A 72089-nucleotide genomic window follows, 5' to 3' on the forward strand; every position below is an offset into this window, starting at 1 on the left:
TCTCTCTCTCTCTCTCTCTCTCTCTCTCTCTCTCTCTCTCTGTGTCTCTCTGTGTGTGTCTTTCTATCTCTGTGTCTCTATCTGTTTTCCTGCCTCTCTCTGTCTCTCTGTGTCCCTCTATCTCTGTCTCTCTGTGTCTCTCTATCTCTCTCTGTCTCTCTCTGTTTTATGTCTTTCTATATATATCTCTTTCTGTGTGTCTCTCTGTGTCTCTCTATCTCTCTTTCTCTCTTTCTCTGTCTCTCTCTGTTTTATGCCTCTCTATATATCTCTTTCTGTGTGGCTCTCTTCCTCTCCATCTCTCTCTCTCTCTCTCTCTCTCTCTCTCTCTCTCTCTCTCTCTCTCTCACACACACACACACATATAAACACAAAAACAATAATAATAAATACAAATCTTTTTTTTGAAGAAGAAGAAAGACATTTGAAAATGCAAAGTTGCCTCCTAAAATTAAAATTTCACAATAAGCACGTGTCCCAAAAGCAAGCCTACCTAACAGAGCCTGAAACAAAAATCAGGAACACTGACCCTGTCTCACTTTTCATGCTGTGATTTTGTACTTGTAACTTATTTAAATATTACATTAAGGTTTTCTTGTTTGGTTGGTTGTTTGTCTGTTTTCTTTTTGTGGTATAAAACCCAGGATCTCACATATGTTTGGCAAGTGCTCTACCACTGAGCTACATCTTCAGCGTTAAGTTTCTCCGACAGAACTTAAACTTGTTACATAGCCCAGGAAGGCCTTGAACTTGCAATCCTCCTACCAGTATCCTAAGTATCTGGGATTATGTCCCTGACTCAAAACGTCTTCATTATAAAAGTTGTTCCTTATGATTCTCAGTCTTTGCACGTGGAGTATCTTTGCTCCATGATAGACCCTGTTATAGTGGACTATTACTAGTGTTCAAAAAATGCTATAGTTATCCTCTCAATGAAAGCAAAAAAAATGTTTAAGTCATTGTGTTGAAGCTACTTAAGCCCTGGGTCAAAACCCAGAGGTGAGCTGGCTCACTTCCTAGCTAAGAGACCGTAGACAACTGTTTACTGTCTTTGATCCTAAATGTTATAGTTTGCAAAACAAAAATAATAATGGCACCTTCAGCGCAGCCCCTCCTTTGTTGAGAATGTAATTCTTCAGGAAGATGGAGAGCCTTTTTCTGTAGTTTCTACACAAGGACATGTCCCAGCTGTCCCTGGATTCCTTGCATTAAATGCAGGTGCCATAGGCAATCTGAAAAACCTTACTAGCCTTTCAAATTTGGGGAATAAGAACCAATCTAAAAAAAGAAGTAAATTAAATACAAACAGTAAATTCTGAGATGATGATGACAACATCAACTCCTTTGATCCCAACAGTGCGATTATGACTGTGATGGTAATATTCAAGTCTTCCTGTCCTTTGATTTTTCTTTGCCATGCACGTGGTGTATATACTCTCACCCCAGATTCCTAGTGCTAAATTCGAGCCTCAAGGAGAAAGCTGGAAAGACCCCCTATTCCTTTTAATTTGAGAATAAGAAATATGGGTAAAAGATAAATGAATTAAACACAAAAACAAGTTCTGAGGCGACCACAAGCAAAGTCAAGCCTCGTAGCCAAGAGAAATGTTTGATGTCCAGACCAATGAGGAACCACTTCCTGGGTGACTGTAGGGGAGAACGCTCAAGGTTTTTGGAAGCAAAGATGGAGGCAAGGTTGCAAGAAAATGATGGTAGATGGAAGCCACTCTTTCTACTGCCACTATCTCACCTACTGTTTGTGTGGGGCATTACATTTATGAATACTCACATCAGCTTGGCAAATAATACAATCTTCCCGGTAACCATGGTGACTTCTTATTTCTATGTATGTGCACTTGTGGGTACATGTGCCTGTAGAGGCCAGAGGACAACAATGGATACCTTCCTCCATCCCTTCCACCGTGGTTTTTTGGTTTTGGTTTTGGTTTTAGTTTTGGTTTTGGTTTTGATTTTGGTTTGTTTTGAGGCAGGACCTCTCACTGTACCTAGTGATCACCCAGTAATCTAGGTTGACTGGCCATAGAGACACTGCCTTAAAAAGAAACAAAAGAATGAAATTCATCCAATAACACACACTTGCGCGCGCGCGCACACACACACACACACACACACACACACACACACACACACACACGATTTGAGGCTATTGCTAGCTCCCTGCAACCAATAGCTGCTTCAGAATGATGCCCCTCACCCTCCGCTAAGCTTTCCCTAAAAACCATCTGAACATTACAAAGCTTATACAAACTCAAACACATCTTTATTTTTGACCACAGCTTTATTTCCACAAGAAGACATGTTTGTAGACATGACAGCACGATGCAGGTGACACTCTAACTGAGCAGAAAGCTCAAGGACAAGCAGGAGATGGTAGAATGGATCACCAGGCGATAGGGAAGGTTGAACAGAGCAGGTAAAATGAGGCCTTTGAAGAGATAGACCAAGGTCAAGGAACGAACATGGAAGAAGCTGTATGGGGCTTCCCATGAGACAAGATCATGGCTGCCTCTGGAAGCAGCACCCTAGGGCCACTCCCTCCATCAAGAGTACCAAACTGTCAGGGAAAAGGTCCATTAACTGGGTCCCCAAGAGCAAAGCACAAACACTTCTCACAGCAGAAACACAGACATGTAAGCAGAGAGCAGAGTAGTTGGGGATCAGGGGTTTATTTTTAGCCCAAGACACAGTGCCAGCTCAGACTTCTGGATCTTTCCATCCTTGTTGACATCGCAATGGCGAAGCAGAATCTCCCGGAACTTATCCAGATCCACACCACTGATGCTGGGCTGCGGACAAGAGGACATGGTCATTCAGAAGGCCAGCTGCAGTCCCAGACTGCAGTGCCCTCCCTGACCATGGGTCATGGGGACCCAGGGACAGCTACTGCCTCCTTACCCCACCCAGGTCCCTGATGCTTGCAAGCAGTGTCTTCATTTCTCAGATTGCCCCTTCAGGCCAAGTAAGCAAACATTTTTATAAAGTCTTATTTCCGCATTGCTTCTCCCTGTTGTTGGAAAAGCCTGCCGTGTTAGCAGTTAGTCTGAAAACATTATGCTGATGGGGGAAGATGTTTTATCATTGTCCCTGACTCCTCATGGCCCATCTTCAGGACACTTAGCACCTTTAGTTTAACAAGGGTTCATACAAAATAAAAATCCAGTTTCCACATTATAGATCAAAGTAGTTGTGGTGGCTTGAGTATGCCTTGCCCAGGGAGTGGCACTATTCAGAGGTGTGGCCTTGTTGGAGTAGGTGAGTGTGGGCTTTAATACCCTCATCCTATCTCTGGAAGCCAGTCTTATAGCAGCCTTCAGATGAAGATGTAGCTCCTCCTGCACCATGCCTGCCTGGATGCTGCCAGGCTCCTCCCTTGATGATACTGGACCGAACCTCTGAACCTGTAACCCAGCCCCAATTAAATGTTGTCCTTATAAGAGTTGTCTTGGTCATGGTGTCTGTTCACAGCAGTAAAACCCTAACTAAGGCAGAAGAAACAGAATTTATTTGAGGCATACTTCCAGCCTGAGGAGGGGCAGTGGGGCCTGCGCTCCAGAGAAGTATTTCAAGCTCCTGGGCTGCACAAGCCACAGAGGCAGAGTAACCCCCTTAAGCCCTTTACCTCATCCTCACAATCTCCAGGAGGGATATAGAGACAGCAGCTGCCCAGGCTAGGAAAGAGGCTCAGGAGAACTCAGCCTTCTTCCAGGGGAGAGCGCTGCCATCTTTATACCAGGTCTCCTGATTGATGGAGCCCTGGGTCTACCACCTCACACAGCTCTAAAGAAAGCTGGGGAAGGGGATGAATCTAAACTGCAAAGCTGATGTCCAAAAAACAAAAACAAAACAAAAAAACAAAACAAACAAACCAGTGGATCTTATTTCCATTCTTCTTAATTACTTGAGTAGTTTTAAGAGTTAAAAAAAAAAAAAAAGGCATCTTCCCTGCAGAGACTTTCTTCAAAAGAAACCTCTAAAAAACAAAATAAAATATAACAAAAAAATCAAACAAACAAATAAAAACAAAACAAAACACTTCAGTGACTCGAGAGTCACAACCAGCAGGGTTGTAGTAGTGCTAAACTACAGTGCATCCTCCACCTGGAAGCATGCAGTCAAGAACACAGATGCAGCATATGTTCTTGACTGTAACCTTAAATGAAGGAAAGAACCAAGCAGCAAAAGTTGAAGAAGCAGAAGCTGGGCGAGGGTGGGGAGGAGGATGCCTGGGGACCTCGCTCACCTCTGTTGGTGAATCATCAGACTACAAGAGTGAGATGAAATGCGTTATTACCAGGCTCCTTTCATTGTGCTCAAAAGTTACAGCTTCCTGGGTCTTAGTAGAAGGTGGGTGTGTGTTGCAGCTCAAAGAAATGTGACTTGGAAGTTTACAGCGAGCTGCACTAGTGCCATAAAGAACTTACCTGTTGTACCTATGTACAGTGGGGATGTCTAGTTTCAACATATTGAATAATTGACTGCTAGAGATTTTCTGCAATAACTGATAACAAGCTCTAGTACCCTTATGGCAAATCTTATGCTTAGAGAAGACTGGAGTGGTAGCCATTCACACCTAAGTATGATTTATTTGCCCCAGCCTGTACTTCATTCAGATTACTCTAACCTTTTGTTCCTAATTGAAGAATAACATATTTTATTTCAGAATAATTATTTCTTTCAAATAAGTGAGAAATATTGGAGTATTTGGATGATGAAAAGTAAGGAGGGAGAGAGGCTGTAAGAGAAACCCCACTGGACCATCTAAGTTATGTCTTTCATTTGGGGCATCTCATCATGAGTTAGGACAGCTGGGCATCACTCTTTAAAAGATCTCTGGATCACACAGAAGCCATGGGACCTCTGTCTTTAGGACTGTCTTAGAAGCAAGTCAGTAACACATACTTAGATTTCTGCTTTAGGGACTCTATAAACATCAGCACAAATATTCAGAACAAACATAGGCGGTTCGATCCAGTTTCATACTTAATTATATGTGAGTAAAGTACAACCCAGAGAGGCTGTCTACCCTACCTACTGTCATGCAGGTGTCTTTGAGTCAGAGTCAGAACGCTGACTCAAGCAGGCAGCCAGCATCATATCAGCTGCTTTCATTTTAAATATAGACCTTTTCTCTCATCTACCTCCAAGGACCACCTGAAACCAGCCCCTGTACAACTAGTTGAAAACTAATGATCTGCTTCTCATCAGCCTTGGAGTTGGGGTATTTTGAGACCGACCCTCTGAGCCCCATGCATACCCATAGCGGGTACTTGGTCCTGTCTGTGGATCTACGTATGAATTACCCCATTCCTCAATGCCATCCTCAGACTTTTATCCCACCCCACCCCTTTTGCATTCCATCTCCCTGAAAGAATGAAAGCCAGTGTATAGCTAGCATGCCCAAGTCTCTGTGCTAGGTATCCTGGCTCACAGACCCTACATATACGTGTTCTGAACATCATAGGCCTGAACTATATATGGAACTCAAGGTCAGCCTAGCCAACTTAGTGAGATTCCATTTTAAACCATAAATAAAAACCAGCTTGCATTTCAGCTCAGTGGCAAAGTACTTACTTGCCTTGAACATGTGAGCTCCAGCCATCAATTCCCAGCATAGCAAGCAAAATAGAAGACAAGTCTGTAGATGCTGACACCCATGATCACCTTGCCAGCCTGTGGTGAGCCTGGGCCTGGAATACTGGATAGACAGCCTAGGAATAGAATTCTTAGCCTCTATTCTCCTTGGCTTCTTAAATTTTGCTTTATTTTATTTTTGATAATTTTAATAACTTGTAAAGATTTAATCAATTTTACTTGTGTGTATATATGTGTTAGTGTGTGTGTGTTTGTGTATATGTGTGGTATACATGAGAGATAGAGACAGAGAGACTGTGTGTATATGTGTGTGTGTGTGTGTCTGTGAGTGTGTAAATATGCACAGTGTCCAAGGAGTACAGAGAGGGTATCATATCCCCTGGAGCTGGAGTTATAGGTGATAGGGTAGTTGTGAGCCACCCAGTATGGATGCTGGTCCTCTCCAAGAACAAAAAGTGCTCTTAATTGCTGTGCTGTGTCTCCAGCTCTTCAACATTTTTATATGCAGAGATAATTTAGAAATCAGAAAAGGAAGCAAATGCTTTAAAATTACAGTGAGTCACTTGCCCTTTGACCCAGCCATCCTGTCTTTGACGATCTCTTTTATGCCTCTGGCACACTAGTATTTCAAACAAGAGTACCCTGAATAGTGTGGTCATCCACTAAGTGAAGATTCCTTTGGGAAACTCCCTCCTATATTTTTATATTTTTCCAGCTCAGTAATGCACTCGAATTATGATGGCCAATTTGTTCTAAAACAGTCACAAAGACTGTTACATTGGAGGGTAATTTTGTCTTCAGGGACAGTGGTAGCTGTCTACAGCATCTCTTGTTACCACCCATCCTTGGGAGGCAGGTCTCACTGGACACTTCTTGTGGGTGATGGGTCAGGCAACAGCAGGCTTGAGAAACTTGTCCATGGACATGGAGTCATAAATAGCTGATCCCCAATGGGACAATCCACTGTCTATTTTGTTATATGTCTCATCAGAGGAAACATTTTCAAGCAAAGAATGAAGAGAAGAACAGATGACAGGTGATGTGGGAGAAGGAGGATCAGACACTGAGTGTGGTGGTTTGGATACACTTGGCCCATGGGGAGTGGCACTATTAGGAGGTGAGGCTTATTTGGAGTAGGTATGGCTTTGTTGGAGGAAATTCATCACTGTGGGGGTGAGCTTTGAGGACCTGTGTTCAAGCTCCATCCAGTGTGGAAGAGAGCCTCTTCTTCACTGCCTATGAAAAAAATGCTCTCTTGGCTGCCTTGGGATGAAGATATAGAACTCTCAGCTCCTCCAGCATCATGCCTGCCTACATGCTGCCATGATTCCTACCACTATGATAATGGACTAAACCTCTGAAACTCTAAGCCAGCCCCAACTAAATGTTGTCCTTTATAAGAGGTGCCTTGGTCATGGTGTCTCTTCACAGCAATAAAGCCCCAAGACACGTAGTGTCTGGAAAGTGCTTTCCAAATTCTACACAGGAGAGGATTTCAGAATAGCTCTAGTTGACTTGCACATGAGATGCTCATCTCTGTGTGGAGACCATGGGAGGAATACCAGATCAAGCTCCTTGCCTGATTATGGAAGCCCCGGGTCTACGCTCAGTCAGGACCCTGGTTCTTTGACAGAGAGGAGACTAGGCAATAAGCCTAGGTTTTTAGTCCATCAGAGCAAACTAAAACTCAAATTTAGCCAATCCATCTGCCATGAAACTTTAATATCCCAGAGATGATTTCTTTGTTTCCTTTACTTAAGCTATAGAAGAGGTAGTGGACAATATAGATTGTCCTTTAGCTATCATTTCTAAAGGAAACACCACACAAATATCTGTCATTTGTTCTGATGGGGAAATGCCTGTGTTATTTCAATGGGGGTCAGAAGACAAGGGGGAGAACAGCTAGAGCCACAGAGCAAAGGGGAGGGCAGTTGAGGAATCACTGGAAGGAGGGAGATAAGTTGGGAGCCACAGAAGATGTGCCAGTGATCTTGGATGGATGTCAGACAGAACTGTGCCTTTGTCTCCTCAGTCACAGAATGTCAACTCCCTGGAGCTCTGTGCAAAAAAAAATAGTAACTGGGCTTTTTCCTGCTGCAAGGTTTCCTAGCCTTAATCATATATGCAAATTATTCTGAGACTTAACATAATTAATAATTAATAACTGTTACTCTAATTTGTTGTTGTCTGGGACAGCCAGGATGCAATCATTGTGCATCTAATAATGTACTTCAAAGTAATCCCTGAGTACAAAGGCTACTAAATCCACTGTTCCCTGGAGAAAGAGAAGCTGGAATTGTCTTCCTAAGGAGATTATCAACCAGTACAGAGAATAAAATTTAAAAGAAGGAGACTGCCTTCTTAAAAACATTGTCAAGCCTATAGAAAATGAAAGCCTAAATCATCTCAGCCCAAGCCTCAGCCATACCATAACAGGAAGTGCCCATCCTAGACTAGATGTTCAAAAGAACCTTGATGAAAAAAAGGTTATATGAAATTAAATATAGAATTGTAGTTATTGTAGTAAACAAGTCTGAGAGAGGTGAGTAAAGGGGAGAAAAGACACCGGGAAGCTGAAAAATAAAACAGCAAAATACACTAACACTGGGCTATTTGGGTAAAGCAAATGACTTTAAAATGATGGTTAAAAGACACTTCTGTGTTGATTATGCGTTATTTTAACCCATGTGACCTAAAGAAAACAAAAGAAATTTGTTGAGTCTCATAGAATATCAATGGTTATAAAATGGAAATGCCTCCAGACCTTTCTCTCCAGTATTAATCTTCAGCCTCACTCGTTCTCAGAAATAATGCAATTTGTCACAATGTCAACCCCGATGCATGATGGGAATAACCCTTCCAGCCTCATGAACTCACCTGGACCAGCTCCATCATGTCTTTGACAAATCCATCCACTTCTGGACCTTCCAGGGCTCCAGTTTTACTCTGAAAGACACAAAGATCCAACCACTTAAATATCATTTTCTTAATTTGAAAAGCTAAATAATAAATTTGACAAATCAGCCAGTCAGTGTCCATTTGTAACTGCCAAACAATTTAGAAATGGAATGTTCGGTGTTTTAGTCTCATGGGATATGAATGCCCCGCAGGAATGAAAAGAATCCTTCATCAATAGCTTCCTGCCCCCAAATAAGCACTGCTCTGCACTCCTCAGCAAATAGCAGTGACACTAAACTTACTGACAGCTGCTTCCCGAATGTAGGCTTCTGTTGGGGTGTTAGTTAACCATGTGAGTGCTGGGAATTGAACTGCACAACAGTGGTCCTTAAAGGGGCAGGCCAAACATTTAAAATGTTTGCTTTATGACTGAACAATCATTTAGTGATTGCTGAAAGTGTAAATTTTAAATAAAAGGCCGCTATATTGAATCAATATATGAAACATTGTTTTTTTTTGTGTGTATATAAGATGTTTTCTTCCTACTCGTTCTGTAATCTATTGTCAACATGAAAGCAAAATGAAGGACAGACATTTTAACATGTCTGAGATAATAATATCTGTACCTCACAATGTTTTAAGGCTGTATTTATTTTTATTTTATGTGCGTGGGTGTTTTATCTGCCTATATCTCTGTGCACTGTTTGTGTGCCTTGTGTCTCTCACGGCTGAAAGAGGGTGTCAGATCCACTAGAACAAGAGTTACAGACATTTGTGGGTTGCCACGTGGGTGCTGGGGATTGAACATGGGTCTTTCAGAGGAGCAGCTATTTCTGTTAACCACCAAGGTATTGCTCTAGCCCCTCCCTACATCTACAGTGAGACAATGTCTCACTGTAATCCACACTAATCTTGAACTCCTAGCAAATCCTTCTGCCTGAGCCTTCTGAGTTCTGGGTTTAGAGATGAGAACCAGTATCCCTGTATCCTACCCATTCTTTTCATGTCTTCTTTATCCTTAACCTTTAAGGCATCATTTTGAAACTTTGTTTCCTTGACTGGATTCTCTAAGTTCTGCCTCATCCTGAACTCTTCTGAAAAAGCTAATGGAGTTCACTTAGCTAACACAGTTCCTTCAGATCCATTCTGTTGTTGTTGTTATTGTTATTGTTATTGTTATTGTTAATTAATTAATTAATTAATTTTACAGTCACGATTTTATTCCTCCCCCAGTCCACTCTCTAACTGTTCCCCATCCCATACCTCCTCTCCACCCCTCTGACTCTACGAGGATGTCCCCACTCCCTACTCTCCACCCTATCTGACCTCTAAACTCCCTGGGGCCTCCAGTCTCTTGAGGGTTAGGTGCATCTTCTCTAACTGAACCCAGACCCAACAGTCCTCTATTGTATGTGTGTTAGGGGACTCATATCAGCTGGTGTATGCTGCGTGATTGGTAGTCCAGTGTCTGAGAGGTCTTGGGTGTCCAGGTTAATTGAGACTGCTGGTCCTTTTACAGGGTTGCCCTCCTCCTCAGCTTCTTCCAGCCTTCTCTAATTCAATCATAGGGATCACCAGCTTCTGTTCATTGGTTGGGTACAAATATCTGCATCTGACTCTTTCAGCTGCTTGTTGGGTCTTTCAGAGGGCAGTCATGATAGGTCCCCTTTTATGAGCACTCCATAACCTCAGAAATAGTGTCAGGCCTTGGGTCCTCCCCTTTAGCTGGATCCCACTTTGGGCCTGTCACTGGACCTCTTTTTCCTCAGGCTTCTCTCCATTTCCTTCCCTGAAGTTCATCCAATCCACTCTTAGCCTAACCCTATCTTTACAGGTGGGGTCTGGAGAAGGCAGGGAGAATAAAATAGTTGAGGTACCTACCCCAGCCCACAGGGCTGAAAAGCCCAGATGGAAAGCTGGGCAATGGACACAGTGTAAATTGCTAGGTGCTGCCTTGTCCTGGCTCAGTGCTTCTGTTCAGAATGCAGTCTGGCATTCCTGGAGAGGATTCTTAGACCTTTCCCACCTCTTTGCTCATTTTTCTTCTTTCTCACATTATCCCACCTTCATCTCTAGAAAGCCAACCCTGTACCATTTACTGTTTTAGAATGATTGTTCCCACATGAAGAATGGCTGTCACTCACTCTATAAGAGAAGCTATGCTCCATCAGGCGGGCACGACTGTGCCTCAGTCCTTTAGTTGGATCGGGGGGATTTTTCTGTTTGTTCATTTCTTTTTGCACAGGCAATAAATGGATGTCTTGCCTTCAAAAAGAATCTTTTCTCATATTTTTATGAGGCAAAAAAAGCATTAGGAGTTCATCCCTGTTTAATTATAAGTCAGTTTTGCCCATTCTCTACCTGATCATCTGAAGTTATATAGTTATACATACAAGGGACTGCAATTCATTGTCTCAGTTTAGACCTTGTCTGTACGGTGGTGCCACACAGGCACAAACTGAGCTTTCTACCTAAAGATGGCTTCACAGGGTGAAGATCACTTACAACATCGTAATGGGCAAAGATTTTCTCAAAGTCCCTCTTCCTTTCTTCAGTAGAAGAAGCCTGGGTGTGAAGAGAACATTATGTCAGTCCAGCAATGCATAGCCACTGGTGTGTAACTCCACTGGCTGCTGGGTAATCCGTATAAACTTTGAAACAACAATCCTTAAGGTTGACTCTACCTTGAGCTGTGGGAGCCTCTAACAGAGTTAAAAGACAAGTGGATGTCTTTTGTTATAGTTTGAAGAGGAAATGCCCCCCACAGGCTCCTGTGTTTGCAGTTAGTTGCTGGTAGGACTGTTTTGGGAGGATGTAAAACTGTTAGGAGATGGGGCCTTGCTGCAGAAATTGAGTCACCAAGTAGTAAGTCTTTAGATTTTATAGCATAGCCCAACTTCCTACTGGATCTATGCTTCCTGTTCTACTCAGAGGCCAGCTCCCATGTCCACAGCTACAAGCAGCTCCTGTCACCAGGAACCTCCCCAACCACGTTGGTCAGCATGGACTGTATCTCTCTAACTGTGAGCCAATATAAATCTTCCCTCCCTTTGCTTTCTTTTTTTTTTTTTTTTTTTGTTTTGTTTTGTTTTGTTTTTCCAGACAGGGTTTCTCTGTGTAGCCCTGGCTGTCCTGGAACTCACTTTGTAGACCAGGCAGGCCTCGAACTCAGAGATCCACCTGCCTCTGCCTCCCAAGTGCTGGGATTAAAGGTATGCGCCACCACGCCCGGCCCTTTGCTTTCTTTAACCAGGCATTTATCATAATGACAAAAGAAATAAACAATTTACCATTCTTTCTTTCCTTTTTTTCCATATACATAAAGAAACATGGGTAGCAGAAACACAAAGAGAAATGTCACCACTTACATCCATTTTAAACTGAAGAAGGAAGTTTTCCTGGAGCGCTAGAATCCTAAATGGGAAAAAGAATAGAACCCACATGACCCTCTGTAAGCTTTCCCATCAGTCAGCAAATGCACAGCTTGGAGAGAGAGGAAAAGGTTGATGGTTTCCACATTATCCTGATGATCTATCTGCACGGGCACTTGAAATGTGGGCATCCCTAAGTGATTAATGCAAGGAGAGTGATGGGCAACCTTTCCTAGAGATTAGCCTTCACTATAAAAAAAAAAATGTAAAGACCTTTCCTGATGGGAAACCATAGACTGTAGGCTTCTGAAAGTTCTTCCCACAAAAGCAACAAGGAAACTGGACAGAATGGTCTGAGCAAAGTTTGCAGAACTTAAAGGCATTGGCAGTCTGGGGAGGGCTCATTCTGTGAAAAAGGAAGAATCAGTGTGGATTGATGATGCAGGTCTGTAGGTCCCGCACTCTGGACACTGAGGCAGGAGAGTTCTCAGTTTGAAACAACCTGGGCTTCAAAGGTATTGTCTCAAGGAACCAAAAGAAAACAAAAGCCAAACAGAAAAGCCAGCTCCATCTTGGTAAGAACAAGAAATGTTGGAGCATTTTGTTTTCCCGCCTGTACACTGAGCCCCCGAGGAGAGATTTGGAAGTCACTGCACCAACCATTTAAGGAAGCCTTTGCCTGAGACTGTGACTTAGTGGTTGAGGAGTAGCCTAGCATGGGCAAGGCCTCTATGCTCAGCTCCCACTTCATCTGTAAAAAAACCCAAACTGCCTCTTTCCAGCCGTGAATTGACCATTGAGCTACCCAAGAAGAGACCAGAGTGGATACACACAATGACGAGAATAGAGTGCATGGAACTAGTTCAGAAATGCCACCAAACAAACAAACAGCAAAGGCATCATCACCCACAAATGTGTCCTGCATGGAAAAGCAAACAAACAGTCCTCAGTCTGAAATGAGAGGACACCAGGCAGAAACTGATCCATTGAAGAGTGGAGTGACAGCTCGGTAGTTAAGAGCACAGACTGCCCGATAGAGGATCCAATTTCAATTCCCAGTACATAACAGCTCAGAACCTTCTGTAACTCCAGATTCTGGGGATCTGATGCCCTCTTTCAGGTTTCAAAGGAAAAAGCATGCAATTGATGCACAGACCACATACATGCAGCCAAAGCCCTCATACATACACATTTTAAAAAGAGTCACAATGAATGTCATTTTTGTTGGTTATAATGCTTTAACCCCATCAAGCAATTATTCAACATGTGTACCTCTGGCAGCTCATATACTGCCAGGTTCTCAGAAGACTGAGGCAGGAGAATCCCTTGAACACAATAGTTCATGGCTAGCCTAGAAAACGCAGCAGTAGCCTATCAAAGAAAGAAAGAAAGAAAGAAAGAAAGAAAGAAAGAGAGAGAGAGAGAGAATAGGTGTTGGTGGGTACACAGCATGGTTTGCTCTGGTTTGAAGAACCTAAAGAACATGGAGGATTTAAACAGTAGATTGGAACTGTAAACAAGTACCAATTTGCTATAATACTGAAATTAAGCTGCTGTTAATCCAATTTGTTAATGGTAATCCCCCAGAGAAACACTAAGAAAATAACACAAAATACATAAATAGTGAAATAAACAAGAGAATGAAAAGTTCATTAAAACATATCTACTTAACATAGGATAGAGAGGAACAACCACAATAGCACAGATAAAACACAGAAAAGATAGCAAACATCAATCCTGATCTCATCAGTAACTGCCCGAAGTGCGTGGGTGATAACAGCTCCATTAGAAGAGAAAAATTAGCGAAGCGTAAAGGATAAAACAGGCTATTGCCATTTGCAAGTGGCATAATATCAACAAACTCCAAAAACCCAAACACAAACCTATTCAGGCTAATAAGACCAGCACAGCTATAAGATTCAATCTGTACAGAACACTCAACTACACTTCTGTACACTAGAAATGTCCAAAGCAAAATCGCATGACTGTGGTCGCAGCAGTCTGGAGGCTGAGGCAGGAGTAGCGTGACTATAAGGCTAGCCTGCCTGGACCACAGAGACTCTGCATCAAATCAAAAAGAAATGGAAGGAAAAGGAGTGAGAGATGAATGAGAAGGGAGAAAAGAAAAGCAGGGAGGGAGAGAGGGAGTGAAGGAGGGAGGGAAAGAGGGAGAGAGGGAAGGAGAGGAAAAAAAGAAAATAAAACAGAACTACGATGATTTGAGTAAGAAATGCCCCTCCATGGATGCGTGTGCTTGAACACTCGGTCCCCTGTTACTGATGCTGTTTGCGGTTTGCTACAGAACCTCTTTAGGTGCAGCCTTGACAGAGGACATCCATCACTGAAGGAGTGTTTTGAGGATCTTGTAGCCTCACCACATTTCCTGTCCTCTCTCACTGCTTCCTGAGTGTAGACGAAGGTGTGATCAGGCAGCTTCCTGTTCCTGCTGCCGGGCTTTCCCAGTCAGTCTAGAGTCTATCTCTTTGGAACTGCAAGCCAAAATAACTGCTTACATTGCTTTTGGTCTTAGTGTTCTATCACAGCAACAGGAAAAAAAAAAAAACTAAGGCAGAATTTAATGTACCATTCCATATATGACATCATCCAAAAAAATCAAATAATTGAGAATAAATGGAACAAGAATAAGCTCAACTTATAGACTGAAAACTCCAAAGTATCTTCTAGAGAAGCTAAACGCCTCAAAAGATGTAAAGACAACTGTTGTTTGTAAACTTGAAGACAACATTGTTAGGATGACAATATTTCTCAATTTAAACAGCAAATTCAGGACAAAGTCCATGGAAATTTGAGTTGCCGTTATGCAGAAACTGACTATCTAATCCTAAAATTATACCAAGATATGCAAATGGGACCAGAAGAGCTAGAAAAATCTTTAAAAAGAACAAGGACGGAGGACTCCACACTTTTAAAAATTACTACAAGTCTCCAACCATCAATGCAGTACAAAGACTAGTGTTTCTATTTGGAACTGTCACAGAAAGTTAAATATAGAATTACCATACAAACCAAAATTCTACTTCTAAGAATATAACCAAGGGGAAAGGCTGGCCACACTCACCCAGCAGTACTGTTCATAGTATCTGAAGAGTAGAAACAGCCCAAGTGTGTGTCAACTGATAAAGAGGCAAAATATGGCATATGTACAGTGGACTATCCAGCTACAACAAGAGATTCTTGGGTCAGTGGTCAGTCACAGCCTCACCTTTCAAAACATTATTGCAAGTGACATCACTGGACCAGAAAAGCACATGCATGACTCCACTTATATTCATATTTCTCTCTACCTCTATCCGTGTGTGTATGTGTGTGCACATGTGAGTGTGTATGTGTGTAACTGAACTTACAGACTTATACATGCTAGGCACTGAGACACTCTAGTGCCGAGCTACCTTTTCTGTTTCTATTTGTATGGAAAGCTGAGACTAGGCAGACTTCAGAGGAGGCAACAATGAGACTAAAAGCTCTTGTTGTCACCCATATTGTCCTGATTTCAGTGAATCTTCCAGACACTGACTTTTCTTCTGAGGAGTGAATCTCAAATCTTTCTGGCTCTGCTCAGGATGGAGAGGGAATTCTGACTCAAATGCTCAAGAAAAAAGCATGTGAGATAGAGGGAGCAGAACCAGGACTGTGGGGTTGAGGTCCCTTGCTGGACTCTGTGGAGAGAAACACTTTACTCTTCTTTGACTGGTCTCTCCGTGTCCCTTTTTCATCAAAGTGGCCAAAATTCAGATGAAGGTCCTGGGGAGAGTCAAGTAGGAATACAACTGGTTCTAGGAAACATGGAAATCCATCTAGCGTATCTGACTCAGTATTATGGCCAGGACTGACAAGAGTCTTCCTAGTGTGTCTATTCACAGACAACCTTCAGGACCAGGGGCTGAGCCTCAAATAGGCAAAGGCCATGGATTCAGAATATCAAGAACAAGAGACGGGTGGAGGACCACACAGGCAAGAGATGCACAATACCTAGATGTTTCCACCATGGTGTGACACAGTCAAGAAACTCTTTCTAGAAGTTACATTATGCTCTTTTGATATTCAGCTTCTGAAACAGTGAAGTAGTTAAATGTTTTTCTCTATATAACTTAGCCCGTCTCTGACCTTTCATTATAGTAACGGAAAGCTGCATAACAGTACATCTAGCAACCGTCAGTCCCAAGTCACCTTACAGACTCATGGACTATGCTGCTCCCATTCTTATCCTCCCCTCGCCTCCATTAGCCTTCAGGCACCACTGAGGGTAGTCAACCCTCAAAGGCCAGCAGAGTGTTGGCTCTACTAAAATTCAATCCGTTTTTACTACTGTTCTGAATTAACAATTTAACATTCCCAAAGTCAGTGAATAGCTTCAAGATTCTTTCATTCATTTATTATTATTTTTTTATCATTATCATCATCATTGCTTTTGTTTTGTTAGATTTTGGATTTGGAGGGGAATCCCAATGTGAGACTATGAGTGCCTAGCCTCTGAGGGCAAAATCCACCAATGACCCATTCATGAATTCTTAATATATATATATACACTATAATATACTATAATATAATATATGCATTGTGCATTTAGGCAGGATGGAGCTTTATCTTCATGAAAGAATCTGTTACCCAGAGTGATTCAAAAGCACTGCAGAGGGTTTAATAAGATGAACCTGGTCTCTTAGACTCCAGGCAAGAGTGGCTCTCAGATTTCAAAGGATGTGTGTGTTACCATCAGACCCTGACACAGGAACTTCTCAGTTTGCCACTTTTCTGCATCACTCACCTTGCCAAGTCATTAAGATCCAAACGTCCATCTTTATTTTTGTCAAAGATCTTCATCTAAAAGGCAGAAAGGAACATGGATGTGACAAATGCACAGACCAGAAGTTCTTTATTTTATTTGTTTGTTTTTCAAGACAGAGTTTTCTGTGTAACCTTGGTTGTCCCGAAATGCACTCTGTAGATCAGGCTGGCCTCAAACTCATAGAATTCCACCTGCCTTTGCCTCCCAAGAGCTGGGATTAACAGTGTGCATTACCACCACCTGTGATCACAGGGTTTTAAATACCTTATATTCACCTTAGTATCTTAGCAACCAAGTCTTCGGTGAGGGGCTCTTATAGATGATGTCTCACTGAGCAGAGCAGAGGACAAAAGACACCCAGCATTGTCCAAAGAGCCTTTTGCACTATTAGCCTATACAAGACTTTAGATGAGATAGTGTTAAGAGCTAAAACTTTCTGTTCTAACCTCAGAAGAGAAGTCCACTGGGGTTAGGCAATATGGCAGGCCATGCTCCTTTGTATGGATGAGTTGGAATGTGACTTCACATTCCAGAGCTCCAGAGGATCTGTGGACACATCAGGCAAGGAGACTGCACAGGAAAAGGAGGTACAAGCACATGTGAAAATAACATTTGTTTTACATCCTTTCTCCTTCTCCAAATTCAGTTTGGTCTTTTTTAAAATTTGAAAATAATTCAAAAGTACTTTGTCATCAAAAATTACCATTATAGAATTAACTAAAACAGAGATGAACCTGTGATAGTATGTGCCTATAATCCCAGCACTTAGAAGGCTGAGGCAGGAGGATTGGTGTAAGTTCAAGGCCAACCTGATGTGCACAGTAAGGTTCGGTCTTATAGAGCAAAACCAGACAAGTGGCAGACAGTACAACTGATTATTGGGACTTCCTATGTGTCCTATCATATCCTTTAAATACAAATACTATATCTAGTCAGATAATGACACAGGCTTTGAGGGTGGCCTGTATCTCATCCTTTGTGATGTCATCATTGCAGGAGGTTCTGTCTTAAGAGAAAACAAGATTGAGCCCTAAGCAAGTAGAAACCTCATCTAGGAAGGCATGGGCCTGACTATTGCTGAGCGAACTGGAAAGGAAAACTCCCTAGACTGAGGAGTGTATGAGGGAGAAGTGAGGAGTATGGTCAGTTAGGCCCCCACCCATATGAACACTGGCTTCGAGGTTGACTTCAAGTCAGAGTTGGAGAGCTCAAGTGGCAAAGTACCTGTTCTACAAGTACTGAGACCTGAACTCGCTCCCAGCACCCTTGTCAAAGCCCGGCTGGGAGTACGTTTGTAACCCTGGTGCTCATCCAGGCATGGGAAGCAGCAGACATGGGAGAATCCTAAGGGCTGTACAGCCAGCTAGCCTGGCATGCATAGCTATGGACAACAAAGGGGCCTTGTCTCCCACACGGTGGAATTACATAGCAATGTCCTCCGAGATTTAACCTTCCACCCTGGAAGGGAGCTCCTTAAAACTCAGGAAGTAACAACTCAATAGTTTCAGAAAGTCCCTGAAACTGACTAGATTTTTCTAGACATGTCCAGTTTCTATAAGCAGTGGGAGTGCTGAGAGTCACACTCAGACCAGCAGAGCCACCTAGAGACTATCAAGAGCAGCCAAGCTGCCGGGAAGAAGTGGACACCAACCAAGCTGCAGAGGAGACATTCTCAGAGAGCTCCAGGAAGGCGGCTTTTGTGAATCACAATCGATGTTGGAGCAGGCAGCAATGCAGCTGCCTTTGAGTCATCCCTCCTCCTCCACAGCAGCCCCTCACCACTACTCTGTTCATGTAAAATCTCATTGGTTCACTTTGGCCTCTTGTGGCTTCCCTTTCTGAAAAAGGGAAATGGACACGTGCTTTCTCTCTTCAGGAAAAGTCTATGACGTGATAGGTGGAAGTGGACAAAAGGAGATAAATTGAGATGAATGGTGGCTTGGTCAGTAAGCAGGTGGTAACACTTTGTCATTTTCTCTGAAAGACATTAGTCATTGGAAGGTTTAATTTCAGCTGTGATCCGGCTACAATGTAACAGGATCACAGGCTGCTGTATTCAACAGAGGGTGCAGAAGGTAGGAGTGGAGATATGAAACCTCTTCAGTTACCCATCCTTGTGGCTTAGAACCTGCTGGGAATGGCCAGATTCTTGATGCAATGTGAATATAGTTGCTATTTTGTGAGCTTCCCCTAAAAGAATACATGCTGGAAGCTTAGTCTCCAGGAAATGATGTCCAGGTTGGCCAGTGTTCAGTGGGGGAAAGCTTAAGAGGTGAGACCCAGGCGGAGGTGGTTAGCTCATTTGGAGGGACTTGGTAAGACTTGGAGGTCTTGTATGACTTGATTCCAAGAACAATGACTTGCTGTGAGCCAAGTAAGCATGGCCTTCGAATGTCCTTCTGCTTCTGGTCTCACTCTGTTATGGCTCATATACACTTTTGCCATCAGGAAGCACCTGCCGTGACTTCCTCACCAGGAGCCTCCCTAACTATCAGCTAAATAAACCTCTTTCCTTTAACATATTACTGGGCTTCAAAGCTTTAGTTATAGTGACATGTAGCAGTCAATAGGATTTGCTAATTAGAGTGGCAGAGAAGGAAAGCATCAAGACTGATTGTCCTGATGCGTCAATCAAAATGAAGGAAGCCGCCCATAGAGCAAGTCTGTGAGACAGTCAGAATGTCAACTGTGGACCTGCTGCATTTGAGATGCTGGGTATGAAAGTGGAGACACATACCCACAGTGTGCTCATCTGAGAAGCTCAAAAGAATGGTTTGAGTCAGAGACAGAAGCGGAGGCTTTCAGGCATTCTCTTGCATTTAAAACTGGTTAGCATCATCAGCATGTGGAGAGCAGACATAGAAAGAGAAAATATCCCATAGATGAGTCCAGACAGGCCTTGGACTGGACAGACTTCATACCATTCATAAGGCCAGCTTAACTCCAAAGAGTTTTCTCTGCCCAAGTGTTGGAATTTCAGTTGCTGTTTTATCACAGTAACTCCCAGAGTCATTAGCTTCTACTTAACGAGATTAAATACCACTTAATAATATCCTATCTAGATACACAGTCTCTCCTCCTGCCTGGAGCTGGTAGCATCCTTCCCTCCCTTCCTCCTTTAGAACGTTAATTAGTATTGGGACAGGACATGGTCTGCATGTCTGAGCCTGTCTCTTTTGACTGGCTGTTCACTCTCAGCTCATCTGTTAGCCATGCTTCACACAGCTGTCAAATGCAGCCATCCTCATTAGGGTCAATTTGAATTCATCTGGTAGGTTACAGCTCTTAAGTAAAGCATTTCATACTAAACCTTGAAAGAAAATCTTCAGTGTGGCTTTGTGGTGATTTGTGTTCATTGCTCAATAAGAAGTCATTAAAGCAGCAGAAATGTGATTCACTCCTAGGGAATCTCTCAGCCCTCGGCAGGTAGACAGCTTCCTAAACTCCTGAGTAGGTACCACTGGCGCTAAAGGATAGGCAGGAAGCTTGAACTCAACGCCTCTTACTGGTTGATGCTTTGTGCTGGTGACATTCACAGTGGAAATGACATGAATGACCAGGGAGCTTTTGATCCTTTCTCCTGTCTCTCCAGTTTTCTCCTAATCAAGGTTTGAAGACTGAGGCAGGGACTATTTTACATCTCTTTTTGCAACTCCTCCCCAAACATTTGTCAGGGACAGAACTCACAAGTTTTCATGAACTGATTTACCAGGTCAAATGTAACCACAGGAGAAACATCCCTCAAAGTGACATCCCTCAGTGGGAAAGAGCATCTTCTGAGACATTGTGAGGTCTGTATAACCACTGAGGAAAGAGGGGCTTTAACACTACGGCCCTGAAACACCCTATTGTCATTCCTAAGGCTCTTGCCATTCATTAGGCTAATAAATATTGGAAGAGACCTGAATGCTCAGATAAGTGTGATCCGGAGGGTCCTTTAATGCTTGGGAGATGATACAAACTAGAATTATCTAAAGGCAAACATGACTCCTGTGGGGATACTAAGTAATTCATTCATTGGAAGGTGGGCATAGGGGACAAAGTAAGTTAAGATGATGATGTCACAGGGGCCTTCTACTGTGGGTGAATTCAATGTATTTTTTTAAAAGATTTATTTATTCTATGTATACGACTACACTGTAGCTATTTTCAGACATGCCAGAAGAGGTCCTCAAATTCCATTACAGATGGTTATGAGCTACCATGTGGTTGCTGGGACTTGAATTCAGGACCTCTGGAAGAGCAGTTAGTGCTCTTACCGTCTGAGCCATCTCTGCAGCCCTGGATTAAGTGTATCTTATCTAGTTCCTATATCAATACTATACCTCCCTTTCTCCCCTTAACATCACATATGCCCCCCCTCCCCGTAGTGTTATATCTCTGTTAACATTGCCCCTCTGTTCATTGCACTTTGACTATGGGCATTACACACACATAGTCCAAAAAGACCACATACTCATTTAAGGAAATGAACAGTGTGATATGAATCCTGGTCAACCAGGACATGTTTTGATCCCTCTCTTTCTAGCCAGCCCTAGGGAGTCATCATGGTTCATTACCAGCACTCCAGCTGCTTGGGAATCTTTCTGAAGTAAAGGACCTCAGAAAAAGCCACAGGTACCATGTCTACTTGGCCCTGGAACATTAAGTTTAAGGGAAAGGAAAAATATTAAACACCGGACCATGCTTAATAAAGCATTCCCCATGTTAATTATACAGGGCCACGAGCAATACAAGCAAGGAATTATAGGAGCATCCCCAAGAAAATCATTACTTTATCTTGGTTCAGTCATAGCTGGTTCTTAGGTAATACCTGAAAATTCAGTTCATTTTACGGTAAGTAGCCTGAAGAGTGTCATACTCTGTGAGGTCAGGAACTTGGAGATAAGATGTAGGCCAAAAGAATTAATTATCAACTTGGTACAACCTAGAATTATCTGGTAAGAGTCACAGTGAGGAATTATCTATATTTGGGCTGCCCTGGGACATGTCTATGGGGAATCATCTTTAGTTAATTGATGTGAAAAGACACAGCCCACAATGGGTGGTACCATTCCTTAGGCAGGAGTCCCCAGCCTATATAAGACTTGAAAAAGCAAGCTAAGCAAAAACAAGCAAGAGAGCATAGAAACACAATCATTTCTACCTGCCCTTGATAGGGGTTGTGATGGGATTGGCATTTTACAGTTCCCGCCTTGATTGCCCCACAATGATGGGTTATAACCTGAAATAAGTCCCCTTTTCCACTAATTTTCTTTTTGTTAGAATATTTTATGAAAACAACATAAATGAGGCTAGGACACCCTCAATTCTCTACCATGTTGGCATATCCATCTCTACATTTCCTCTCATTTTCTGTCCTGCAATATAATTTATTATTTATTGCATGTATTGTTTGCTCCCTGTTATCCCATTGTTGAATCCCCAGTGATTAGACTCATGCCTGGGGCACTATAAGCACTTAACAGCATCTGTGGGATGACTTAAGTGAATGAGTATGGTGTTAAGGTGGTGACACGCACAACAGGCTAGAGAGTGGTACTGGTGCTCATTACGAAAGGAAGTTGTGAAGGTTTCCTAGGGCAAGATAGCATCTACCTGAATCTTGAAGGATGCATAAGAACCAGAGGGAAAAAAGTAGAAAAAAAAAAAAAAAACAGCTGAGCTATATTAGGAAGCAGAAAGCAGAGAAAAGCAGAGATGAGACTTGATAGCTGGAGATGGGCAGAAGCCCTCTGCTTAGTTTCAAGCTGGAAGAAATGCTAGAAAGAGATTTAAATGTAAATGTATTCACTTTGTGGTTCATGTTTTACAAATTAATTAAATTGAGATAACAACAGACAGGCTAACATTCTGTTCTACTGATATTTAAAATATGCTCAAGGCCTTCTAGTCTGGCCCCCTGAAAGATGCAAATGAATTCCCTTCCGTGTTTATTCCATGACAGAGCATCACAGGAGCTGAGGTCAGAAAGATCTCAGAGGCTCTTGAGCAAGGGCCACTGCTTCCTGCTCCTTGGAGATCCCTGCTCTTTCAATGCTAAGTCTATCTCTGCTCAGGATTCCCAACAACATCCTGCATTCAGTTAAAACAAATAGCACTGTAAGAAACCAAAACGCTTCCTTGACATTCTGTCCTGGGATTTGGTTCTCTCTTAGACATCTTTTCTTACTCAGAAGTCATCGTGGTCAAAATAGCTTTCATTTTTCCCTGGGAAGACTCGTCCCTGAGCCAGCACACAGAGTGGCCAGGGTCCAGAGTAAGATTCTGGAGGCATTCAGGAAGTTTAGCTTTATGGTGCCTTTGGCTAAGAAACAGCTTTCTTGGTTAGCTAATCTTTAAAATGAATGTCAGTATTTAAGCAACCCAATTGAAAGCCTATATACAGGGCTGGGGAGATAGATCAGTGTGTGAAGTGCTTCTGCAAACATAGGAAGTGAGTTTAATGCTAAGAGCCCACAGTTTACAATACAGGAGTGGCAGCACCCGGGTAGTCCCAGCACTGGGAAGACAAACTTGAGGATCCCTGGGGATTTTGCCAAGCAGTTTAGCCAGCTAATCAATAAACCTCAGGTCAATGAGACATTCCCCTTTTTTATGACACCCAGGGCTGACCTGGTGCCTTCACATGCATACCCCCAGTACACACACACACACACACACATACACACACAAGTCTGGGTGTGCCCAATAGCCCACATTTTCACAAAAACCCACATATTGTTCTCAGTTGGATATGCTCCAACTTCGCATAAACTCTGCTCAAGTATTCTTTGTATCAAAATGTAATACAGAGACACTTGTTTTTAAACAGTGATGTGAATACAGTACTCATGTATGAAATTCTAAAAGGCATTAAATTAAAAATATAAAATAAATGTGACACTCCTACAGTAGACAATTAAGCCTATGTTGTAAGTCACTTGCTTACTGATTAAGAAATCAGATGCGGTGAGAATAAAACACAGGCCTGGAGATGGACAGAAGCTGGCACAGCAACAGGGGCAATTTGACACAAGCTGAAGAAAGCATTGTGTGAACACTAGAGCGATGATTGGCGCCCAGCAGACACAACTTTTCCTGTCCACTAAGTTTTCAAGGAAAACTCCACACTGAAATCATCTCATGGTCATTTGGGTCAAGAACACCATAATAAGAATATAAGATAATGACATGCAATGAGAGCTAACTGAGGTCACATGTGTTCTCCATGCAATGCAAAGTGCTTCACAGCCATCAGCTCCCTTTGCCTGGCACTACCTAGGCTACATCCCCATCTGAGTTTCCTCTGCTCTGAGCCCATGACCTCAATGAGTGGAGTCACCATCGTGGTGAGAGACCATATCCATCTGTCCTGATGGTACAAATCCATGGTTACTTGTTTCTATGCAACTTTATGCCCACTGAGTTTGCTAGCAAGGTGCTTTAAAAACAAAAACAAAAACTAGTATTTCCTGCATATTCCTGGTCTCTTCAAAGACAGCTGCACAGCCTTCTTTTTCAAATGCATGAATCTCTTTCCATGAAAGAGGCTACAACAGCTGTTTTAGCCACTGTTCCAGAGCCAGGCTTTTCCCATGTAGCCGTCTCCTCTATCAGCAAAGATTTCCTGGGGAAACGAGAAGACACAGGCAGCCTCCCCCACGCCCCCCCCCTTCACTCACCATGGTGCTAGTATACTCTTCCAGTTCAGCCTCAGAAATGTTCTTTTTGTGGTGGAGGAAAAGGTCTCGAAGAAAGTTCTGTGCCCCCAAGAGAAAAGTCACATTGAACGCAGTGAGCAAGTAAGATATAAACTTGTTGAAGGTTTTTCTATAGGGATGGAGATTGTAACTTGTTTTGTGGAGGAAATAAAATGTTAAATGAGCATTAAGTATTAAAGTGGAGGGTTGCCACTGAAAGATGCTCTTGGAAACCAGAGAGGAACTCCAAGCACAAAAAAGATCCTAAAAGCTTCATCTACCTCTCCCAAAGACAGCAGCATGACAGCTACTTCCCGAACCTTTATTGCTTCCTCGTTTCTTTATTGGCTTTTAAAGTTCTACTTATTGTACTGTGCTGTATATGCATGTGTGCATGCGTACGTGGTATGTGCAATGTGTGTGTGCACATTTGTCTGTGAACAGATGCATATACATGCATATACTATGTAGGATGTGTAACAATATGTGGAAGTCACAGGACAACTTTGTGTCGCTGTCCTTTCCTTCCACCCTTATGTGGTTCCCAGCATTGAACTCAGGACTTTAGGCCTACGCCATTACAAGCCGAGGCACCTTGCCAGCTCATTTTTAAAATCTTTAGTGATCCACTTCCTCTAGTCAGGCTGTTTTTTTAAGAAACAAATTCAAAGCCGCATGTCTTGGGTCCACAGAAATACACACACACACACACACACACATATACATATATACATGTATGTATGTATATATGTATGCATTCTAAAGATGACCAAACCAACCCTTCACCCAGTGTTACTTCCCACTGATACTCACACAAAGCTCAGCAGCTGATATGAAGCCACTGCTGTCTGCATCGTATTTGCGCCAAATCTAAAACACACAAAAGGCATTTATCTCAAGCTTTGGCTACCTGACTTCTTGTTATCTGACTAGAAGCACCCTAATGGAGGGTTTAGCTCAGCTCATGGTTCAAAAGAACACACTCCATCATGGTGGAGAATGTTTGGCTGTATGAGCTCAAAGCAGCTGGTCACATTGTGTCCGCAGTCCGGATGCAGAGAATGAGTAAAAAGTAGGGACAGGCTTAATTCTAACAGTCAGGCTCCATGTCCTGAACAATGTCACCACCAAGAACCAAGTGTTTAAACATATGAGCCCAGGAAGGACTTCAAAGCACAACATTAAACATTTTCAGGTATTTCAGGGGAGGCAGGGACTTATACTGGCTGGGTTCCTGTGATTCAGCATCTAAAAATGCTCCCTAATTGGATACAAATAAACATTTTCCATGGAGTTCAAAGCTGGCTGTGGCAACAGCAATTGTTTGGGTAGAATTCAGCAGAGATGCAGATGCATCACTGAGATCTCCCAGAGCCACTCAAGTGGACCATGCCTCCACTAGAAAACTCTAATTAGAATCCTAAGAGACTTCTGTTGAGGACAGTACAGAAAGCAGAAATATCTTCTCTGCATTCAAAAATCCAAAAATGCAAGATGCTATGTAAATACTGCTTTAAATACAGAGCTGAGCTGTCAAGAACTAGAGAGAAGTTCTAAGAGACCCCACAAGACAAACAAACGTCTCCTAGGCATGTATGCTGAGCTCAGACCACACAAGTAGGCTTACTCAGAGACCTGCCCTTCTGGGAGACAAGTCTGAGACAACACAAAGGGAAAATGTGTTTGTTACCTATTTACAATGAAAACTCTAAAGAGTAATATCTTGGTGGAATGATGAACTTTGGGCAACTGGAGGTGGGGAATACAGATGCTAAGAGAATAAGAGCACGACAAGGTTGCTCTTGTAATCCTAGCACTGCCCTAAGCAAGCCGGACTACACAGCATGACCCTACCAATTGGCCCTGATGGTGCATGTTTAAAATCTCAAAACATTGGAGAATGAGGCAGCGGAGGATTACAAGTTCGAGGCCAGTGTGGGATACATAGAGATTCTGTATCAAGAAAACATAAAAACAATGACCAAGAAAACAAATAGCCAGTGGAAAGTTTCCTAAGGACTCTTGCCCTGTGGCCTTGACTCTGAATAGAGGGGAAAAATGGCCACTGATGCTTCACAGTAGCAAGCCATCCTTCCTGATGGCTGAGGACAGCACTGACAGACTGAAGATGCAACTGCTTACTTCACTGGAAGACAACAGCTGAACACCCGTGAGCGACATTAATGCTGTTTCCTTGACCACTCTGCCTATTCCATGGAGCCACACAATGAAAGGCATCATGAAAGGTTTGGGGGTTTTGAGTATGCTTTGATTTTTAGTTGACAAAATTATCCTTCCATCATACCGGGTGTCTGTTATCAAGCATGATTATTCATCTTCATTGCCAACTTCAGTAGTTTAGAATCATCTAGGAGATACACTTGTCCTGTATCCAGACAGGTTTAATAGGAAAGAGAAGAAACACCATGAGTGTGAGCAGGGCCATCTCACGGACAGGGGTCCCAACTAAATAAAAGAACAAGGGCCAGCTGAGCACTCAGCCATCTTTCTCTTCCTCCTGGGTAGGTCTCTACTTGCAGACCCACTGTACTCAGCTGCCTCCTGCCCCGCCACCATGCCTTTCCTCAATATGATGGACTGTACAGTCCAACTATAAGCTAAAACAAACCCTTTCTTAATTTGATTTTGTTGGGTATTTTGTCATTGTTTTGTTGGAGATTTAACATCAAGAGGATAACAAATACATTAAATGCCAGTGTCTTAATTTCTAGGCATAATCAGATTGTAGACCCTGCAGGGGTAATGTGAAACACTGGTCCTTAGTCTCTTATTTAATAAGAGAACTAATCAAAAATGTCACTTCTTTCAGTCCATGTAATTTATGATTGATTTAGCCAGGCTTATAAAATCTATGTACTAAATATAATCCATAATCTAAATTTTATATGTAAGAATACCTTAATGGTGAAAATGTCAAGTAATTTTAAGAAACAGATTTTTACAATGCTTGTCTCCAACCTGTCTCCATTTAATGATGTTATAATATTATTGAATCTGAGCCACTGGAGGACTGAAGATTTTATGTGAATATTCAGTAAGTCTATTTTTAAGAACACAAAATGAAAATATGCCAGGTAAAGAGAAAAAGCATATTGCCAATAGACTCATAGGAAAGGTTACACCCTATGAAATAGCAAGAACACAAAGAAGGACATTTAAGATACAGAAAGGGGGGCTAAGAGGATGATTCAGTGGGCACAGTGCTTGCTGTGCTGACCCATTGACTTCAAGATCCCTAGCACCCACGTGAAAAATCGGTATGTGATGTCATACATTTGTAATCCCTGAACTAAGAGGTAAAGACAGGAAGATCCTGAGGCTCCTACCCATGAGCCCCTTGTTCAGCAACAGGCCTCATTGCAAAAGTAAATAAATCAACAGACAGACAGACGACGATAGATAGATAGATAGATAGATAGATAGATAGATAGATAGATAGATAGATAGATAGCAATCAAGGGAGATATTGTTATACTAAACCTCCTTTCATGGTTTGTATATTCTTGAACCAGGGAGTGGCACCATTTGGAGGTGTGGCCTTGTTGAAATAGGCGTGACCTGGTTGGAGTAGGTGTGTCACTGTGGGTGTGGGCTTAAGATCCTCACCCTAGTTGCCTGGAAGTCAGTCTTTCACTAGCAGCCTTTGGATGAAGATGTAGAACTCTCAGCTCTGGCTGCACCATGCCTGCCTGGATGCTGCCATGCTCCCACCTTGATGGCATTTGACTGAACCTCTGAATCTGTAAGCCAGCCCCAATTAAATGTTGTCCTTATAAGAGTTGCCTTAGTCATGGTGTCTATTCACAGCAATGGAAACCCTAAGACACCTCCTTTGTCATTATACTAAACCTCCTCTGTCCTTATTCTGTAGAGATTTGCTCTTTAGTGATGCAGTGTTCAGCCATGGGATTTTTTTCTGATGCTTCTGTAGATGTGTCCATGATATGGGGCAATACTCAGAAGACACCAAATCATTCAGGCAAAAGGAAGAGACTCTTAAAAAGTTAACTCTGCTCCTGACTGAATCTTTGCAGTTACTTTCCATGACAGCCCACAGCACAGGCCTATGAACCTCAGCAGCTATCTGGAGACTTGCTCACGTCACCCTGTTTTTATATATTCCTCTTACCACTTTTGTTGCTTTGAAAATATAATTATTTGATCTTGCATTTCTTGGATTACTGGAACATATTTGTGGTCCATTCAGATAAGTCCTATAAGCACATGCTTATATAGTTTAACAGAAGGATAAATAATTGTTCAAAGGATGCTAAACTATGGCAACAGTTTCAGGAGTGAACCAGGATATGGAGTTGTCATGAGTCTACAGCTGTGACCTGGAACAAACTCTGAGCTGTACTTCCCTGCCATTCGTCATCAATGTAACAGTCACTCTCCAAACACTGATGAACTGGGTAGCCGAGGGGCAGTGAGGCCAGATGAGCTATTGATATTGTCTTTAGCATTTACTCAGTACAAGGTCCACTGCCTGGATCAACACTCCAACAAACTACAGTTTGACTGTGACATATCTTTAGAAGGGGCTCACTCAGCTTCTCCAGCCTCCACAGACCCCTACTGCAGCCTCCTGGCTCTCTCATTCCATCCTTTCAACCACCCTGCCTTCCCCTGGCCCCATTAAAGAATCCTCCAGCTCAGAAGCAGTCCAATAAAAGGAGAGATAAATAAGTTCTCTTGGAAGCTTAGTTGTTTGGCCATGTCCTCTGGGTATACCTCTCCCTCAGGGACCAGACAGAAGAATGGATGGCAGTCCCACCCTCCTTCTCCATGGAGACAGCAAGTACTCACCTGCATAAACTCTACACTGTTATCCAAGGGAGTTTCCAGGCGAAAGAACAGGAGGAAATTTTCATCTTCAGATAAGAACATACTGGCAAGCTACAGGAGACAAAGAGAAATAGTCAGGGGCTCTGACCAGTGACCTTTAAGATGTAAGGCATGTAGTATGCATGTTATGCATGTTATAGAAGACCTATTCAGACTTCCCAGGATGGAGAGCTCTGCTTGAAGCTCTAAGCCATTAATGATTGGTTCCTTCAAAAAGGACCATATTTCCATTAGGTATAAACTGTGGATAGCTCATCATGGAAAATAATGGCAGTAATGGCAGATGATGATAAGTTTGTTTATCATTTAATATGTTCTCTGCACCTCCACCATTAAATTGACACTTTATTGATATTAGAAAGTAAGTGTGGCTCTAAGGTTCATAATGCAGACTCAGCCATCTTTCCTGGTTTATTTTGTTCTGTTTTCTTGCTTTTTCAGACAGAGTCTTAATGGATGACTAGGAACAGCCTTGTATTTATGGCAATTCTCCTGCCTCAGCCTCCCAAGTGCTGGATTTATGAATGTGAGCCACCACACCTCGTTTAATTCAAATAATCCTAACAAGCAGCTATAAATCACACACACACACACACACACACACACACACTGAACCTCCATATTTTACCGGTTGGTGCTATAGATGCAGAGTTCTTCAGTGCTACATGTGAAAGCAGAAATGGCTGCTCTCTGCCTGATGCCAGAGTGCTGGCTATGGTTTATACTATTTAACACAATTAGTGTCCATCTTCTACTACAATATGCAGTGTGTTAATTCATCCAGCCACCTTCCTATAGGAACTCCAGTTTGGTCCATGAGCTAGTGTAATATCTTCATCCCTAGTGATCATACACAGTCTTAGTACACAGGTAAGTTCAGCTGGGATTGTTAGAGTGAGTAGTATTTTCTTTCCCATTTGTCTCCATAAGTAAAAGTAATCTTCTCTAGGTCTTGTTCAGTGTCAGAGTGAGTCCAGACTGTACCGTTTACTGGAGTACTTGTGATGTAACATACCCACTGTACTGCCAATCATATAAACATTTAGCTCATCCAATCATTTACAGTACAAAAGTCTTGATAACAATTAGTATCAATTTGTTTTTGACTTATATATTTACTATAATAGGTTCATCATTTTAGTGTATACTTTCTTCATTTTAATTGCAAAGATGATGTACAGTACATTTGATGTGAATGAAGCATGAACACCTGAGTTCAAATCCTCAGCAACAATGGAAAAGCCAGGTATGAGCCCAATGCCTATAGCCCAAGTGTTGAAGGGCAGAGGAAGACAGATCCTAGGAGCTTAATGGTAAATCTCCCCCAAAACAGGACAGCAAGCACAATTGAGGAAGACACCCAACGTCCTCCTAGGGCTTTCCTATGGGTGTTCATAGGTGCCTATACACATTCACATACATGTCTATACCACATATACCACACACACACACACACACTCACACAGATGATTGTAGGTGGAAATGTTTTCTTATCAGTAAACTGCTTCCTAACGTTTACTAAGAGAAATAATCTGCTGAGATGAAAACTGTGGGAAGCAGGCACTGCATGGCCAAGGGCATGGTCATGCTTTCGTAGGTGTTTAATAAAAGGGGTTAAAGTAAATAAAGGTTTTCTGGTGTGTGTTTGTTCATTGCATTGTTGGGATCAAACTCAGGGCTCTACACCTGCTAGGCAGGAGCTACACGCTTAGCCTCTGTTTTGCTCTTTGATTGGCCTTTTGGTGTTTGTTTGTTTGTTTGTTTGTTTGTTTGTTTGAAAACAGCCTGGCTGTCCTGGAACTCACTCTGTAGACCATCCTGGCCTCAACGTAGAGATCTGCTTGCCTCTGACTTCCTAGTGCTGGGACTAAAGTCGAGCACAACCACACTCAACCTCTGTTTTGTTCTTATGATCTTCGGGGAGAGATTTTTCCCCCTTCCCTTGGATCTGATACCGAGATTTAAATTCATGCTTAGTCAATGTTGTTTGATTGTCAAGATTCAATTTGCATGAGATGACAGACAAACAAATATTGGCTGAGGAAGGAACGCTCAAGAGCAGAACAGGTGTGAGTGTTGGGTCATCTACTGAAAATGAAAGAATTGTGCAGCTGTAATCCCAGCACTTAAAGCGGATGAAGGAAAGTCCAGAGTTTAAAGTCATCCTCAGCTACACATTAATCCAAGCTAGCCTGGGTTAAATGAGATCCAATTTCATAAGCAAGTGGGAGAAAGAAAGGTTATTTCAAAAATATTTTCTAATCCAACAGCCTTGTAAAAATTTTTTTTGATTTCTCAGTTGACTGCAAGTTGTTGCTGTCTTTTCTGTTGCTGCTCTTGGTGGTTTTGTTGTTTTGAGGTAAGGTGTCCCTCTGTAACCCAAGCTGGCCTGGAACTCATTCAGTAGTCCAGGCTGGTTTTGAAGTGGCAGCAGCAGTCCTGCCTCAGCATCCTGAATGATGGGATACCAGATATGAGTTAGCATGTCTGGCTTCCATTGTTTTTTTTTTTTAAAGGAAATGGCTGCTCATGAAAATAAGGGCATGAGGTGTAGACCTGGAACTACCTCTTTCATCAGTATGCGGCCTTCCTTAGAGACGTTGTGGCTGGTCATCAACTGTTTTTTCACTTTCTGCACATTTTCTTCCATAAGAGTGTCCTGAAACAAACCATGTATAGCTATGTTAAAGCCACCACGACCCCAAGCATTCAAAGCATGCAGTTTGATTCCCATGTTGCTCTAGAACATGTTGTCCAGAAGACAGAGCAGTGACAGACATTTCTTGATCAATCAGCCATCTATCAATATTCTCCCTGAGTAAACTGGATGTTAGAGAAGCTTAGAGACTACAGTGGGTACTAAAAGAACATGTCTAAATATTATCTATTTGAGTGAAAGAAAAGACTGGGTTATAATTAATATATAAGAGTTCTTTGCAAGAATTCAGAGATTTTACTTTTTTCTCTTTTTAACTAAACAGTCCAGCTTTGAAGGCTTTTTCTCTTAGGGCAAAATAATTGTAAGAGGAAAATAATCAAAAAGGAGCACAAAGAGATGACATAGCTGCCGAGTTACCAAAGCAATCCTAGTTCCTCCCATGTATAGCATTTCCTACACATCTGTTCCCCTTCACTCATCTTCTCTAGAGGTCAAGGTTAGTACAGGGAATATGACATACAATTAGCAGTGAAGAAGGAATTGACATGCAAGAGCCGAGGTAGAGGTGACCCAAATATTGCCTAATCCTGAGTCCATAGATGCTGGAATTTATGCTAGATCATTTCTCCTTAACATTGCTCTCAGAAGGCTCCAAGTCCATCAGCTGTGAATTACCAGGGACAGACAGAGGAACCCTCACTCATCTCCTTATGTGCAGGGAAGTTGCTTGTTGGCCTTGGACTAACCCAGATGCCACCCTTCCTCACTTGAAATTCTAGAGAATGGTTGTAGATAGTGAGAAATAAAATTCTTCAAATAAAAAAGTCTGGAATTATTCCTGTCTCATCCAGAACAGGATGCCCCAAAACAAATTAGCCCAACTCAGATTTGGCCCCCGGTACAAACCCAAGGCACACTGATTTCTATTGAGCACCCCACGTACTTGTCACACATAATGCCAGTCCCTGGAACATGATAGCAAGACAGGCCTGGCCTGTGTCCTCCATCAGAGGTTGCCAGAGGGCATCTATGCCCTGATTTTTCTTCCACTGGACTTCTCTTTGAGAGGTGTCCCCATGGTGAGAAGCTGGAGAAAGTAGGAAGAGAAACTGCCTAGATAGAGTTCAGAACATAGTGAACTGGCAGGGAAATACAAATTGGGGAGTAACAAGCAGGAGATGAGCATAAAGGTAGGCTCTTGCATAAAGAGCAGCTCACAAGTCTTCACAACAGCTATGGGAAACAGAAGAATGTTCGTGTACCTTGAAGCCCTTGGCTTCACTCCCAGACTCCCGACATTTTCTTCTTTGAAGGTGTGAGTGCGTGTATGTGTGTGTGCATGTATACGTGTGCGCTTGCTTGCTTGTGTGTGTGTGTGTGTGTGTGAGAGAGAGAGAGAGAGTGCATGTATGTGTGTGAGAGTATGTGTATATGTCTGAGTGTGTGTATGTATATGTGTGTTTTAGTGTGTAGGTATGTGTGTGTGCATGTGTGTGTATGTATATATATATATGTGTGTGTTCTAGTGAGTGGGTATATATGTGTGTGTTAGTGTGTAAGTGTGTGTGTGTGTGTGTGTGTGTGTGTGTGTGTGTGTGTTGTATTGGCTGTGGTTTGTTTCTGTTTTCACTTGACTGGCCTATCAGCAATGTCCTTTTGTCCTGGGCACCAGTCCCTTCAGCCCGGCTGTTCATGTGACACCTGTTCCCAACAGTGTAAAACTAGGTTGAAGAGCAACACTAACTCCCCTTCTCATCTTGAGACATGACAAGAGGAAAATCCAACTTATGACCATTGCCTGTTGCTACTCTCAATCAAGTGTATGTTTCTTCCAGATCAGTCTTGGCGATTCAGAAGAGTGAGGGGTAAAATGATCAGAGTGTCTGAGGCATCATTGTCTCAGGATTCCGAATCCTTTTGCCCACCTCGAAGCAGGAAAAAAGGATGGTTTGAGAAGCTGGGCACTGCAAACCCAGACTAACATGGCAATTTAAAAAGTATCTTTTTGTACTTCCCTGAAGTACCATTGTTGCCGCCACTAGAACAGAAGCTGTCCAGCAGAGTCATTAAAACCTAGAATCAGATGGCTTCTAAACAAAAATTCAAACAATCCTGGGGCAATTTGGTGACTTGCTTTTATACTGGTTTTTCAGAGAAGTTCAACAATTAGTTGAACAACATAATTCTCAGATGTGTCCAACCTTTTGACACGTGACAAGATATTGTCATCTACAAAGTTCACATTGGAAAGCCATGTAGTCAAATTACCAAGAAAATTAATCTTGTTTTTACATTTACAATTTTGGTTGAACCGCATTAATTGCTATCTTTGACTTCAGGCAGCCCATGATCATCCTTGCTTAGCTCTAACCTGCATAAGACCCTGAAGCTTAAAGCCCATCCTTGGAAGTCCTTGTACTTTGGTCAATAGAATCAACTTCATGCTAGGGAAGACCCAGACATCACTTCAAGAACAGAGTCCCTGGCACCGGACTCCTGTCTCACTAGTTGCAGGAAGAAGATACAGAGTGTGTGTTTGATATTGCATCATAAACAAAGTAGGAAATGCTCTTAACCCATGATTTGAGCTATTGGATCCTCTAAGATTAAAACATTCCATTCTGCAGCAAGCTCCTTAAAGCTAAGATCATGGTCGTTCCCCATGCCTCTAGGACTGAAGTGGACATGAGAAATAGAGGGATCCATTGAGTTTTGTGTCAGTTGATCAATATTTACCTCTTCAATATTTAATCAAGAGCAAATTTATCAACACGTATAAAAATGGAGTTATGGAGCTAGAGAAATGGTTCAGCTATTAACAGCACTTGCTGTTCTTACAGAGGACTTCAGTTATGTTCTTTAGTATCCACATGGTGTCTCATAACCATCTACACCTCTACCTTTAGAGGATCTGACCCACTCTTCTGACCTCCAAGGGCACTAATATATATACATGCAGGCCAAACACCTATACGTATAAAGATAAGATAAGATAAGATAAGATAAGATAAGATAAGATAAGATAAGATAAGATAAGATAAGATAAAACAAAACAAAACAAAACAAAATAAAGTAAAATAAATGGAGTTGTGTCCCATTGTTTCTCACTTGTTACCTTTGGAAGGAGGAGACTCAAACATAAAACCTCAGTGAAGTGCATGCATAAGAAAGAAACAAGTAAATCAATGTCTCATCTACATGCAAGTGCAGAATAAGTTTCATTTAGAATAAACTTCACAGAGATAAGACTCTACCAAAACCAAAAGGCTTTCTTAGTACAAACTAAAGATCAAATAAAATAGCAGTTATTTTAAATTTTAAGCCAAAGAAGAACCACTCGTATTTATATCAAGACAGCATATTAATCAAATGGATTTGTGTGCTGTAGCCACACCAAAGCCATCTGCCAGGCTGATGGCTTTGGCCTTATATTTAGAATGATTAAAATAATGACTAAATGATTAAAATAAGAGGACTGGGACAGATTGACTCTGTAAAGACATCAACCAAATGTATTCATTTGAGGATTATAAATGGGGAATAGTGAAAGACCTTATTTAAAAATTGAATATGTTCCTAAGTGAGCTCACACCAAATGAAAAACATGTGAGTGAGCTCAGTGAGCTGAGACCAAAGAAGCAGTGGCTGGATTGCTTGTGTCACACTGAGCAAGTATTGTGAGCCCCTGCTGTAACTGTCAACAATTCCCCTTCCCTTCCTGCGTGCCTTTCTTCACTCTCAGAACCAGTACAGTAAGGATGTGGCCTATGATAGTCTCTGAAGGCTGGGACTTGGAAAACTTGCTCTCACAAACTGAAAGTTGCCATAGTTTGTTTGCGACCTCAGAGGCTTTTACATGATTAAGAAATATATCTTCAGTTACCCATTGCTGAGTGGTAGGCAAAGGGGCTGCATAAGAAAGGCTGGGAAAGAAAAGAGCCCAAGGAGACAGCACCATCACAAGAATGTGCACCACAGGCCCTGCAACTGCACTTTCTACCCATGCGGGCTCCTGGTGAAATAGAAGAGGAAGATGTGGTTATTCACACTCTGCGGACATTAAAATCCAGAACCAGGGCATTTCGGTGGTATGTTGGTCCCAGCCTATGGATCATCTGTTTGTCTGGGCGATGGTGGTTCTGTTGGGTGCCAACATGACTGGATTAAGGAATACTTAGAAACTTGACAAACACTACTGAGGGAGGCAGCCTGTGAGATGTTCCCAGGGAATCTGATGATGGAGCCTGTGTTGATTGGGGAGCGTGATAGGCAATCTTAGTCGTGAAGCTGATGGAGTTTGGAGACAATCCTTTGAGCAAGTTTGTACCTGTGTTTCTAGAAAAGTTTAAGAATCATGGCCCCACCCCCATCCCTGAAAGTAGATGGCACCACCCCAGGACCTGGGATCTAGCACTAAATCAAACTGAGAAAGCGAGCTGAGAACCAGCACACATTTCTCAATGCTTTGTGGCCACAGATACACAATGTGACCAGCAACCATGCCTTCCCCAGCATGATGAACTGTGCCCTTAAACAGAGACTTGAAATCAGCCCTTCCTTTTTTAAGTTGCTTTCGTCACATTTTTTTTTTTTCTCTCATGGAATAACAAAGTACATAGCACAAGCTTGAGTGGGTACCATCCTCATGGCTGGATAGAGAAACTGAGCACAGAAGGCAAACTCGCCTCCCCACTCTGCTTTAAAACTGCAAAGTGCTCATGCCCTGCCTTGAATATCAGAAACCCATGTTTCCTGGTCCCTGGCCTCAAGGGTTTGTCTCAGCACCTTTTCCTTGAGTTTTCAGGCTTCCAGCCTCTAACTGAGGGCTACGTCGTCAGCTTTCCTGATTCTGAGGCTTTAGGACTCAGACAGAACCGTGCTATCCCTGCCCTGTCATGGGACTTCCTATCCACCCATAAGGCAGTTCCTGGTCATCCACCATCACAGATCGATGCAGCTGCCTTTTTGGTTCTTTGGGGGAGAACACGTGTGCATGCACCATACAGAAACTGAACTGAAGCAGGGAGGTCTCCTGTCATGGTTTATATAGTCTTGGACCAGGGAGTGGCACCATTTGGAGGTGTGGCCTTGTTGGAATAGGTGTGATCTGGTTGGAGTAGGTGTGTCACTGTGGGTGTGGGTATAAGATCCTCACCCTAGTTGCCTGGAAGTCAGTCTTCCACTAGCAGTCTTTGGATGAAGACGTAGAACTCTCAGTTCTGCCTGCGCCATGCCTGCCTGGATACTGCTATGCTCCCACCTGGATGATAATGGACTGAACCTCTGAACCTGTAAGCCAGCCCCAATTAAATGTAGTTTTTTATAAGACTTGCCTTGGTCATGGTGTCTGTTCACAGCAGTAAAATCCTAGCTAAGACACCTCCAGGTCAAAGTTCAGTTAATTTTAAAAGTAAGACCCATGTCAGGACAGTGATCACTTATTCATCTCTGGATCAGTTTCTGTTGGCTGAATCAGTTATTCTTTATACTACTCTGGACATTGTCATGGGAATTTAACAACACGGCTGTGTTAATGGAAAACTAGATGTCAAGGCAAGTCAACATGAAGCTATTAAAGCAGCCGTCATCCTTAGCTTGAGCCTTAACTTCTGTTCTTTTAGATCTCTAACCACTGAGCCCCTGACGACCCATCTCTTGTACCTAGTGCCAAACAAGGAACCCAGGGTTCCCTCTGTGGGACCAAAGTCTTCCTCTGATCTGAGCGCAAACATCAGCAGTGTATGCAAAACCTAGCAGCCACAGCCTCCTTCTCCCAGGCATTTATAGCCTGACACTGCTCACCTACAGACACCTTCTAAGGAGACTAACTAGCTCCTCCCCTGTGCTGGACATAATGAAAACACCGAGAGCTCAGTTAGCACTACATATCTAGGAGTGGATTCCATCAGACCGTACACAGCCCACCTGACTGCAGCTTTTTAGTCCACGTGTCTGTGTCTGTCCTTTCTTCCTTTCCTCACCACCCTAGTCAGGTTGCAAGGTTCCAGATCATCACCATGCTGGAGAGTGAGGCTGGAGTAACAGAGAGCAGACACAACAGCACATGGTCCCATCAGTCGAGCCCCATCAGAGGCTTTATGGAAGAAGTAACTGCATGCAATCTGAGTGCTCAGTGATGGATGAGCAAACAGCTCACTGTTAGAGACCTTAGAGCCCTTCTCTCAGAATAAATAAACACTGTGTGTGTGTGTGTGTGTGTGTGTGTGTGTGTGTGTGTGATTTATTTGAGACAGGGTCTCATATAACTCAAGCTGACTGTAACTTGTTATGCTATGTAGCTAAAGATGACCTTGAACTGCTGATCCCATTGTCTCTACTTCCCAAGTGTTGAGATTGCAGGTGTTTGCTGCCATCCCTGGTGTATACAGCACAAGACATAAAACCCGGGGGCTTTATACATGTTAGGCAGGCACTATAACAATGGAGTTACCCCAGCCAGCAAAATCCTTTCTCTGGGGTATCAGTGATGTTTCTTTTTGCAAATGAGCTGTCTTAGAGTCTGGCAGCTTTGAATGATCTGATCTTCCTCTGTGTTCTTTCTTCACATATCCCCCACCCACCCACAGTTTGAGTAAATGTTGAATCATAGATGGGTTCCTGCAAAACCAAAGCCTGAGCATTTACAGACTCAAGTTCAGAGGCTTCGGAGTGGGTTGCTGGCATGGGAAAATGGGTGACGAAGCGGTAACAGGAGCCTCTGCTGTGGTGATCTTCCTAAGCTAGACCCACAGCTCATGCAAAGGCAAGAATGAAGGCTGGAGAGAAGCAGATGCAAATATCTGAACAGGGCACAGAAGGAATACAGAGATCTATGCCTCTCTCCTGTCACCCTGTGCCTTGTGCCTTGGAGAGAGAGAGAGAGAGAGAGAGAGAGAGAGAGAGAGAGAGAGAGAGAGAGAGAGAGAGAGAGACTGAGCAATAAGGAAAGAGACCATGAGATCAAAAGAAAAGGAGACCAGGAGTTGAGAAGAGGAAACTTATGAGTAAAAAATAAAAAGCAGAAATAGGATGGAGATAGGGATACAGGTAAGAGATGGAGAAAGAGAAATAACAGACTTGGGGCATAGGAGAGACAAGAGAAAACTTTGAAAAGCAGAGTGGAAGTATGGAAAGCCAGAAGAGGGCTGAAGAAATGGAGGAGATACACAAAGATCACAAAGAGACACACAGAGAGAGGAATGCAACAATAAACACTGAGCAGTCTAGAACACAGAAGTGGGTAGGACATGAGAGACAAAAGAGGCACAAAATAAGAGAGGCAGACACAGGGAGACCAAGGGGCGACTTTGGTTTGGTTTGGTTTGGTTTTCATGTCTTAGCTGGCTGTCCCATTAACACCCCTCCCTGAACTCTGAGGGTGGAGGGAATCCATGGCCAGGATTCCCTCCACCCTGGGACTATGTAACCCCTAATGCTCCTCCAGGTAAAGTATGGAAACCTAGAGGAGACAATTTGTGTAAACACAGCAGACCCAGAGCCTGTCCTCCTGAGATGACCACCCACCCAAAGACGTCCTCCATGATGAACATCAACCACAGGCTGGGCTGGCCTTTGGCATCTCTGGGTTATTTTTCCCCCTCTCCTTTGGTACAAGAACCTTCTAGAACAAATCTGCATCTTTCTAGACAGGTTTACCATCTCAGTAAACTGCTTTACATTGATATCTGATCCCGAGGATACCAGTTGTGTTCTGGTTTAGCAGCACTTCATGAGAAATCTACAACCTCTTTTAATCAAACATATCATGAGGAAGTGATTTTAAGTGGTTTGTTTGTCATGTGTGAACATGGAACATTAAAACTCACAATATCTTCTCCACTCCTTTGTGCTTTTGATCTAGGAGTTAACCCTACCTCTTGTTGAAATCCATTAGCAGAGATGTAACCAAGGAAACATTGAAATTACGGTTGATTGAGTCCACAAAAGGTAGGCAATCTAACTGCATGACAGATGTTTCAGTGAAAGTCAGTGGCCAGCATGCCTAATGTAATGATACCTTTTATAAAACCTGCCTAAATCTCTTTATGTTGCTAGGAGAGGGAGAGGGAGAGATCTTATGTGCAAAGAAAAAACAAGGTCATACGGGATTATAGGTTCAAGTCAGCGCAAGACTCTGAGGCTCGTATTTTGCTGAGAGACACATACACAAGTGCTCTATGCTATGAGTACTTACCTCAGTGCCAGATTTTGCCAGCAAATGATCAAAGAAGGCATCCAGCTCTGTCTCTCTTATGTAACCTTTTTCTAATGCAAGAAAATAAGCATAAATAATAGTCACTAATATAGAATAAATGGGACAATACTTGTCTAAAAGTATATTACAGGTGTGAGGTTTGAAGCAGTGTCACATAGAGCCCAGGCTAGCGTTGGGTTTGGTCTCAGTTTTATATTTCCTATTCTTAAAAGGTTTGTGTTTTATTTTAATTATGTAAATGTGAGTATGTCTAGGGGTTGAGGGTGTGGTGCAAGTCGGTGTAGGTGCCCTTAGAAGTTAGCATCAGATTTCCCGGAGTTGAGTTCAGGTGGTTGGGAGCCACCCAACATATGTGCTGGGTCCAAACCTGAGTTTTCTGTAAAAGCAGTATATAATGTTAGTGGCTGAGCCATCTCTGTAACCTTCACACTTTGTTGTTATTGTTGTTGTTGTTGTTACTTCAGTATTTATCTACTAATATCTTGAGAGGGGTAAATACTAAGTCCTAGCTTTTGTATGTAAGCATGCCTTTCAGGCCGTGTGTGTGTGTGTGTGTGTGTGTGTGTGTGTGTGTGTGTGTGTGTAATTATCAATGGACAAGGCCAAATAGCAAACAGATGTGTTTTATGTTCAAGAATGTGGTTTGAAGTAGAGGGACATAAATCTGCACGTTACTGAAACTCATCCTTTGTAGAGAATGGAGACTGGATAATGTGACAGTCACTAATGAAAAACTGTCACATTTACAAAGCGCCACAGATTGCTGAGTTTCAGCCCAACAGCCTGGAATATATATGCAATGATGTTTGTTAATATATTAACTGCACGTCACTCACACAGCCACAGGTTGGGAAGCAGGAAAGTCCCCAGTCCACTCAGAATTTTTCAGACACTTTCTTGATATGTAAAATCAACGTATGCTGAGTGTACTTTCTCAGGCACTCAGTAGTCAACTTTTCTTATAGCGAAAGGCGCTTAGGAGAAATTCCAGTTCCCTCTGTGTCTACGCTAGGCGCTCAACTGATCAAAGCTACTCACCTTCCTTGTCGAAGCGCTGCCAGATCTGCCAGAAGCACGCAGCATCCAGCCTAGCTTGAGTTTGTCTGCTTGCGTTGTCCATGGTGCTGATGTGGGTAAACTCGCCTAGCAGTATTTCCCGACTCTTCAGTCCACTTCCTCCCTCTCTAGCTAGGTACCAGTGGGCAAGGCAAGCTCGAGGGCGTCCGGGTTCGTTGGTGTCGCTGAGCAGTCTTCAGCCTAGATGTCAGGCTCCAGGAGGCAACCCACAGGCGTCCTCCTGCCCCGCCCCGCACGCCCGGCAGATCTCAGCGGGGCTCCTGCCTGTTAGCTGTAGGGGGAAGGGATGGGGTGAGGAGGGTGATGGGGATCAGACAGAAAGAAACTGGGAACTGTCTCTCCTGTTCACGGCTCACTGCCTTTCCGTTTAAGTTGTTTGTCAAACTCACGAAAACATTCTCTTCATGTTGACTCACCTTTCAAACTGAATGTCTCAAGGGGGTTCCTGGAACGGGCTGTCTATGTTTAGGGTTGAAAAAGTGTCAGTGCTGGCACCTTACGGATTGGATGAGACAGGACACATACTGCGGTGCGGAGGGAAGAAGAGAGATGAAGGTGTTCAGAAGTGGCCTCTGGAGCCAAACGAGGCGTCAGAAAACACACCCGTTGCTGAACTGTAGTGTACTGTAGGGACCTGCTACTGCAGTCACTGTGGCTTGAAGTGGTGCCATTAAGATGCTGCAGGGAGGCAGGCCTGGGTGGCACACACCTGTAGCCCCTGAATTACAGAGTCTGGAATAGGACTGCTGTGATACACAGTGAGTTCCAGGGCAGCCTGAGCTACAAAGTGAGATCCTGTCTCCAAAACAAAACCAAACAAAACATCCACAAAGAGAAGCAAAACACTGAAGCACAAATAAACCTAGCCACACTGAAAGTTATTTAGAAGTGTATTGTTTGTTTTTTGTTTTTTGGGTTTTAGCTGTATGAGAGTAATAGCACTTGCCTTTTGGGGCTTGTTAAAATGGTTACATAAATGAGGCTACAAACTCTTAGCACAGTATACGGTAAACAGTACAAATTATATACTAAGATGATTGATCTTCCATAGAAACTTATTGGTAAACTTTAGGATATTGTTTGAAGCATATTGTTTAGGTTAAGGGACGAAAACTATAACCATCACTCATGGAGAAAGTGCAAGATCCACAAATTGGAGAAGTGCTTAGAGTCAGGAAAAGGGTCCAGAATTTATAGGGATCATAGGTGTCCATTATTTGGTTTCAGACCCTGGGACAAGGGACTGAGGCACATATTTTTCCTATCAAAAGCAGACGTGGCCTCCTGGATCTCCCACCATCCCTCAGTCCCTACCTGGCAGACCCTGCCCCCAACCCTGCACTTTCCAGCCCACGCTCTGGGCTGCCCTTCCCCCAGAGGCTTCTCCCAGACACTTTGTGGTGCCCCTCCCTCTCTTTTCCTCCCCCCTCCCCCCCAACCTTTTCCATCTTCCTCCCTCTCTTCCTCTCCCTTTCCCTCTCTCCCTCTCTTCCTCTCTCTTCTTTTCCTTCTCTTCCCTCTACATTTCCAAGGCCTTCCCCTCCCCCCAAGATGACTTCCCTATCTCCTTCCTTGGGGACAGTGAACTGGTTCTCTCAAGAGCAGCTTCCCAATAAATCTGCCTTTAATATATTCTAACCTAGCTTGAATTGGCTCATTTCACCAGCGGAGAAATAACCTATCAGCCTTGGGAAATTATGGCACACGATTCCAAACATCACTAAGAAACGTTAACTTGTGTGAAATCAGCAGGTTGGTGACTGGTCTGGTCTAGCTTTCTGATGAGTAATGGAGGAAAAAAATACCTCATAATATAAGGTTAATATCAAAATGTAATTTGCAAAAGTGTACATACAGTTGGATCTAATACTATGAGACAACAGAAGCACCTTTCTACAAAACAAAACTAGAAGATAAACAGTAATGAAAGAGAAAGCAATTACGGGACTACTGACACCTGAAGACTGGAAAGCAAGGAACCAGCAAGTTGCAAGTGGCAGTGTAGCCCCTGTTTCCACCCAGTGAATTACGTTATTACATGTTATTTACCCCCTCCCGTGTGTGTATGTACGTGCGTGTGCATGCACGCAGGTGTATGTGCACAGAGAACAAAGAGGCCAGAGTAATCTGTTCTGTCCTTCCACCATGTCGGTCTTAGGGATTGAACTTTTGCAGACTCAGGTCCCTGGGCTGGCAGCCAGTGCCTTTTCTTACTGAGCCATCTTGCCAGCTCCATGTGAGATCTTCTTTTTAATGCAAACATCTATCACCACCCTAGGAAGGTTCTGTTTGAGTACCCACCACTCCTTGTGTAGAGTTCTTTTCTGAGAACATCATCCAAATTCCAGACAGAAGAAAGAACAATTACAGGGAGGTCGATACATACTGAAGCAGCGGAGCCGAGGCTGCTTGATAAGGTTTCCCTGGCTTATCATCTGTTCAGAGACCTTACGGTAAAGCCAAGGCTCAAGAGCAGCAGGTGTTAGCATTCCTTTTAAGCTCCACCCCACAGTTACCTGCTCAGTGTAAGAGGCTGAATCCCTCAGGGGGAAGGGAAGCCTCAGCAGGGTCCTGCCTAAGCACCCCCTTCCACCTCACCATACAGCGCCTCTGTCAAACATATCCTGGCTCTTTCTTTTCTTTTTATAAAATTCAACAGCAGGAATCAACGGGAGAAGCATGTTGTCCCTGACTGGTTCATCTCCTCCCACGGAGACTCAGATGAGATGGTTAAGAGGTTAAACTCTAAGACGCATTTTCAAATCTCTGCTGGGGATTGAACTGCAACCACTGACCACACTTTTATCACTAGTTTTGTTTTGTTTTGTTTTGATTTTGGTCGTTTCTTTATTGCTATTTTGATACAGCTTTTCAGAAGGACAGTCTAAAAAGAAAACAAATGTCTAAGCAAGTAATTTTTTTTTTTTAATTAGTACCTCAACTTTGAAAAACAAAGAAAAACAAGAGTGTATGCTTTTATATCATCGCGGTCAACTTTAACAATCGGCGGTTGAAACTGAGGCCTAAAATGAAGCCTTTTTCTCTTTTCCCTAGCAGAGGAGATTTTTAACTCCTGTAGTCATTTCCTGCTTTCCTCATTAGCATAGCTAATTAATGGTTAGCTGTACAAGAAGTGGCAGTAGTCTGTAATTTGAAGCATCCCTAATTAACCTTGATGCATTCATTCTAAGTTGAAATACCTACACCATTTCATAAACTCAAAGATATTTTGAGCTAGAAATACAAACTGCTTTCTCTGGCATCATTCCCTGGTCACCGTTGAACGCTCATATTCAGTAGAGATACCTCATGGGCTGCACAGTCAACTAAGCGCTCAGAGAAGCCATCTTTACTGAGGGGCAAAGGAAGTAGATACAACATGTGAGTGTTTACCACAAGAAAAATTTAAATCACTGGATATAGAGCTAATATCTGTTAATATTTCTGTTTTTGTTTCCTTCCCAATCAAACAACTTGTACACATTCTTTAAATAATAGAGTTCAGAAACAACAAAAATGGGGGAAATCTTCTTCATGATCAACTCCCAGAGATAGCCAACAATAATAACATATTTATATACACATACTGGCCTTTTTTATATGCACAAAAATTGAGTTGTTCTGCTGTCATTGGCCTGACTGCCATGAGCCGTGTCATTAAATATTCTCCTATGGTGTTATCTCAGTGGTGACATTATTATTTATTTAAAATCCTGTTTTGTCACCCAGTTTTCACTATCAGCAAAATGTTCACTCAAAATTGTTTCCTTGTTATATAGTTGCAAACAAGTGCTGGACAGAACAACAGATAACGTTTGAAGTCTTTAACAGAGATGGTTGAGAATGGAGTCTCATCTTGACTCTGTGAATTTCTACTCCCTGTAAGGCAGACGACAAACCCTGTCCCACTGAGCTAGCGGTGAGCACAAGGCCTCCATGACCTCCATTCTAAAGACAAGAAGTTTAAAATAAAGCAGTTCATTTTATGCTGATTGTCTAAAGTTTGCATTTGAAAGAGCTGGGCTACCTGGCAAGCTTGTGACATGCATAGGCCTCTCCAAAATCCCTCATGCAGTTTCACTGTTCAGGTTTTTTATATTGTCCTAATGGGGTTTATTTTTCCCTTAATGAGTTACATATTACTAAGTCATAGGAGGAGGCTGCTAGCATATGCTAATGCTCGCTAGAAACATGAAATGTTTTCCAGCTACTTATTATACAGCGTCTTATTACAAATTTACTAATACAGAAACAGCTAAGAGGCTGGAGAGAGGACTCAGTGGGTGAGTGAGCACTTGTTGCATCAGCATGAGAAACTGAGTCTGAATCCCAGAAAACACAGAAAGCTGGGTACAGTAACATGGAGATGTAGCCCCAGTGCTCCCACAGAGAGATGGCAGGTGGATATAGCAGAGTCCCCAAAAGTTTAAGGGCCAGCCAGCCATATGTGGTGGTGAATAAGAGGCTATCTCAGAAAAGGTGAGAAGTGAGGACTGACAGATGGCCAGGATTGTCCTCTGACCTCCACATGTTTGCTACAGCCTGCATGTACCAATATTCACATGCTTGTGCGCACACACAAACACACCCACATTTATTTAATTTTACAAGAATGGTATAGCCCTTAAATGTTTCCTTCATTTTCTCCTCTCTGATTCTATGTAGGTACTGTAATTACACAGATATTTGGTAACACTATAGTCATGTCTGACAAATAATATTTCCTAAATCAATAGATGCTAAATTAAATCTAGGTAAGCATTTGGGACAGAACTCAGCCACCTTCTTCCCACATTGACCTTAAATTTTGTACACAAAACATTGCTGTTTCAGGAAGCCGTTTTTCCTTAACCTGGTTATGTGAGTATTTGACTCACAGATTTGCAAATTACTTCCCTGTCAATATACTTATTTAACAGCTACAAATTTCCTCCAATTATTGTTTTAGGTACAGTCCACGAGTTTTATTTAATTACACTTTTTTCTAATCACTTTCTAATTTCCTTTGATCTGTGAGCTAACCTGATTCCTATGTATGTGTGTGTATGTATGTATGTATGTATGTTCTCTAAATAACTTAATTGTGGTTTATTTTTAGCCTAATTCCATTGTAGATGGAGAATGTGATCTATGAGAATCACCGCTACACATATGTTGAGGTTTATTGAATGGGTCTTCTATAAAGTAAATTTTTATAAATATTTCACTTGTGCTGAAAATGGAATTTATCAGTTTCAGATACAGTAATTATATTGTTAAATGCTCTATGTGTTTTGCTTGTTTGTTTTGAAACAAAAAGCTCACTGTATAGACTAGGCAAGCCTCAAATTAACAATCCCCCTTTGTCAGCCTCTATAGTGCTAAGAGTACAGACATAGACCCGCATTCCCACTGGAATCAGAATTTTGAAGGCTGCTTACAAGATTCTGATATTCCATAAGATTTGGGTGACACTGATTATCTAGAGGACATGAGGCGACTATGACACAGGCCAGTGCTCTGTGTACTCCATTCCCAGCTACGGAAGGATGAGCAGAAGAGGATGCTCCTATGACTTTCCTCCGATTGTTCATGATTGCACTTGGCTGTTGTGGGTATGTGCCAAGCAGGGAGAGCAACAAAGAGGCCTTAGGGATTAACATCTTCTGAAGAAGCTTTTAAAAAATCACATGGAACAGACTACAAGTTTCTCAAGTCCTCATGCTGGGAGAAGAAGCCCTGCAGGGTCTCTGGGCTGCTTGTTTTCCCCAAGTTCCTGCCTCCTTCAAACAGGGAGTCTGCTGAGCTCATAGCCAAGTCTGAACTGCAGTGTCTGCCACTGTTGGAGATGCCTGCCCAAGCTTATGCTCTGGTGGCTGCACTATTCCATTTGGAGACAAGAAAGGGGCTTTGAGTACAGCGTGGCTTACATGGTGAGAAAATCTAGATTCAGCTCTACATCACAGAGTTCCTGCTTGGGTCAGAGGAATGAGAGTTTTCCCAGGAAGAATATATTTGAGTGACAGGTGAGAGCAACCTCTTTTTCAGAAAAGTAAATCTTTTTCTAGAAATCCACTCAGACTTCCACTGGAGTCAGGCTTAGGAGTCCCATAAACAGAGCAACCTAGAATTACTTCCTTATCTTGTATCCCTGGTTCTACATGGAGAGGAGCACACCTTGTAGGGCTACTTTATTTGCAGGAAGATCTGACATGTCAATATTTAAACAGAGGGATTTCACGTTGTTATTTGGCTGTCCTCTGGTGTGATAGTTTCTTTGGGAGAAAAAGGCAAACCTGGATGCTCTACTAGATCTAAAGGGAAGAGCATAGTGGCCCATAGGTGGCCCCTTATTCCAAGCATGAATTTACTTTATATCAACACCTTAAGTGGTTGAGCTCGACTAGAGGCACACGGATGGACAAAAGGCGACAAAGCACAGCGGAGAACGCACGGCACGTGATGCTAGGAAGAGGTCGTGCTTCCAGCTGCTCCTGGGAGGGATCCACTAAACAGCACCCTTCTTGTTCCCTGACTGAGAAAGAAGTCACAGAGCCAGACAAGTGAAGGTCCAAACAGTCATCAGGGAGGATGCCAGCTTCGAGAGCAGGGCAAGGGACCTGCTACATTAAGCTCTCCTCCATTTTCCAACTGTATTGCCGGAAGGCCCAAAGTCCTGAGAGATAGGCTGAGATTTGTGTGGTGATGAAGGAGAGGGCGCAGGGTGCATTTGAAAAAGAATACGTAATTCTTGAGAACTGCATCAGACAGTGAGATTGTTCGGATGTGTGATGATCTGAGTTCACGGCTTCCTCTAGGGAAGGCTGAAGAAGCACATAAAATCTGACACTCCTGCAGGAGACGAAGGTTAGATCTGTGTCAGTCATCAGAGAATGGTGGCCTGGGATGAGAACTCAGATGACAACTTCTTCCCAAGATGGAGGCCACAGAATGACAAGTGACTGTGACCACAAAGAATGAAGTATAAAAGAAGAAAGAGGGAAGGATTGCCATAGTCTCTTATTCTCTGTGTGTTGACCAGTTTGTGGGTCAGGACAGTACAGTGGCACACAGGAACTCACAGCAGCGGGGACTACACACACACACACACACACACACACACACACAGGAGCTCAAGCCAACTCACAATGCCAGCATGGATCAGGGAGGGGCTCATGAAGATCCACCTCTATCTGAAGAGCTGCTAACAACTGACGGCTGCAGGGGAAGGGGGAAAGAGAAGCAGTCCCTTCAGAGATGTGGGCCCTGGGAGGCTCTCCAAGTCCAGCAGATGGTCCTATATTCAGGCACACAAAGGTAGCAGTAAAAAGACTCAGTGGGTATTTTTAAAACAGGTCACATCAAGTGAGGAAGGAAACATCATAGTGGGGAATGGAGGGCAGTTGAAGAGGGGAACTGAAGATGGATTGGATTAAAATGCATTATATATACGTAAGCATATTAAATAAAGAAATTTTTAAATTTTTATTTATTTATTTATTTATTTACACTCTAGATTTATCCCCCTTCCTGTCCCACCTTCTGACTGTTCCACATCCCATACCTCCTCCCCACATGAGGATGTCCCCAACCTTCACCTTCCACTCCTAAACAAAGAATTTTTAAATACAAAAAGAAACTCTGGGAGGAAAAACCAACAAACAAGCAAACAAACAAACAAACAAACAAGAGGAGTTCCAGGTGTGGTGGCATGCTCGTACTTATCCTAAAGAAGTATCATAAGGTCAAGTCCAGACACACATACACACATACACATATAACTTAATAGATATAACTTAGTTTTCAAAATACAGCGCATCTACAAAAATCTGGGCACACGCAGATTTTGACAGTGTAAAGCCGGACAAGAAGTGGGAAAACGCAAAGGAATAGGAAAAAACGAAAACAAAAGCAAAAGAAAGCACAATATATTTATATAATGGAATAGAATCCAGCTATTAAAAAAGAAAGAAAAGCTGATGAGTACTACATATGGGAGAAAGTTGAAACTTTGGAGAAAGCTGGTGGGATCAAAAGAAGATACATTGTTTCTGCACTTGGGAAAACCATGGGCGAGTCCATCCGAGGAGCTTGTCATTGGCTGCAGAGTGCTGGGGAGATGGAGAAGGAGGCAGCAGAGCCAAGGGAGAGAAGAAAACCTTTTAGGGATGATGCAAATATTTTAATGTGATGATACAAGCACAGATCTGTGAATATAATAAAAGCCACTAGACCACATGTTTTAAGTGTCTGAATAGGGATGGGTATGTGAATTATGTCTCAAGAAAACTGCTTTTCAAATGTAAGGATGTCATATTCTGGGCATGACATAAGAAAAATAATTCACAATAACGCAATATAAAAAGTAATGATATGAGTAATGTATTAGAAGATTAGAAAAAAGTAAGGCATGGAGTCCACCCATATAGACTCCCAGGACATATGACCAGAGTGATCATGTATTAAATTGGTGACTCAGATCCCATGATCAGTATTGGCATCAATGAGGTAATTGTCACTGTTACTTAACATGTCACTTGTCATGTTATGTTTCCCTGGAGCTGACAAAGATTAGCCTGAAAAGGCAGGTGGCTTGCCCTGCTCTACCTGCCCAAGAGCCAATCTATCTGATACAGCTTTGTGGGGGTGATCCCCTGAGCCCTCCTACAATCCTTATGAATTACAGACAGTGCTAACCTGGCTGAGACCAAATGGCCCCGTTCTACTCAGTCGCCATTGCTTTCAAAACTCCCTAGATTTGGAGCACTTTTTGTGAATTAATATTCTAATTTTGCTATGACCTTAAGAGACAGAAACTCACTATTTCCAGCTTTTAGAAGAAGAAACTCATGTGTGTCAGCCTGATTTTCGTTCCTACGGTGAAATACCTGAGGCAGACTAATCCATGAAGAAAATAGGTTTATTTAACTTACTCATAGGGAGGTTGGATGCTCAGATATCATAAGTGCCCTTGGCTGATCAGATCATGGAGGTAACCTCTGTATATCTCCAAAAAAGTCATCTCTCTTCTCCTTACGAAGCCACCAAGACTCAATTATGGGACTCTACTCCAATGACTTTATTTGATTTAATCATTTCACAGTGACTCCACCTCTAAACACAATAGTTAGATTATGTTTCTACCCTCTTGATATCATTAAGATGTTAAGCATTAAGTTTCTGAGTCTCTGCATAAGTTCAGAGACTTATGCAAACCACAGCAGGCTCTGTCAGTTAGAGTAATTAGCTTAATTCCAACAATGACGTTAGAATCTTCCTTTCCTGCTGCCCTTCCTTACAACTGCCCATCAGTGGCAGCCTGTGGCCCTTGTCCAACAGCTGTCTGTATTACAGCCTTGCCCACGGTTTGTATTTCCTTTCTCCCAGTCTTTGTGCTCTGGACTTTGCACCACACACTACATCCATCCCACCACAGCTACCCCATGAGCAAGGAGAAGAGGCAACACCCGGTGGCTCAAACAAGCAATGACCAAGCATTGCCAAATCCCTGAGCCAGGAGTACTGACCATAATACCGAAGGCAGCTGGCAAAGCTGCTGGGGATGCAAAATTGTCTGGATGCCTAGATTCAGAGTAGAAAAACTGAGTTTTTTTCCAGGCTCCACAAACCAGCTGGCAATCCCTGTGCCAGCCAAGGGACAGGTGCTATGGTTTCCTCAGAGCTCTGCAGACATGGCACCTCAGCCCCCCCAACATTTCTCTTTCTATCTGCTTCAATCTTACTTAACCATCACCCACTCTGCATCTGGAAAGACAGGAAGTCCTTACTACATGGAAGTCATTATTTGTGTTTTTAACAGGAGGTTATCTATAGGTATGTACTTTGGGGGACAATCTATGCTTAACAGCCGTGGTATTCCCACAGCTCCCTAGACATCACAACAGCTGACTCCCAGCCCTGGAAAGCTAGGCTCCTTCCTCCTTGACTGAAACTTGACTGTATTCTCAAGGTAAGGAGTGTGAGCTAACCAGTGTCCCTTCCCTGCAAGTGAAGACAGAGCTGCTGTGGTCGGTGCTTTACGGGCAGCTGGGTCACCAGGGCCTCTTCTAGTTCACACCTGCTTTCTCCTCTTCCTCATGTGATGTTGCTCCAGTGAGATGGAGGCAAGCCACGGGGCTCTGCTCCCTCAGTGGTCTGTGAGGGATACAGGCAGGAGACAAGTGTGGAAGCATCTGGAAACTCATACCCAGGCATGGCCTTTGCCCTCCACCTGCTTCATTTACAGCCTTCCACAGATGAACTGGGAAGAGCACCATATTTGCATGTGAATAGTTTGGGCAGTAGATCACCTGGGCTTTGTGAGCCTGGGTAAGTGACTGACTTCTCTGAGTCCTGTCTTTGTTATTTTTAAATAGGGATGATAATTCCACCTACACCGGCAGGCTTGCTCTAGGACTTAGATAAGGCAGGAGGCATGTAGAGTGCCTGGCAGAGCCAGTCTGGCTATCGCTATCATCGCCATCTTTTGGGGACTTTTAGAAAGCTCCTAGCACGGTTTTCCTTCTTCACACGAAAGTTTTGGATAACAGTGCTTTGGGAAATTTCAAAAAATAATTTTTCTTTAAGTACTAAGACCATCATCTTAGCATATACCATAGAGAGTAGCAGCTAAACTGAAGAAGATAGGCCGCTAAAGGACCCACTAGGAAGCTACTGTGGCCACGAGAAACAAACAAACAAAAAGGAGCAGAAAGTTAACAATCCACAAGTGAAGTCTCCTCAACCAACTTGAGCACTGGAGAAGTGACTATGAGGTGTTGGCTCTTGTGAGAGGCTCTGCGGTTGGACAAGCCAACCATGGTGTTGGGTCTCTGGTCCATCAGAGACAGGGTGACTCTGATGCTAATGTTCAGCATGTAAGCAGTCACTCAGTGCTTGTCACTGGCTAATGACAAGGTCACAGAACAGCTCTTGTAAAGCTCTCTCCTTAGGAGGAGGCTTCAGGGGTACCAGTTGTCCCTCTCACCAGGAAGTGCCAGGAGGCTGTAGAGAAGACCCTCTGATCCTGAAAGGAGGAGACTGGCACTTTGTGCTGGGAAGGGCTTGAGGGTTTGACTCAGATCTAGTCTCTGTGACACCTGCCCAATGAGAGTCAGCTGGATATCTGTCCCGATCCACAGGAACCAACTTAGTCTCCTTGTTAAAGTTGCCTTAGGCTATATTCTCCAGAAAGCTGATGCTCAGATGGAGTCTGAGTTTCTGAAGTCCCACTCAGGGCAACCTCTATGGGGAAAGAATGAGTCGAGTGAGCAGAGAGAACAATGAATGAGGTGAGAAGATAGATGGACCCTTCCACAGTTGTGTTGTGGGGGGGTTGGACTTTTTTTCTTTTTTTTTTTTTTTTTGGTTTTGGTTTTGGTTTTTAAGAGACAGGGTTTCTCTGTATAGCCCTGGCTGTCCTGTAACTCACTTTGTAGACCAGGCTGGCCTCGAACTCAGAAATCCACCTGCCTCTGCCTCCCGAGTGCTGGGATTAAAGGCGCGTGCCACCACGCCCGGCTTGGGGTTGGACTTTTATATTTCTACTTTACTCAGTCATTTGTGGTGCCACCAAGAAAAGGAATGCAACTTGAAGCGAGCCCTTTAGGGAGCTGACAAGCTGCCAGTGAACTGTGAAGCAGTGGGAAGCAAGGCAGGACATTAAAGGGTACCAGGGGCAGTCTGAGGCAGGAGTGCTGGCCCAGCCTTCCTCCCTGGTCCCCCAACAGTTAGAATCTCCAAGGCAAGGTGGATTTTTCTAGAAACCTCTATGTGTGTGGGGTTTCCAGTACAGAGGAACCAGGCATCTAGACTGGGTGACATCCCACATTCTCCTCAGGGCCTCCTGTGGTGAGCAACTAGAGTAAATGCAAGTATTCTGTTAGGTGAAATCAGATTTAAAGAGATGGGAGTTCCTTCCCCTTGGCCTTTCCAGAAGAACCAATCAAATTAGCGTGTCTGAGCTCCCTGAGTGTGTGTGTGTGTGTGTGTGTGTGTGTGGTATGTTTTCCTCTCCCTCCCTCTCCCTCACCTTCTCTCTCCCCCTCTCCCTCCTTCCCTTCCCTCCCTCTCTCTCTCCTCCCCTTCCTCTCTCCCTCTCCCTCCTTCTCATCCCCATCTCCTACTGTCGGCTGAGCTCATCAGTAACAGAGGGTTTGTTGTTTACACTGTTGGAAAGTTAGAGTAGTTTCCAAGCTAGGCTTCAGAGAAGCCATTCTTTCAGTGACATCCCAGAGTGGTGGACATTCAGCAACTGGGCAGTTGCTTTTCTGCTAGGTTAGGATCGGTCTGCTAAACCAGTTTTCTCTGGGCCAGCCACTTCTGGACCGGAAGCTTACTTTAGACCCGGACATGCTCTAGCCCTCGGCTGCTGAGCTCAAACCACCTCTAGCCAGGGGCCAGGACAGCTGAGCTTCTTTCATGCCCACTGATCTGGCAGGAGAACATGCGCTTTGTGGTTAAAACAGAAGTCATTGGGATACTGAAAGATGCCTGGAAAAACCATTCCATCTAAACAACAGGCTGTGCACAGGTCACTCCTCATGGAAGATGAGCTGGCACCTCAGCTGTGGGAACAGACATGCTCACAGAGCAAGCCCTCCTTCATCCGGGCTTCTGGGTGGCTTCTACATTTACCAGGACTTTCCTATTTTCTGTAATCCTGATGTTTTGCTGACAATGGAGAGACTTTCCTCCCAAAGCTGGTTAGTCCTGGGAGACAATAAATCCCACATAGGAGCAAGTCTCCTGCCTCTGGTATCTAGCCTCCTGCCTCCTACTGTCTCTTATACCTCTAAACCTCCTCTCCTGTCTTGCAGTCCTTTGGCTTCCATTGTCTCCTGTGCCCCATATCCTTCCAACCTCCTTCCTCCATAGCCTTGTCTCCCCACAGTCTCCTGGCTTCGAGACCACCCCAGTCTCATGCTCACCACAGCTCCTGAGTCTAAATGGCCCTCGTACTCTGGGCCACTCTTCCCTGCATTATTCACCTTCAGGATCCGGTACTAGAGGACTAGACAACTCCCGATGGTCTGCAAATCATCCCTACACTTATCTACCACACAGCTGTGGAACTTATAAGACTCCCCGCCACATAGTGTTTTTTAATGAGTGAATAAAGGTGCACACTCCTAAACGAGAAGCCCAGTCACCCAATAATTGAAATTATTTAAATGAGTCAGTCCCAAGCCTGGGTACTCTGTGTGCTGCTTTTCTCATAACTGTGACAAAATAACTGACAGAAACATCTTAAGGGAGTTGGGGTTTACTTGGGCTCACAGTTTCAGAAGGCTGTCAGTTCATCATGGTAGGACAGACAAGCAGGGTAGCTTGGTCCATGGCACTGGGAACGTGTAGTGGCCACTGATCCACATGGTAGTGGGTAGAAGGCAGAATGAGACTGGAAGCAGAGCAGGACTATGACCACCTGTATGTGACCACCCATAAGTAAGTGACCACCTTACCAGCTTCCCCAAACAGTGCCATGAGACGAAGACCAAATCAAATACATGAGCCTGCAGAGGACATTTCACCTTCAGTTTATAACAGCCTGCCTCACCATCCTTTTTTGCAGAAAACTCAATATGAAACCTTGCTTCCCCGGTTGCTTGACCAAAATTGCTGTTCCCACATGGCCCTGTGTAGAGGGCTACACACTTAACTGGGAGTCAGTCACTGTCTTCCTCCTCCTGCCTGTCCCCTAGTCTCCCTCCTGTATTTTGGGATGAGATCTTATTATATAGCCTTAACTGGCCCGGTGTATGTTATATATCTCAAGCTGGCCTTAAACTCACGGCAATCCTTCTGCTCCAGTCTTCTGATTGCTGAGGCATGGACTGTTGGATCACGGATCTTCTAACTGCTTTCTCTTCCAGAAATCAGGCTCCACCACTGTGGCCCTTACCCCTCTCTGGGCATTGATAAGCAAGCACAGTGCCTTGTAGCCCTCCTGAGTTCTTTTCCTTTATCTTGTAGCTCCACCACATGTCCCCGCCCATTCCTAGACCCAGGACAATCCTCTCTATCAGTATCCTATGCCTTCTAATATGGAGGCTAGAACTAACACCCCTGTCCCCCCAAACCTCTAAGAGTAAGAAACTCCTGCTTTGCTTTCCAGAACTAAAGGCCCTCTTACCCCCACCTCTCTCTCTTTAGGACCCCTCCATCACACTATTTCTGACCGCTGTCCTAAAAAATCACTTTCTGAGCTAAGGGTTTATTCTCTCCCTCTTCTGGAACCTATCATGGCCACCTGTGGCCATGATGCTATAAATGAAGGTCCTCTGAAGGGTAGCCTTGTGATAGCTTCTTTTCTATGAAACTCTAATGTCTATAAGTATATAACATGTGTCACCGACTATCTCCTAAGAACCTTCCATCTTGTAGTCTCACCATACCCAACAAAAGAAACTGTATGACATCATCCTCCGAGGCCATCTCTAAGAAGACAGAATGCCTTCAGTGCTCCTTTGGACATAGGAAAGTAATTTCTCTCCTGTCTGTCCAGGGGCAGCAGGCACACGGAGTCGACTCACCCTACCTCCTGAGAGCCTTTGAGATGAATATGGCAATATTCTGAAGTCTGTGTTCCTGTTTCAACTTTGAAAACCACTGTCTCCTCCTAAATAGCTGACATAAACTCGACATATCTCTGCAACCCAGTGAGAAAGATTTGCAGGTGAATATCTGATACATGGAAGGCAGAAGAAGGGACCAACACTCCTTTCCAACTTATTTCCAGAAACATCTGAGAGAACATAAGTGTTTCTGTCCTGCTGGACCTGTAGAGGGTTTTGAGTTGGCCCTAACATATTTGTCCATCATTCTTTGGGTTGTCATGTGAAGCTTAGAAACTGCTTAGAATTAAGATTCAATATGAATAAAATAGAGGAGAGTCTTACAGAGAAAATCAGCTATGCTGAAATGTAATTTAAAATGTTTTAAAGCTGGGGCCTAGAGTACAGTTTATCGATAGCATACAATGTGCACATTATACATACACAAACACAAATACAAACACACACACACACATACACATACTAATTCAGAAATGGATGCAATTCTTTACTGATTCATTAACAGTATAGCAGAGTGTAGTCTCTAAGTACTGTAATTGTGAAATAGGGATGACTGTAATAATGTTTGTAATACCTGTGCTGATTACAATCTTAGCTGCGATTTACACTGTCCAAGATACAAATAACATGGTTTGTAGCATAAACAGTCAACCTTCTGTTTCCACTCCTTCAGCATTTGAGGAATGAAGATATTAGGAAAACCTTAAAGTGTTTGCTGGAATTGGTGAAACATGCCTGTAATCCTGGCAGTTAGCAAGCAGAGGTAGAAGGATCCTGAGTTCAAGGAAACTTGGGCTACACGGTGAGTTTGAGGTTAGCCTGGGGTACATTGTCAGACTCTATCTGAATAACAATGTGTACAAGTTACCTACAAATATGACCCCATTTTATGTAAAGGCCTTATGTAAACCTGTGGATTTTGATATCCATGGGCATGGAATTCTGGAAGTAATCTCTGTCAGACACTGGGGATGACAGCATTCATAAAAGGAACTCTCAGTATTGAATAAAGTTTTTTTTAAAATGAAGCTTTCTGAGCTTTAGAACTCAAGCTCTCAGGTGCCCCAAATCCTCCCTGGACTGTGGATTGCCAAACCCCGTCTTGAGCTTTAAAAAGTCACCAGTGAAGTGGCTGTCTTCTGCCAAGTATGCCTGGGCCATAGTGGAGCTGGCTGTGGCTCAGAGACCCTTTCCTGGAGCCTAGCAGTTAAGCTAACAGATCACATCCTTGATGGCAAGTGGTTTCTCCTGACCTCTCACTTGGAAGTTTCTTCTTCTGTAGTTGGGCAGTGAAGACCCCATCAATGCATGGGAGATGGATGCAGCATGTGTCTCTAGAGCTGGAAGGGCATGATAGCTCTGTCCTTCTATCTAGAGACGATAGAGTGAGGTGGTTCTGGTCCTTTCTGGCAGTCTCATGAGCCCTAAAGAAAACTCTAGATAGTGTGACATTCATCATGGTGTGGGATCTTCTGTAATGGGCCCAAGGAGTTTCCAAGGCTCCATGAGTCTCCCTGACTGCATAGAGTTGGCATTGGGAAGAGAAACCAGGAGATATCAGTGAGAGTGACAAGCAATAGCCTCTAAGGGACCTGACCACAGAGAAGCATACCAAGGCCTCTCTATGTGAGCAGTGCTGCTAAGAGAGCCAGAAGTCCACAGTGCCTGTGCTCCTGGGAAGAGGGAACCAGCCAGTGTTTAAGAGGCACTCCTGAGGAAGGATCAGGGGAGATATGCTGCCTTCCCAGGAACAGCCTAAGAATGTCCCTTCTAGGACTTTCTCCTGGCACTAGCATTTCCTCTTGCAGGGTGCCCTCCTCCCTGGTCACTACAGGGTTTAATATGCTCCTGCATGCAGGATTCATCCATTTTCACTCTGAATCTTTGCAGGGGTTTGGAGTCTTGGAGCTCCAGCTCATCTTCCCAGCAGGTGTCTGTCTGCCTCAAACTCTCATGACACAGGCATGTTTTACAACTCCAGACACTGAGTTCACGTGAATAGTTCTACTGTTGGCTGAGGTTGCCCGTGATCACTGCATGCCAAAGGAGATGCAGAGGTGTGCTGGGGGCTGGGTGTGGAGGGATGAGACAGGCTCCCAAGTAAGCTGGACCTGCAGTACAGCAGCCTGCTGGTTGGAATCTAGTGCAGGCTATAAAGATGAAACATGGCTAGATTTTCCTACTTGCCTTGAAATTTGTCATCAGCCTATGACAGCAAGAACCGTGCCCTTGGGCAACACGATCCATTTCTTTTGATTTTGAGAAATTTCCTTTCCCGAGCTGAAGCAGTGTCTTGTGTAGCTCAAGCTAGGTCAAAGTCACTATGTAGCTGAGGATGTCTTCTAACTCCCGATCTCTTGCCTCTACTTCCTGAGTCCTGGAATTACAGGGATGTACTACTGCACCTGGCCTGACTTTGAGATATTTCTGACAAAGGAAATGTCACACTGGTGACAACAGTTACAAGTAAGAGGCATGGGGCAGATAGAGACCACTGTGGCTCTTCTTGTTCTTCTTGTCTTCTCTGCTTTAGCAGCTGAGCTAAAGGTTGGATTCTAGGTTCAAAAATGCAAGGAGATGCAAGAAGGTGTTAGAACCCAGAGCAGACTCCTCCTCGGGCTCCCTCAGTCTGTCTTGCTGTTGCTGCGGAGGAAATGCCAATTTCCCCACCAAGAGCCTGACTTGGGACATGTGGTGGCTTACTTCCAGAATGGCTGGTGCCATTTTCATTGCTCCAAGAAAATTTATAGGCTCAGAGTGCCCGACTCCAAAGCCCAGACAGCTAACTTTACAGTGAGGACACAGCCATATGTGTTCACCTTCCATACGTCCTCCCACCCTGTCACAAACCCCCAGTGCAGGACTCCATCTCCTCTCTTACCATGCAGAAACCAGAGACAGCCTGGTTACAGGCTCATGCAATGGGCTATTAATCAACCATGTGATATAAAAACCTATAAAGAAATCCAACTCTGCCTATTGTACCTGAACTCTCATGAGAGCCCTTAGCATGCTGCATACTTAAAGACTGGAGGCTGAATTGTCATCAGAGTCCTGGCAGATTGTCGTCTGTATGCCCATGGTGTTAGTAACACTTTAGATGGTCCATTATCCAAAGGCATGGATCACCTTGAGACCAGAACCCAAAGCCTTTTAGCCAGCATGTTTCTGGAAAGGGTACTCTAGAGGACCTGTGACCGATACCAGAGTAGCCTTTTCTCCTGTGCTTTTGGGGACTGATTGATGAAAGGTGATAAGGTATGGAGGAATGTATCACTCTACACTCTTTGAGGAACAGATGCTGATATGGGATGAGTCTCCAGTTATGCTTCTAGCGAGCCTAAAAAGAATTGTGCTGGAGGGAATCAGAGGCAGGAGAAACCTGTAGCACACACTTACAAGCTGGTGATCACCACGAAAGGAACCTGGGAAGAAGCAATGGAGAATTGAGCAGGAAGGCATTCAGGGCAGGACAATAGATGGCCTATGAGTAAAGGCCACCCTTTGCATGGCCACCTCAGCCAAGCTGGAAGCCAGCTGCTGTGGACTGTCAGCCTTGCATGTCAGGATGTTACCTTAGGGTTCTGCCCCACAGAAGAATACAGTTAGTCTTGCTCTTCTATTTCTCTGGGTTGTTGTCTGCCTGCAGTACCTGGTGACAGCTCCTTGTTCTGATCACATCATTGCTTAAAACCTGACAGTGGTTCCTACTGCAGAGGCAAGCTCCAGCTCCTCGATCAAACAGCTACTCACAGCCTGTCTTCTCCTACACTGAAACCCCAAACATGTCATTCATGGGCAGCAGGTGTATCCTGCTGGCAAATTTGATCGCCATTGACTTTAGGACTGATCACAGCACTTTGTATATATTCCCATTTCTCCCTATGACTCCATCTGAGGCCAGATATGTTTTAAGGGAGTGGCCAGAGCCACCATGAAGCTCTGTTATGTCTGCCTAACTTCTCTGGTCCTCACTCAGAAAGGTAACAACTTGCTGTTTTCTCTGTGATGCTGGCCTGAGCCAATGAATGCTTTCTCTGGTCCTTTGTACTATTTTAATAATTTCTCTGAAGCTACCTCCCTTCTGCCATGTAGCGGCTTCCTGACTCAAAGGCACGGCTTCTTCTCTTCTCCATCTCCCTCCTGTGGCAGCTGCCAGGACGCTCAGCTTCTCTGATCTGTACTTTCCCTTTTAAATGCTCATAAACTTGTCCTCAATTATAACCATCATCAGATAATAATACAGTACACCTAAGAATCAGACACAGACCCTGGACTTAGGTGTTACTTCAAGGCTTTGTATAAATGTCACTTTCTGAGACTTCCAGAGTTGGGAGGCAGGGAGGACTGACATCCTCAATAGGATTGCTTATTCCAAGAGTGGGCTTAGTTGGGCCATGAGTCTGCTGACCAAACCACCAAACAGCCTGCAGGCCCACATCCATTTCTGCAGTTCAGCACCAACGTGGGTCTGGTCATGTCTGTACTGGCCACATCTAAACAGAAAAATCTTCTGTCTTACCATGAGGTCATGTGATGAAATCGAGTGGCTCAGCCTTTAGGACTGGAACTCCCTCCCAGGTCAGACACCCAGGGGTGGCAAAGAGAAGGGGATGAAGCAAACAGTGACACCACACAAGCCCCATCTGTGTTGGTCCTCCCCCTCCCAATCCGATAAGCATACTGCCTGACCCAAGCCAGCATCACTCACGTGACCTTAAATTCATGGAGCTGAGTATGGTGCACACAAAGAACTCTGTGACCTTCTAGTAAATTTCATCTGTGTTCTGGTGCAAAGCACAGACTATGGAATTATCAAATTATCTTTATTTTGAAAGTAATAATTTCCAGGTTATATGATTATCTGCGGACTGTGATTATTCTAAATTTTAGTAACAAGCTGCAGGTTGACCGTATAAGTCAGTCCTCAAAGAAGAACTGGAAGAAGTCAAGTTCCACTTGTAAAATCATTTTATTGGTATAAATATACATATGAATAAAATACTTTCAGCTTGTAATGTAAGTGAATATTTGTGAGATGTTTTATAAAGAGTAGGATTTAGAATTTTTTTACAGGTGCCAAAATTTTCTTTTAAAAACCACACATTAAAAACTAATAAGCAGACAGAAATTAAAGGCCTTCAGAAACATGAGTATTCATAAGACCTCATTCCAATCAAGTATATACATGAATCTGAGCTTCTCACACTGTTCTTAGCTGTGCTTGCCGATGGTCTGCAAATATTACCAACCAAGATTTAAATGTACAATTCTACATGGGGAAGGAAATGTCCCACAAAAGAATGTAAGAACTGTGCCCAAGATCTAATATTTATAATTTATACAAATTATTTATTAGTGTGCTCTGTTAATATAATTACAATGTGCAATTGCATACATCAAGAATAAATTGCTCTATCGAGTCATGTGTGGATCTGACACAAACACACCCTGTAGCACCCCAGGATCTCCCGGATTGTTACTTGGATGTGAGTCCAGTTACTTCATTAATTTCCAAAAACAACTCACCATGCAGGGCAATGTGTAGCTGCCTCAGAGAAATTCAAGTAGGGCCCATTGAATAATTGCTGGCTTTTTGTTGAAGGCATAAGAAACAGTATTTAGAAATCAAATGCCAAGAATGGGGGAAGACCAAAAATTTGAAAAAAAAATATATATATGTATGAGAAAGAAGAAAGGGGAGAAAGAAGAAAGCACCAAGAGAAGAGAGAAGAGGTACTGCCCCTGGCTCCTCTCTGAGGGCTGAGGAGAGCACCCTGCATGGAAAGGCTTGGGGTGGGCACCATTACACAAAAATAAACTCTTTTTCTGCCTCTTCTCCAGAGTCACTGGATTTGCTCCCTTGGTAACCATCTTTGCCCGAGGACCGTTGCTTCTGTTCTTGATACTCCTGGGCCGGGCCCCAGCTTCTCCTTGAGACTGAAATCAGAGGGCAGGGAAGAGGAACAGTTTATTGACAAGGCAATAACAATACCTGGTAAACAGTTGGGCGAGGGGAGGGGCCATGATGGACTGTTTCAGAAACAAACCTGCATTAAGCTTCGACACACTCTAGACAGAAGTTGAGGACAAACCAATGAAGCCACAGGCAAGTGGACACAAGCAAACAGACATGGGCAAGACCAGTCTATGATGGGGTGAACCCCACATAGATGTGGACGTGAACTGGAGGAGGAAATGGTAGGCAAACAGAGGGTGAAGCCATCAGGAGTCACGGAGGCTGCTCTGAGCCAGGTGGCCTCCACAGCCAAGGCTGCCCCTTCACACAGCACAGAGGACAGGGCACACAGAGGCTTGCAGAGGTGCTGGCTACAGAGGGCTGAAGGCTGCTTACTCAGACAGACCTTTCTTCCTGTGCCTCAGACCACCTGTGCTTCACTTCCTACAGATGAAATCTGTGACAAAGCATTAAATAATGCCTGTGACAGATTCAACCCTACAGGTAAAGTACTCACTCCTATTGGCTGTTTCTGACTGCTATCAGGTACTAGTTAATCTGGAGGGTTCACACAGCAGTGGGGGCTGAGCTTGGTTGGATCTGGGCTGTTGGTATATATTTAGAACTTTCTGCTTCATGTCTTCCCAATTCCACAGATAGGTTTTGTCTATTTTTCTTTTTAAAGTCCATGCTCATTCTACCTACATCCTGGTTTCTGTCATTATACCTGGAAAATAATTGGTTCAGAGGCTAAACTCCAGTGATATTTAATAAATATTACTCCCATGTCTATTGCAGAGACGCCACCTTAACTAAAAAATACCAATCCCATGCCACATGGAAAGCTGCTTAAACAAAAAGCATAGCTGCTCTGACATCCAAATCCCAGGAATGCAAGCAGGAATCATCTCCAGTCCTGGGAAAGACACATGGACATGATTCACTCGCTGCTGCTTCTGACTACTTTGATATATACGCTATATTTAAAAATAAAAATCCTCTTGCTAGGGGCCCTGTGGTCTAAGTGATTATCTCAAGCTAGTGTTTCAGGAAGGGAAAATCAAAAGCTATGCATAAATATATCAAGGATCTCTTTCGAATTTAGTTGACATCATCAGATTCTAGCATTTAACAAAACGCATTGTGATTTTCAGTTAATAACATTACATTGAAATTATCCAAAATCTTGAGGGTGGGGGCAAACAACTTTTCCATCCCATTATAAAAACAAGCAGTTTAATTATTTTAAAGATTTGATGTGTATGTGTGTGTGCACACACGCAGGTACCCCTAAAGACTAGATTTATTGTGAGCCACCTGATACAGATGCTGGGAACCAAACTCCTGACCTCTACAACACTGAACATACTGAACCATTTCTCCAGTCCCTTAGAATTGTGTCTTCTTTTTGACAGTAGCTTTCGGCAAGTTTTCAGAGAGGGCTGAGATATAAGAAACAAATAGTTGTTTTTAAATGCTTTTATTGGAAGAAAAAAAAATCTCAATGTATTTTGGGTGATTGGTCCTTTGGAAGCTATTGATAAGCCAGGTTTGGAAGGAAAAAAAAAATGTCTCTAAATATTTTGCCCTTCATCAGAAAAGCACTTGGATGTTCGCATCCACAGAGTCCTTTCAGCTTTCAGCCTAGGTGTGTGCTGGGAGCAGTGAAGAAATAAAATTATCCTAAGCACACTTGGCAAGAAATCTAACCTCAAAAGTAGAGGGGACTTGAGCTATCTCGGAGTACTGCGTTCTAATTTAATCCAAACCTTGTTCTTCTATGACAGAGAAATGGGAAGAAGTGTCTAACACTCCCGTGAGAGATTCAAGGAAAACTAACCAGGGCATGAGGAGCTCATCTGTCTTCAGAGAAAACTCCCCTGCCTAGGTTAAGATAACCAACCTTCCGATCCTTAGCAATACTTTTTAACTTCTTGGAAACACAGTCCAAAAACCCATCTTACATGGAATGACACAAAAATACTTTCTAAGTATGAAGACATTCAGGATCCAAAAATTTATGCCAGGTAAACCCAGATCAGGCCACAGCAGCCAGCATGAAGGGAATCTAGAGGGATACATGATGGCAAGTTTCCTGGAAAAGGCAGCCTGACTTTTCCCAGGAACTGACCTGCTAAGTGGATACTGGGCTTCTGTGTCCTTCAGGTAAGGTTAGGGAGGTGGCGGGGGGGCCACAAAATATGGCAGTGGGGAGGAGAAGAGAGCAAACATCACCAAGTTAACCCTTTCCTTTCTGGTTGCTAACACAGAGTCATACTTAGCCATAACAGTAAAAACCACATGGAGACTAAGAGGAAAAATAAGAGTTTTAAGAAGGCTATTCACTTAACTAGATAGGGACACTGCAAACACATCCTAGAACAGAGGTGGAGCACGATAGTAGAGCCTGCGTGAGGCCTTGGGTTTGATACTTAGGACCAATGTGTGGGGGGGTTCATCCTAAATACACCCACCTTCATTGATTAAATTGTGATTGCATGGGAAAAGGACCCTAGTAGCATCTGGCATGTCCTTCATATTAGATGCAGGCAGGAAGAACCAAATGCAGAAATTGAAGAACTAAGCTCAGCACTCTACTGGTCTTCTAACCTAGTCAATCCCGATCCCTGGCACAAACAACTTTGCAGAAGGTATGTTCTTTGTTGAGTCAATTTCCAGCCCTTAGGGAAAACATCTATTTCATTGCATGCCATTATGATGCCAAATGCAGTAAAGTAAAGAATGCTAGGGTGTCCTGATGTGTGAGTCTAGCTATACTTGTATATATTATCATCCCATGTACTATTGATGGGTAAAAGATACTCAAGAATATGGACCAAATGGTAACTTATTAAGTGGAAATACTGCCTAGCATATTCAAATCTTGTCTGAGGTGGAAATAAATGTGGGGAACCTCAAGCATAAGGTCTTCTTGAAGCTGACTCAACTTTGCATATGTATATATGCAAAATTTAAGCTTCTAAAATATGCATACAGACTTGGAGTTAGAGATTCACATGCAAGCTTGGAAATGATTTCTCCATCATAAACTCCAGGGAGATAATATCTTCTAGGATAAAACAGGGCATTTCTTTAAAATAATACTCTGTAGGTGGCCCTGCTTTTTTATTTTATTTTATTTTTTAAAGATTTATTTATTTATTTATCTTAGGTATATGAGTACACCGTTGCTCTCTTCAGACCAGAAGAGGGCATCAGATCCCATTACGGATGGTTGTGATTGTGAGCCACCATGTGGTTGCTGGGAATTGAACTCAGGACCTCTGGAAGAACAGTTTGTGCTCTTAACTGCTGAGCCATCTCTCCAATCCCGGCCCTGCTTTTAAAAGTCTTTCTAGCAATATTTGGAAAAAATCCCAAACAACTGCTGACTTTTTCCTGAAAATGTGTTAATTGTTTTGAGATGGAGTTTTATGTTATTCTTAACTCTCTGTGTAGCTAAAAATGACCTTGAACTCTAGACCCTCTTGCCTCTACCTCCCAAGTACTGGGATCGTAGGTTTACACCACTATAGCTCTCTGTAGGTCTGCACCACTATAGTTATTTGCTCTTGAAGAACTCTTACAGGGGGCATGGGAAGTAGAACCTGGATCTGGGTCCAGGGAAAGAAAGTCGAGCCAAGCACTAGCTCACAGACTGTGAGACCAGGCAAGAGTCTGTGGCTGCAGGCTGGATTATGGAAGCGGCAAAGAATATAGAAAGGGACTCCCAGAATTGGGTTGTGACACAAACATAGCCAAACAATAGCGGGGCTATTTTCTTCAAGAAAATAGGATAATTGCTAACAAAAATATCACATCTTATCACCAGAGAGGAAAGGACATGAGATCAGTATCAAAATAGCCCCACGATTAAACCACATCAACTGTGACTAAATATGCAGCATGCTTGGAGAACAATAGCTTCCCTTTGTTTCATGAACACAGGGCTTGGGGAAAGCACGTTTAGTGCCAACGGGATTGCTCTTAAAAGACTTGAGAGTCCAACCCATGATTCTGTCAGTTGCTCTGCTAAATGCATTAAAAACAGACTAACCAAGAATGACTGAAAAAGCAGAGACTATGGCATTCTCAAAGGTGGAGAATAGGCACTAACAAAACAACACAATAGACACAAATCACTTTAATTGAAGTACCTGTGAAATTTTGGGGGTTCCCTATTTCAAGGCAGAAAAGTTAATACAAGATGGTCCCATTTAATCCTACCAAAATTTGACCCAACCCATAACAAGGAGAATGGTAAAGAAACTACTGAGGTCATGGGAAAGTCAGACATGGGCGCAGGGCTTCTTCTCACAGCTTTCCTAGGAGTGGGTTCATCTCTGTAACTATCTCCTTTCTTTCTCTGTTTTATTGGCCGATAGATGTGGTCCCAGGGGTGGTTTCCTGTGTGCCATGTGAGTGCTTTCAGTGGTTCTTGTTTTTGTACTAAGGGTGCCTTGTTAATAAGAGATGTAAGTGGATCTAACATGTAGATTTCCAGAATCTAGAAACATTCATGTGACCTCAACTGTACTTCATAAAAGACTAGAGATTTTTGTCTTATGAAGTCTCAAAAAATAACGCCTTCATTCTTTACAAATGTAGCTATCCACTGATGTTACTTTCTTATGATTGAGATTAAGAGATTTTTTTTTTTTTTTTTTGCTAACATCAGACTACATTTTGTATAAAGCAAAGTATTACCCCAGTTCTGTGATACAAATACATCTACTACACAGGGAATCACAGTGGAAAGTAAAGTCTAGGTATGGAATGTAGCTGAGCCATATAGAGCCCATTATGCAGGTGCAAAGTCCTACATTCTATCCTTAGCACAACACCCAACCACCATGTTCATTACAAGTAAGGGACCCATTAAACTGACTTTCTACAGAACAGGTGCTTCTTGGCTCAGCGAGAATGAATGCTCTACCTTTCCATGACTTATTCTTCTTGCTTTGTGCTGTAGGCTCTCTCTTAATTCTACCCTGTTATTCAGCTATAATACCGGAGCCAGGAAAGGGCCACAGGGTCTTCTCATAGCAATGGTTTGTAAGCCAGGCTCTGGATGTTCTTGCTGATGGTGAGTCAGTAGGGAATTTGTGAGTCTTGCATCTGCCCCCAGGCATACTCTCTAAACATAAGCTTTCTCTATCCTAAGTCATGCTCACCAACTTGATTTCAGAATGCTTAGAGAAAATGGTGTTCATTACATTGGAATGCTGGGCCTCATGTCCGACCACAGGCATCTAAAGGCTCTCACATGGTAACCTCTGATAAAGTGTTATAGGAAGAAAAGAGCTTCACTCGAAGGGCAGATACCCTTTAAGGAGATCTCACATAGCAAAGTATGTTAGTTATATTCTTCTTCCTCAGTTTGCTACATTGTCATTTACATGACTTTTTGCACTGTGGTCATTGGAATGTTTTTCCCTAAGTCAGTGGCAGTACTGGCTGTAAAATTACCCTCTAGAGGGTAACACCAGTTGTGTCCCCTTTGTGTTTCTCAGCGCAGTAAAAAAGAAAAGTTTACCATAGGGCTTAATGGAAGAGAGAGCAGAAAAGGGGAGTGCTGGCATTTCCAATGAACTGTGTCTTAAGGTGGAAAAGCTAAAATGAATTGGTTGCCTTTTAAGGAGGAAAAGCTAACAGGTAAGAAAAATCATGTGTGTGATCCAAGGTCTGCATTGGACTGGGGCCTTTTTGTTGATCTTTCCTAATAGTATGTGGTAATCCCTTAGACCAATGTTCTATAGGGAGATGTACTCAATTGTTCTATAAATTTCTAGCTTAACTCCAATGAAAACTTAATGAAAAAAAAAAGGAAAGAAGATATATGACCCCAAATATAAAAATTAACATTCATGCTCACTAAAATGTGAATAGACAAATCCCTAAGGTAACTTGAAGCTCCCCATGATCTAGTTTTAGATTTTGATTTCATATTTGCCTCCCCGAGGAGGGACCATCCTGTTGCCGAGTAGAGTGAGGGTCCAGTCCTCTAAAGGACCTGACCCAGCCCCCACCAGCAGCTACTCAATTAAAGCTCGTTTGTTAGCGCCAGTTCATCAGCTTCAGGCCAGCGAGGGATGAAAACCGAAGGCTCTAACCATTTGTTGGCTGTGACTTCCTGTACCCAGGTGCATTCGCTTCCTCTTCTGCAATGGCGAAGTAGAGTTTTGAAGATCTTTTCCCTCTACTGGAAGGCTTCCCACTGTCATGATCTGAATGCCTTTTGAAATAATCTCCTCTTTGCACTACTGAGGAAAAGGGATCCGGTTTACCCTTTATGGTAGCAAATACATCAATGTGTTGACATCCATGTTAAAATGATAAATATTAAACCTTAAATATCAGCTCATCCACCCGAGTTAGGACTCAAAGAATTGAGTGTTGGTCCTGGGCAGATCCACTGTTGTCTACAGAATTCATCAGCCAACATTATGGAAATGTGCACAATGAGGTGAGTTCTGATCCTGCCCCAGAAAGGTAGCAACAAAAATGCTCCCATATTACCATTTTGATTCCAAGGTGGATTAAAAAAAATCACATTTACTATGGAATAATTTGGAAGAATTACAGTCATTTACCTGTTTCAGAAATTAGTTGGGCACGCTAATCCAGAGGGAAGCAGAACAAGGAAAGGAAGTAACCAGCATAAATAACACACAACAGGCAGAGGCAAGAGAACGGCTTCTAGAGAGAAAGGCAGGGCTCATGAGTGGCTGCCATGTCTTCTACCCCACCAATGACCAGCTAGTTCATTGGCTGAAGCCAACGTCTTACCCCTCCGACGTCTGAACACTGTGTGCAGACTTTGTGTATTTTCAGCCTGACGTCAGGACAGAGCACCAAGACTGTCAGTAGTTCCTTCCGGATGCAGACAGGAAATAAACCTCAGGGAGGGCTCTGCAGTCTAATCAACCCCCAGTGGACCAGTGGATGAAGCATCACTAGCACTTGCCATTGCTAGGAAGGAGGGTCTGATTCAAACACCTATCCTAATACTGGAGCTCTTGAAGGGCTGGCTCCCTTGTTTGGATTTCCTCGCTTTTCCACAGCAGCTCTGAGCTTGCTAGTGGTGTCCTATGTTACTTCCATTATCACCAGAGGCTCCAAGACACATTCTTATTCCTGATAGCTTTGATTACCTATCAGGTATATCCAACTTTTTGACACTTGGGAACCATGCAATTGAGTTAAAAACAAAACTCCCCCAAACCACCAACACCCGCGGGAAGCCCAATCGCTTCAAGTAAGCAGCATTTTGTGTCAAGCTGCAGTCTTATCTGCTCTCAGCCAACTCAGCAGCAGGAGACTCTCGGGTTATAGACTGGATGCTCCCAAGCAGGGATTATTTTCCAAAAAATATTCTACTCAGAAATTTATGAAACTCAACTCTCTGGCCCCCCCACCCAATTTTGTGTGAATTCATTGGCACTTCAATGGTCTTTAATAAGATGAATGTTCCCACACATCATGACCCCTTCCCCCATTTCTCCCCACTAAAATCCTCTCAGGCATTTTCAAAGCTTTCTTAAAAGCTAAGGAGTGAAGACAGAAACTGCAGAATGGAAAGACAAGAAGAGTGCCAATGGGGAGGCACTGAGTGGAAGACCTAACTGTGAGAGACTTTTAAGGGCTGAGGTTGCTTTGAATGTTAGTAAGGCTCTTCTCTGTATACCCCTTCTACAGCTCTGGCTGTGATAGCAAGTACAGCATCTATGCCCTCGTTGTGAAATGAGAATCAATACCAGCTCCCTCTTTAGCTTCTTTGACAAAAGTAGTTTATCAGCTTCTGTCCAATCCCTACCTTCATTTGTCTCTAAACAGTAGGAGAGAGATTTCTACCTATCAAATAATTTGCAGAATGGAGACAGAAGAGCAAACAATGTTATTTACTTTCTTATTAGATTTCCTAAGTCACAAGAATAATAGGCAACTGTGCCTTCCATTAACTCTGCCTAAGACTATTACCAAGAAAAGAAAACGAGCTACTAGAGCCAGCAAGATGACAGAATCGTAAAGTACCAAAATAAATATAAAGTTAACAATGCAGCCCAAACCACAGCAAGGATCTGGACATGGGGATTAACTGCTTTTTTTATAGTGCATATCTGCTTTAGAGATAGCATTGTAAGATACTTTACCCAAATGCCTACTGTGCATTGGAAATACTAAAGAAAGGCCAGGCAAGGTGACTCACTCCTGTAATCCTAGCACTTGAGAGGCTAAGACAAGAGACTCACTATGAATTTGACTGCAGCCAGTCTGAGTTACAGAGTAATTTTCAGGCCAGCCACTACATGATGAGACCTCTGCCTCAAAAAACAAACAACAAAAATACATAAAATAAAAACTAAAGAAATAAAATAAGTAGGAGAAATGAAACATCATACATATTACAGTGATCTCAGTCTATTTTGGGGGGTATAGGGGCCAGCAAGCAAATTATAGGAAAATGCCATTTCCACCTCAGTGAACTAGAGGGAGCACACTGGTACAGTGATACTCTGGGAGTGTCTGTCTGCAAAGGGGCCACACTTCTGAGAGGTAGAACATTCACTTTTGACCCAGAGAGTCCAGTGAGCCTCACTGTCCCACAAGGCAGATGGCATACTTCTGAGCCATGGCAAAGTTAATGCACTTCAGGTGCCCTTCAACTGTGACGATGGTGACATACTTCCTAGCTAGGGGGTGCTTCCCTTGGAAATAATGGGACCTAGAAACTTAGTCATGAGTCTTAGCATGCTGCGAGCCAGATGAGAACTTTCTAGCCATTACTCCTGTAGAGAAGGTAGGTCTCTGGCTAGGTGGCTTGGCTATTCTGTTCATTCTTCATGAAGCCCTAATGTCAGACATAATGACAACTCATGTGCCCTCACTGGTCCCCATATTTAAATCCAAGGGATGCTGACTTGAACTCCAAGATACCGCTTAAGTCTGGGACTAAGTATTTCCTTTTGAAATGACACTCTTTGGGGAGAATAAATCCAAAGGAAAAAAAAATGTTCTTACCTTCCTGGGAGAAGCTCCTAGGACTGGACTGTGAGCTGTTCTGGCCATCACGCTCCTTGTCCGAGGAGACTTTTTTGAGGATGGGTGGAAGGAGGGCAACTTTAGGGGAACTAGGACCAGATGGAGAGTCTGGGGTGTCTTCTACAGGAGTACAAAGACACAAAACAAACTGTTCTACAACTTGTATTCTAACACACATGTACATACATACACATATGTACATGTTTCTGCAGACATGGAATCCAGTACTTTAAGAGTAATTTGAAATCATGGACTTTTGGACCCATCAAGGACTTTGGTTTCTGGCCCTAACAAGAAGACTAAATGATCTCCTGGGCTAAAAGGGCATGCAGACAGCCAGGATTAGAATTCTCCATTCTTATTTGAAAGCTGGCATCACTTCACCATATAGGCCAGGTAAATCCTAACATACACATGACTCATAAAAAAAAAAGAAAACTTCTGTATTTCTGCTAAGCGAAGTAATTAGCATTCACGAACAGTAAAGAAAAAGCAGTGACAATGAGAAAAAGCTGAAATACATACAGATCTGAATCTATGCTGCAAATATTCAATGAGCTAACATCTGACAAGGAGACTCTAAGTGAACCATAGGTTCCTTCTGCCTCAGACACAGTGTTGTTGATTGTCTTAAAACATGCACTGTATGTGACACAATGCCCTTACCAATTTTCAGAACTAGTAAGTCACAACACACATGTACATACAGACACATCTGTATGTTTCTGCAGACATGAAATCCAGTGCTTAAGGAGTAATCTGAAATCATGGACTTTTGGACCCATCAAGGGACTTTGGTTCCTGGACCTTCAAGGAGACTGAATGATCTCCTGGGCTAAGGAGGTGTAAAAACAGCCAAGATTGGAATTTTAGATCTTATCTGAAAGGACTTAGGGACTATCTATGCTCTTTCCCTGCTCCATTAGCACGAGGGATTCTCAAGCCAGTGTGTCCACCTACACGTGTGTGGAAGACAGCCTACAGGCAGACTCTCTTCGGCCTCACATTCTCACTTCTCGTCTCAGAAGTAAAGTTATGACAAGACCCAGTGACCCTATAATCCCTCGGAATCATCAGAAGGAGACAGACTTGAAACACCACTGACTTCTCAAGCCCTTTAAAGCACCTATGAATTCCTGAGCACAGCTCCTGGTGTGCCATGAGCTACCAGATAACTGGCACAGCTGAAAGGAAAGTTTACAACAGTAAGAATAATAGCTAGCTTTACTTTTGGCATCGGCAACTAGGAACTGAGATTCTCCAGGAATTAGGTTAGATGCTATGGGTTGTTCCCTTACTTCAACAAGAAACACATGTAGCCCCTAAAACCACCAAGCCTTCTGTT

At 43.1% G+C, this 72089-nt stretch overlaps 2 protein-coding genes across 7 annotated transcripts in view; both read right to left on the bottom strand.

Moving 5' to 3' along the window:
* Positions 1-2280: 2280 nt before the first annotated feature.
* On the bottom strand, positions 2281-41412 carry Scgn (secretagogin, EF-hand calcium binding protein). Its single transcript, XM_021179966.1, has 11 exons — positions 41150-41412; positions 40091-40161; positions 31804-31896; positions 29199-29288; positions 25182-25238; positions 24351-24428; positions 16666-16721; positions 11880-11925; positions 11017-11076; positions 8491-8559; positions 2281-2807 (listed from the first exon to the last, which is right to left on the bottom strand). Exons 1-11 carry the CDS (start codon positions 41229-41231, stop codon positions 2679-2681), a joined length of 831 nt encoding a protein of 276 aa, XP_021035625.1. The 5' UTR covers positions 41232-41412; the 3' UTR covers positions 2281-2678.
* Positions 41413-60707: 19295 nt separating this feature from the next.
* Positions 60708-72089, bottom strand: part of Carmil1 (capping protein regulator and myosin 1 linker 1) — a 263753-nt gene continuing 252371 nt past the window's right edge. For 2 of the 6 annotated variants that reach the window (XM_021180629.2, XM_029468353.1), the window contains 2 exons: positions 70724-70864; positions 60875-61683 (listed from right to left, as the gene is read on the bottom strand). In XM_021180629.2, the coding sequence (XP_021036288.1) occupies positions 61550-61683; positions 70724-70864 (275 nt within the window). In that variant the 3' untranslated portion in view covers positions 60875-61549. Of the gene's footprint in view, positions 61684-67815; positions 67966-68295; positions 68321-70723; positions 70865-72089 lie in introns of those variants that run through there. The other 4 variants (XM_021180627.2, XM_029468355.1, XM_029468354.1 and 1 more) reach the window with 4 other exon arrangements.

The sequence above is a fragment of the Mus caroli genome, chromosome 13 (genome assembly GCF_900094665.2).
Source record: "Mus caroli chromosome 13, CAROLI_EIJ_v1.1, whole genome shotgun sequence".
NCBI classification, from domain to species: domain Eukaryota; kingdom Metazoa; phylum Chordata; class Mammalia; order Rodentia; family Muridae; genus Mus; species Mus caroli.

What these genes read in the sequence shown, in the direction of transcription:
- Scgn (XM_021179966.1), bottom strand. Translation starts at nt 41,231, where the DNA reads ATGGACAACGCAAGCAGACAAACTCAAGCTAGGCTGGATGCTGCGTGC. An exon ending in TGGCAAAATCTGGCACTGAG is followed by an intron (nt 31,897 to 40,090) that starts GTAAGTACTCAT and finishes GGTTTGTTTCAG; the next exon opens with GACACTCTTATGGAAGAAAA. An exon ending in GCCGCATACTGATGAAAGAG is followed by an intron (nt 29,289 to 31,803) that starts GTAGTTCCAGGT and finishes TGTCTCCTGTAG; the next exon opens with CTTGCCAGTATGTTCTTATC.